Here is a 72,089-nt window from a genome sequence, read left to right as displayed (position 1 = left end):
GTGTTGGTGGAGCCTGGTGGGTAGTTACCTATAGAGCCTGGTGGGTAGTTACCAATAGAGCCTGGTGGGTAGTTACCTACTGGTTGTTCAGTGTGTTGGTGGAGCCTGGTGGGTAGTTACCTATAGAGCCTGGTGGGTAGTTACCTATAGAGCCTGGTGGGTAGTTACCTACTGGTTGTTCAGTGTGTTGGTGGAGCCTGGTGGGTAGTTACCTATAGAGCCTGGTGGGTAGTTACCTATAGAGCCTGGCAGGTAGTTATCTACTGGTTGTTCAGTGTGTTGGTGGAGCCTGGCGGGTAGTTACCTATAGAGCCTGGCAGGTAGTTATCTACTGGTTGTTCAGTGTGTTGGTGGAGCCTGGTGGGTAGTTACCTATAGAGCCTGGTGGGTAGTTACCTACTGGTTGTTCAGTGTGTTGGTGGAGCCTGGCGGGTAGTTACCTATAGAGCCTGGTGGGTAGTTACCTACTGGTTGTTCAGTGTGTTGGTGGAGCCTGGTGGGTAGTTACCTATAGAGCCTGGTGGGTAGTTACCTACTGGTTGTTCAGTGTGTTGGTGGAGCCTGGCGGGTAGTTACCTACGGGTTGTTCAGTGTGTTGGTGGAGCCTGGCGGGTAGTTATCTACTGGTTGTGCAGTGTGTTGGTGGAGCCTGACGGGTAGTTACCTATAGAGCCTGGTGGGTAGTTACCTATAGAGCCTGGTGGGTAGTTACCTATAGAGCCTGACGGGTAGTTACCTATAGAGCCTGGCGGGTAGTTACCTACTGGTTGTTCAGTGTGTTGGTGGAGCCTGGTGGGTAGTTACCTATAGAGCCTGGTGGGTAGTTACCTATAGAGCCTGACGGGTAGTTACCTATAGAGCCTGGTGGGTAGTTACCTACTGGTTGTTCAGTGTGTTGGTGGAGCCTGGTGGGTAGTTACCTATAGAGCCTGGCAGGTTGGCGGGTAGGTGGGTAGTTACCTATAGAGCCTGACGGGTAGTTACCTATAGAGCCTGGTGGGTAGTTACCTACTGGTTGTTCAGTGTGTTGGTGGAGCCTGGTGGGTAGTTACCTATAGAGCCTGGAGCCTGGCGGGTAGTTACCTACGGGTTGTTCAGTGTGTTGGTGGAGCCTGGCGGGTAGTTATCTACTGGTTGTGCAGTGTGTTGGTGGAGCCTGACGGGTAGTTACCTATAGAGCCTGGTGGGTAGTTACCTATAGAGCCTGGTGGGTAGTTACCTATAGAGCCTGACGGGTAGTTACCTATAGAGCCTGGCGGGTAGTTACCTACTGGTTGTTCAGTGTGTTGGTGGAGCCTGGTGGGTAGTTACCTATAGAGCCTGGTGGGTAGTTACCTATAGAGCCTGACGGGTAGTTACCTATAGAGCCTGGTGGGTAGTTACCTACTGGTTGTTCAGTGTGTTGGTGGAGCCTGGTGGGTAGTTATCTACTGGTTGTTCAGTGTGTTGGTGGAGCCTGGTGGGTAGTTACCTATAGAGCCTGGTGGGTAGTTACCTATAGAGCCTGACGGGTAGTTACCTATAGAGCCTGGTGGGTAGTTACCTACTGGTTGTGCAGTGTGTTGCTGGAGCCTGGTGGGTAGTTACCTATAGAGCCTGGTGGGTAGTTACCTACTGGTTGTTCAGTGTGTTGGTGGAGCCTGGTGGGTAGTTACCTATAGAGCCTGGCGGGTAGTTACCTACTGGTTGTTCAGTGTGTTGGTGGAGCCTGGTGGGTAGTTACCTATAGAGCCTGGTGGGTAGTTACCTATAGAGCCTGACGGGTAGTTACCTATAGAGCCTGGTGGGTAGTTACCTATAGAGCCTGGTGGGTAGTTACCTATAGAGCCTGGTGGGTAGTTACCTATAGAGCCTGGTGGGTAGTTACCTATAGAGCCTGGCGGGTAGTTACCTACTGGTTGTTCAGTGTGTTGGTGGAGCCTGGTGGGTAGTTACCTATAGAGCCTGGTGGGTAGTTACCTATAGAGCCTGGTGGGTAGTTACCAATAGAGCCTGGTGGGTAGTTATCTACTGGTTGTTCAGTGTGTTGGTGGAGCCTGGTGGGTAGTTATCTACTGGTTGTGCAGTGTGTTGGTGGAGCCTGGTGGGTAGTTACCTATAGAGCCTGGTGGGTAGTTACCTATAGAGCCTGGTGGGTAGTTACCTATAGAGCCTGGTGGGTAGTTACCTATAGAGCCTGGTGGGTAGTTATCTACTGGTTGTTCAGTGTGTTGGTGGAGCCTGGTGGGTAGTTATCTACTGGTTGTTCAGTGTGTTGGTGGAGCCTGGCGGGTAGTTACCTACTGGTTGTTCAGTGTGTTGGTGGAGCCTGGTGGGTAGTTACCTATAGAGCCTGGTGGGTAGTTACCTATAGAGCCTGACGGGTAGTTACCTATAGAGCCTGGTGGGTAGTTACCTATAGAGCCTGGTGGGTAGTTACCTATAGAGCCTGGTGGGTAGTTACCTATAGAGCCTGGTGGGTAGTTACCTATAGAGCCTGGCGGGTAGTTACCTACTGGTTGTTCAGTGTGTTGGTGGAGCCTGGTGGGTAGTTACCTATAGAGCCTGGTGGGTAGTTACCTATAGAGCCTGGTGGGTAGTTACCTATAGAGCCTGGTGGGTAGTTATCTACTGGTTGTTCAGTGTGTTGGTGGAGCCTGGTGGGTAGTTATCTACTGGTTGTGCAGTGTGTTGGTGGAGCCTGGTGGGTAGTTACCTATAGAGCCTGGTGGGTAGTTACCTATAGAGCCTGGTGGGTAGTTACCTATAGAGCCTGGTGGGTAGTTACCTATAGAGCCTGGTGGGTAGTTATCTACTGGTTGTTCAGTGTGTTGGTGGAGCCTGGTGGGTAGTTATCTACTGGTTGTTCAGTGTGTTGGTGGAGCCTGGTGGGTAGTTATCTACTGGTTGTGCAGTGTGTTGGTGGAGCCTGGTGGGTAGTTACCTATAGAGCCTGGTGGGTAGTTACCTATAGAGCCTGGTGGGTAGTTACCTATAGAGCCTGGTGGGTAGTTACCTATAGAGCCTGGTGGGTAGTTATCTACTGGTTGTTCAGTGTGTTGGTGGAGCCTGGCGGGTAGTTACCTATAGAGCCTGGTGGGTAGTTACCTATAGAGCCTGGTGGGTAGTTACCTACTGGTTGTTCAGTGTGTTGGTGGAGCCTGGTGGGTAGTTACCTATAGAGCCTGGTGGGTAGTTACCTACTGGTTGTTCAGTGTGTTGGTGGAGCCTGGCAGGTAGTTACCTATGAGGAGCCACTGGTTGTTCAGTGTGTTGGTGGAGCCTGGTGGGTATCGTACGTCGGTAGACGGGATGATCTCACACTCTCCCTCCTCTCTAACCGTCACCTCCTCGGTCTCCGGTCCCTCGATACGCGCCAGTGTCAAGCCCCGCGGCTGCCGTGGTAACACATCAATCAATACATCAACGTATCAGAGAAGAATCAGCCAATAAAATTCAGAGAGAAAAGTTCTAACCAGGTGTATATTATGACATCACAGTACTGAGACTAAAAAAAAACCTGATTGGCTGCTGTGTGTTGTGTTGACATGCTGATTGGCTGCTGTGTGTTGTGTAGACATGCTGATTGGCTGCTGTGTGTTGTGTAGACATGCTGATTGGCTGCTGTGTGTTGTGTAGACATGCTGATTGGCTGATGTGTGTTGTGTAGACATGCTGATTGGCTGCTGTGTGTTGTGTAGACATGCTGATTGGCTGCTGTGTGTTGTGTAGACATGCTGATTGGCTGCTGTGTGTTGTGTAGACATGCTGATTGGCTGCTGTGTGTTGTGTTGACATGCTGATTGGCTGATGTGTGTTGTGTAGACATGCTGATTGGCTGCTGTGTGTTGTGTAGACATGCTGATTGGCTGCTGTGTGTTGTGTAGACATGCTGATTGGCTGCTGTGTGTTGTGTAGACATGCTGATTGGCTGCTGTGTGTTGTGTAGACATGCTGATTGGCTGCTGTGTGTTGTGTAGACATGCTGATTGGGCTGCTGTGCGTAGACATTGAGTGTATCAAAACATTAGGAACACCTTCCTAACAACCTCAATTCATAAGGGCCTCCTGATACCCAGCAGGGGACATGGCCTTTTGGGTGGTAGACCATTCCTGATACCCAGCGGGGGACATGGCCTTTTGGGTGGTAGACCATTCCTGATACCCAGCAGGGGACATGGCCTTTTGGGTGGTGGACCATTCCTGATACCCAGCAGGGGACATGGCCTTTTGGGTGGTGGACCATTCCTGATACCCAGCAGGGGACATGGCCTTTTGGGTGGTGGACCATTCCTGATACCCAGCAGGGGACATGGCCTTTTGGGTGGTGGACCATTCCTGATACCCAGCAGGGGGAAACTGAGTGTGTAAAAACCCAGTGAACACTCAAACTGCTGCCCATTATGACCATCCCCCATTCAAAAGGGACTTAAATCTTCTGTCTTCACCCACTGAATGGCACACACACACACGCACACACACACACACACACACACACACACACACACACACACACACACACACACACACACACACACACACACACACACACACAATGCTGCCTCCTCCCCTTCATCACTGATCGAAGTGGATTTAACAAGTGACATCAATAAGGGAACGATATCTTTCACTTGGTCAGTCTGTCATTTTTTTTTTTTTAAAGAGCAGGTGTTCTTAATGTTTTGTCCACTCAGTGTATTTTTTTTATTTTTATTTGCTGTTGATTGACAGCTGTACTGACCACTAGAGCGACTCCGTCGTGAACCAGGGAGGTGGAGGCGTACAGATGAGAATCCAGCTTCCCCACATACAGAGTGGGCCTAAAACACACAAGACAAATGACATGAAGAATGACAGGAAAGAGAAGGTTTGAAACACCGTCAATTGCATTGTAATGCCCAAAACCCCATTAAGACAATGACTGTAAAAACTGTTACAATCCCCTGTGGGTTGATGAGGAATTGAACAAGTTGTATGGTTGTAGAGGGATGAGGCAAAAAGAATGGCAAATAAGTCTGGCTGTACAACCGATTGGCAAACGTACTGCAAATTGAGAAATCATGTGACTAAACTGATTAAAAAGAAGAAGAAACTAAACTATGAAACAAAGATAAATTACATAAATAATTATAATAAAAAAGCTTTGGAGAACCTTGAATGTCATTTTGGGGGGAAGAAAGGCTAACAGAACACAGAGCATGTTCTTTAATGGAAGCCTCTCCAACATAATCGAGGTAGAATCAGGAATTCCCCAGGGCAGCTGTCTAGGCCCCTTACTGGTAGAATCAGGCATTCCCCAGGGCAGCTGTCAAGGCCCCTTACTGGTAGAATCAGGAATTCCCCAGGGCAGCTGTCTAGGCCCCTTACTGGTAGAATCAGGCATTTACCAGGGCAGCTGTCAAGGCCCCTTACTGGTAGAATCAGGAATTCCCCAGGGCAGCTGTCTAGGCCCCTTACTGGTAGAATCAGGCATTCACCAGGGCAGCTGTCAAGGCCCCTTACTGGTAGAATCAGGAATTCCCCAGGGCAGCTGTCTAGGCCCCTTACTGGTAGAATCAGGCATTCCCCAGGGCAGCTGTCTAGGCCCCTTACTGGTAGAATCAGGCATTCCCCAGGGCAGCTGTTTAGGCCCCTTACTTTTTTCAATCTTTACTAACGACATACCACTAGCTTTTGAGTGAAGCCAGTGGGTCTATATATGCGGATGACTCAACACTGTACACGTCAGCTACTACATCGACTGAAATGACTGCAACACTTAACAAAGAGCTGCAGTTAGTTTCAGAATGGGTGGCAAGAAATGTTAGTCCTAAATAATTTAAGAACAACTAAAAGCATTGTATTTGGGGCAAATCATTCATGAAACCCTAAAGCTCAACTAAATCTTGTAATAAATAATATGGAAATTGAGCAAATCGAGGTGATTAAACTACTCTTACACTAGCTGTGTGTGTGTGTGTCTGTGTGTGTGTCTCTTACACCAGCTGTGTGTGTGTGCTGGCCTGCTCCGTGACAAACTGGTAGCTCCACTTCATGGTGTGTGTGTCGTGGGACGAGAAGGTGAGGTAACGCAGCGTCTCCATGGCAACTGACAGGTGAGGGGCGTGTCTCAGAGAGTCCTGGCTGTACAGGTACACCCCCACCACAGGTGACCCATAGTTTTGCATCCACAGGACGTCACCTGGGATAGAGGAGAGGAGGGTTAGCGACAGAGAGAGAGTAGAGGAGGGTTAGAGAGAGAGGAGAGGAGGGTTAGAGACAGCGAGAGAGGGAGGAGGGTTAGAGACAGAGAGAGAGGAGAGGAGGGTTAGAGACAGAGAGAGGAGAGGAGGGTTAGAGACAGAGAGAGAGGAGAGGAGGGTTAGAGACAGAGAGAGAGGAGAGGAGGGTTAGAGACAGAGAGAGAGGAGAGGAGGGTTAGAGACAGAGAGAGAGGAGAGGAGGGTTAGAGACAGAGAGAGGAGAGGAGGGTTAGAGACAGAGAGAGAGGAGAGGAGGGTTAGAGACAGAGAGAGAGGAGAGGAGGATTAGAGACAGAGAGAGGGGAAAGGAAAAGAGGGGATATAATACATTATTACCTAATAACATATAAAAAATAGTCAGGTTTTATTGTAGCAGGTCTGTCAGGTGTTTATTGTAACAGGCCTGTCAGGTGTTTGTTGTAACAGGTGTTTATTGTAACAGGCCTGTCAGGTGTTTATTGTAACAGGCCTGTCAGGTGTTTATTGTAACAGGTCTGTCAGGTATTTATTGTAACAGGCCTGTCATTGTTTACTGTAACAGGTGTTTATTGTAGCAGGCCTGTCAGGTGTTTATTGTAACAGGCCTGTCAGGTGTTTATTGTAACAGGCCTGTCATTGTTTATTGTAACAGGTGTTTATTGTAGCAGGCCTGTCAGGTGTTTATTGTAACAGGTGTTTATTGTAACAGGTGTTTATTGTAACAGGCCTGTCAGGTGTTTATTGTAGCAGGTATTTACTGTAGCAGGTGTTTATTGTAACAGGCCTGTCAGGTGTTTATTGTAACAGGTGTTTATTGTAACAGGCCTGTCAGGTGTTTATTGTAACAGGCCTGTCAGGTGTTTAATGCAACAGGTGTTTATTGTAGCAGGTGTTTATTGTAACAGGTGTTTATTGTAACAGGCCTGTCAGGTGTTTATTGTAACAGGCCTGTCAGGTGTTTATTGTAGCAGGTCTGTCAGGTGTTTATTGTAACAGGCCTGTCAGGTGTTTATTGTAACAGGTGTTTATTGTAGCAGGTATTTATTGTAGCAGGCCTGTCAGGTGTTTACTGTAGCAGGTGTTTATTGTAACAGGCCTGTCAGGTGTTTATTGTAACAGGTGTTTATTGTAACAGGTGTTTATTGTAGCAGGCCTGTTAGGTGTTTATTGTAACAGGTGTTTATTGTAACAGGTGTTTATTGTAACAGGCCTCTCAGGTGTTTATTGTAACAGGTGTTTATTGTAACAGGTGTTTATTGTAACAGGTGTTTATTGTAACAGGCCTGTCAGGTGTTTATTGTAAGAGGTGTTTATTGTAACAGGTGTTTATTGTAACAGGCCTGTCAGGTGTTTATTGTAGCAGGTGTTTATTGTAACAGGTGTTTATTGTAACAGATGTTTATTGTAACAGGCCTGTCAGGTGTTTATTGTAACAGGTATTTATTGTAACAGGCCTGTCAGGTGTTTATTGTAACAGGCCTGTCAGGTATTTATTGTAGCAGGTGTTTATTGTAACAGGCCTGTCAGGTGTTTATTGTAGCAGGTGTTTATTGTAACAGGTGTTTATTGTAACAGGTGTTTATTGTAACAGGTGTTTATTGTAACAGGCCTGTCAGGTGTTTATTGTAACAGATGTTTATTGTAACAGGCCTGTCAGGTGTTTATTGTAACAGGTGTTTATTGTAACAGATGTTTATTGTAACAGGTCTGTCAGGTGTTTATTGTAACAGGCCTGTCAGGTGTTTATTGTAACATGTGTTTATTGTAACAGGCCTGTCAGGTGTTTATTGTAGCAGGTGTTTATTGTAGCAGGCCTGTCAGGTGTTTATTGTAGCAGGTGTTTATTGTAGCAGGCCTGTCAGGTGTTTACTGTAGCAGGTGTTTATTGTAGCAGGCCTGTCAGGTGTTTGTTGTAGCAGGCCTGTCAGGTGTTTATTGTAGCAGGCCTGTCAGGTGTTTATTGTAACAGGTGTTTATTGTAACAGGCCTGTCAGGTGTTTATTGTAGCATGTGTTTATTGTAACAGGTGTTTATTGTAAGAGATGTTTATCGTAACAAGCCTGTCAGGTGTTTATTGTAACAGGTGTTTATTGTAACAGGCCTGTCAGGTGTTTATTGTAGCAGGTGTTTATTGTAACAGGTGTTTATTGTAACAGGTGTTTATTGTAACAGGCCTGTCAGGTGTTTATTGTAACAGATGTTTATTGTAACAGGCCTGTCAGGTGTTTATTGTAACAGATGTTTATTGTAACAGGCCTGTCAGGTGTTTATTGTAACAGGTATTTATTGTAGCAGGCCTGTCAGGTGTTTATTGTAACATGCCTGTCAGGTGTTTATTGTAACAGGCCTGTCAGGTATTTATTGTAGCAGGTGTTTATTGTAACAGGTGTTTATTGTAACAGGTGTTTATTATAACAGATGTTTATTGTAACAGGCCTGTCGGGTGTTTATTGTAGCAGGTGTTTATTGTAACAGGTGTTTATTGTAACAGGTGTTTATTATAACAGATGTTTATTGTAACAGGCCTGTCAGGTGTTTATTGTAACATATGTTTATTGTAACAGGCCTGTCAGGTGTTTATTGTAACAGGTGTTTATTGTAACAGGCCTGTCAGGTGTTTATTGTAACAGGCCTGTCAGGTGTTTATTGTAACATGTGTTTATTGTAACAGGCCTGTCAGGTGTTTATTGTAGCAGGTGTTTATTGTAGCAGGCCTGTCAGGTGTTTATTGTAACAGGTGTTTATTGTAACAGGCCTGTCAGGTGTTTATTGTAGCAGGTGTTTATTGTAACAGGTGTTTATTGTAACAGATGTTTATTGTAACAGGCCTGTCAGGTGTTTATTGTAACAGGTATTTATTGTAACAGGCCTGTCAGGTATTTATTGTAACAGGCCTGTCATTGTTTATTGTAACAGGTGTTTATTGTAACAGGTGTTTATTGTAACAGATGTTTATTGTAACAGGCCTGTCAGGTGTTTATTGTAGCAGGTGTTTATTGTAGCAGGCCTGTTAGGTGTTTATTGTAGCAGGTGTTTATTGTAGCAGGCCTGTCAGGTGTTTACTGTAGCAGGTGTTTATTGTAGCAGGCCTGTCAGGTGTTTGTTGTAGCAGGCCTGTCAGGTGTTTATTGTAGCAGGCCTGTCAGGTGTTTATTGTAGCAGGTCTGTCAGGTGTTTATTGAAGCAGGCCTGTCAGGTGTTTATTGTAGCAGGTGTTTATTGTAACAGGTGTTTATTGTAACAGGTGTTTATTGTAACAGGTGTTTATTGGGGAACACAGTAATTACCTGTCTGGTAGTGGTTGGGGAACACAGTAATTATCTGTCTGGTAGTGGTTGGGGAACACAGTAATTACCTGTCTGGTAGTGGTTGGGGAACACAGTAATTACCTGTCTGGTAGTGGTCGGGGAACACAGTAATTACCTGTCTGGTAGTGGTTGGGGAACACAGTAATTACCTGTCTGGTAGTGGTTGGGGAACACAGTAATTACCTGTCTGGTAGTGGTCGGGGAACACAGTAATTACCTGTCTGGTAGTGGTTGGGGAACACAGTAATTACCTGTCTGGTAGTGGTTGGGGAACACAGTAATTACCTGTCTGGTAGTGGTTGGGGAACACAGTAATTACCTGTCTGGTAGTGGTTGGGGAACACAGTAATTACCTGTCTGGTAGTGGTCGGGGAACACAGTAATTACCTGACAGTAAAACGTACCTGACTCTCTGTCTACGGTCACCACCAACCCATCACCACTGGAGACGAGATGGGCCATCTCTGGAGAAACAACTGCATTATCATACTGTGCAGAACTAGATAAGTACATCATAGTATAATGGTGTATCTACTGTAGTGCATCATAGTATAATGGTGTATCTACTGTAGTGCATCATAGTATAATGGTGTATCTACTGTAGTACATTATAGTATAATGGTGTATCTACTGTAGTACATTATAGTATAATGGTGTATCTACTGTAGTACATTATAGTATAATGGTGTATCTACTGTAGTACATTATAGTATAATGGTGTATCTACTGTAGTACATTATAGTATAATGGTGTATCTACTGTAGTACATTATAGTATAATGGTGTATCTACTGTAGTACATTATAGTATAATGGTGTATCTACTGTAGTACATTGTAGTATAATGGTGTATCTACTGTAGTACATTATAGTATAATGGTGTATCTACTGTAGTACATTATAGTATAATGGTGTATCTACTGTAGTACATTATAGTATAATGGTGTATCTACTGTAGTACATTATAGTATAATGGTGTATCTACTGTAGTACATTATAGTATAATGGTGTATCTACTGTAGTACATTATAGTATAATGGTGTATCTACTGTAGTACATTGTAGTATAATGGTGTATCTACTGTAGTACATTATAGTATAATGGTGTATCTAATGTAGTACATTATAGTATAATGGTGTATCTAATGTAGTACATTATAGTATAATGGTGTATCTAATGTAGTATATTATAGTATAATTGTGTACCTAATGTAGTACATTATAGTATAATTGTGTACCTACTGTAGTATATTATCATTGTGTACGTACTGTAGTCGTGTTTCTCATCGTACGGCGGGGCAGAGTAGTCGTTGTATGTTGCGTTCCACCTCAGCTCCTGTGTCTTCGTATCATACATCGTTATCATGTACTCTGGAATAGAAAGGAGTAGAGTACCGTAAAGTAGAGTAGAACAAAGGACAGTAGAGTAGAGTAGAACTGAGTAGAGCAGAACAGAGTTGAGTAGAGTAGAACTGAATAGAGTAGAACTGAGCAGAGTAGAACTGAGTAGAGTAGAACTGAGTAGAGTGGAATTAAGTAGAGTGGAACTGAGTAGAGTGGAACTGAGCAGAGTAGAGCTGAGTAGAGTAGAGCTGAGTAGAGTAGAACTGAGTAGAGTACAGTAGAACTAGTTGAGTAGAGTAGAACTGAGTAGAGTAGAACTGAGTAGAGTAGAACTGAGGAGAGTAGAACTGAGGAGAGCTGAGTAGAGTAGAACTGTATAGAGTAGGGTACAGTAGAACTGAGTAGAGTAGAACTGAGTAGAGTAGAACTGAGTAGAATAGAACTGAGCAGAGTAGAGCTGAGTAGAGTAGAGCTGAGTAGAGTAGAACTGAGTAGAGTACAGTAGAACTAGTTGAGTAGAGTAGAACTGAGTAGAGTAGAACTGAGTAGAGTAGAACTGAGTAGAGTAGAACTGAGGAGAGCTGAGTAGAGTAGAACTGTATAAAGTAGGGTACAGTAGAACTGAGTAGAGTAGAACTGAGTAGAGTAGAACTGAGCAGAGTAGAGCTGAGTAGAGTAGAGCTGAGTAGAGTAGAGTAGAGCTGAGTAGAGTAGAGCTGAGTAGAGTGGAACTGAGTAGAGTAGAGCTGAGTAGAGTAGAACTGAGTAGAGTAGAACTGAGTAGAGTACAGTAGAACTAGTTCAGTAGAGTAGAGTAGAACTGAGTAGAGTAGAACTGAGAAGAGCTGAGTAGAGTACAGTAGAACTAGTTGAGTAGAGTAGAGTAGAACTGAGTAGAGTAGAACTGAGTAGAGCTGAGTAGAGTAGAACGGAGTAGAGCTGAGTAGAGTAGAATTGAATAGAGTAGGGTACAGTAGAACTGAGTATAGTAGGATACAGTAGAACTAGTTGAATAGATTAGAGTAGAACTGAGTAGAGTATTGTGCAGTAGAACAGATTAGAGTAGAACTGAGTAGAGTAGAACAGATTAGAGTAGAACAGAGTAGAGTAGGACAGAGTAGAGTAGAACTGAGTAGAGTAGAACAGAGTAGAGTAGAACTGAGTAGAGTAGGGTACAGTAGAACTAGTTGAATAGATTAGAGTAGAACTGAGTAGAGTAGAACTGAGTATAGTAGGGTACAGTAGAACTAGTAGAATAGAGTAGAGTAGAACTGAGTAGAGTAGGGTGCAGTAGAACTGAGTAGAGTAGAACTGAGTAGAGTAGAACAGAGTAGAAATGAGTAGAGTAGAACTGAGTAGAACTGAGTAGAGAAGAACTGAGTAGAGCTGAGTAGAGTAGAACTGTATAGAGTAGGGTACAGTAGAACTGAGTAGAGTAGAACTGAGTAGAGTAGGGTACAGTAGAACTAGTTGAATAGATTAGAGTAGAACTGAGTAGAGTAGAACTGAGTAGAGTAGGGTACAGTAGAACTAGTAGAATAGAGTAGAACTGAGTAGAGTAGAACTGAGTAGAGTAGGGTGCAGTAGAACTGAGTAGAGTAGAACAGAGTAGAGTAGAACTGAGTAGAGTAGAACTGAGTAGAGTAGAACAGAGTAGAGTAGGTCTGCAGTAGAACTGAGTAGAGTAGAACTGAGTAGAGTAGAACAGATTAGAGTAGAACAGAGTTGAGTAGAACCTAGTAAAGTAGAACAGATTAGAGTAGAACAGAGTAGAGTAGAACTGAGTAGAGTAGGGTACAGTAGAACTAGTAGAATAGAGTAGAGTAGAACTGAGTAGAGTAGGGTGCAGTAGAACTGAGTAGAGTAGAACTGAGGAGAGTAGAACTGAGTAGAAATGAGTAGAGTAGAACTGAGTAGAACTGAGTAGAGAAGAACTGAGTAGAGCTGAGTAGAGTAGAACTGTATAGAGTAGGGTACAGTAGAACTGAGTAGAGTAGAACTGAGTAGAGTAGAACTGAGTAGAGTAGGGTACAGTAGAACTAGTAGAATAGAGTAGAGTAGAACTGAGTAGAGTAGAACTGAGTAGAGTAGAACAGAGTAGAGTAGGTCTGCAGTAGAACTGAGTAGAGTAGAACTGAGTAGAGTAGAACAGAGTAGAGAAGAACTGAGTAGAATTGACTAGTTCCCTGTCTGTCCTATGGTGTGTTGGGACCTAGTATTAACTAGGTACCTGTTCTTCCTATGTATAGCAGTGGTGCATTGGGGCAAATGGAGTCAGATGATGATGTGGAGAGGCTGGCCTGTTTCTCTCCTGTCTGGGGGTCCACCACGAACCATACATCCTGCTTCTTACCTAAACAGGTACACACACACACACACACACACACACACACACACACACAAACACACACACGTTAACAATGATGTGACAGCCTCAAGACATTACTGATGCCCTGACAACACATTACTGATGTCCTGACAACACATTACTGATGTCCTGACAACACATTACTGATGTCCTGACAACACATTACTGATGTCCTGACAACACATTACTGATGTCCTGACAACAAGGTACTGATGTCCTGACAACACATTACTGATGCCCTGACAACACATTACTGATGTCCTGACAACAAGGTACTGATGTCCTGACAACACATTACTGATGCCCTGACAACACATTACTGATGTCCTGACAACAAGGTACTGATGTCCTGACAACACATTACTGATGCCCTGACAGCACATTACTGATGCCCTGACAACACATTACTGATGTCCTGACAACAAGGTACTGATGTCCTGACAACACATTACTGATGCCCTGACAACACATTACTGATGTCCTGACAACAAGGTACTGATGTCCTGACAACACATTACTGATGCCCTGACAGCACATTACTGATGCCCTGACAACACATTACTGATGTCCTGACAACAAGGTACTGATGTCCTGACAACACATTACTGATGCCCTGACAGCACATTACTGATGTCCTGACAACACGGTACTGATGTCCTGACAACACATTACTGATGCCCTGACAACACATTACTGATGTCCTGACAACACATTACTGATGTCCTGACAACACTTTACTGATGTCCTGACAGCACATTACTGATGTCCTGACAACAAGGTACTGATGTCCTGACAGCACATTACTGATGTCCTGACAACAAGGTACTGATGTCCTGACAACACATTACTGATGTCCTGACAACACATTACTGATGTCCTGACAACACATTACTGATGTCCTGACAACAAGGTACTGATGTCCTGACAACACATTACTGATGTCCTGACAACACATTACTGATGTCCTGACAACACATTACTGATGTCCTGACAACAAGGTACTGATGTCCTGACAACAAGGTACTGATGTCCTGACAACACATTACTGATGTCCTGACAACAAGGTACTGATGGCCTGACAACAAGGTACTGATGTCCTGACAACAAGGTACTGATGTCCTGACAACAAGGTACTGATGTCCTGACAACAAGGTACTGATGTCCTGACAACAAGGTACTGATGTCCTGACAACAAGGTTCTGATGTCCTGACAACAAGGTACTGATGTCCTGACAACAAGGTACTGATGTCCTGACAACAAGGTACTGATGTCCTGACAACAAGGTACTGATGTCCTGACAACAAGGTACTGATGTCCTGACAACAAGGTACTGATGTCCTAACAACACATTACTGATGTCCTGACAGCACATTACTGATGTCCTGACAACAAGGTACAGATGTCTCTCACCAGTGTAAAGGACTCCATCAGAGCTCCTACAGGGAGCAGACTGGACCAGCTCTGGGATGGTGAAGGGCAGTTTCTGGAGAAATATAGACAATACTATATTATACAGTATACTATTATTATATATGTATTAAAATACTATATTATACAGTATATTATTATTATATATGTATTAAAATACTATATTATACAGTATACTATTATTATATATATTAAAATACTATATTATACAGTATACTATTATTATATATATTAAAATACTATATTATACAGTATATTATTATTATATATGTATTAAAATACTATATTATACAGTATACTATTATTATATATGTATTAAAATACTATATTATACAGTATATTATTATTATATATGTATTAAAATACTATATTATACAGTATACTATTATTATATATATTAAAATACTATATTATACAGTATACTATACTATTATTATATATATTAAATGCTCTCTCTCTCTGTCCGTCTCTCTTTCTCGCTCTGTCTGTCTGTCCGTCCATCTCTCTGTCTGTCTGTCCGTCTCTCTCTCTCTCTCTCTCTCTCTCTCTCTGTCCGTCCGTCTCTCTCTCTCTCTCTGTGTCCGTCCGTCTCGCTCTCTCTCTGTCTGTCTGTCCGTCCATCTCTCTGTCTGTCTGTCCGTCTCTCTCTCTCTCTCTCTCTCTCTCTCTCTCTGTGTCCGTCCGTCTCGCTCTCTCTCTGTCTGTACGTCTCTCTATCTCTCTCTGTCCTTCTCTCTGTCCGCCTCTCTCTCTGTCCGCCTCTCTCTCTGTCCGCCTCTCTCTCTGTCCGCCTCTCTCGCTCTGTCCGTCTCTCTCGCTCTGTCCGTCTCTCTCGCTCTGTCCGTCTCTCTCGCTCTGTCCGTCTCTCTCGCTCTGTCCGTCTCTCTCGCTCTGTCCGTCTCTCTCGCTCTGTCCTTCTCTCTCGCTCTGTCCGTCTCTCTCTTACCATCAGTCCTTCCTTGTGTTTTCCTCCCAGGACGTAGAGACTGCCATCGTTGGGGTCAGGGAGAAACCCTGGCCTAAAAACACACACACACAGTAGAAATGTTTATCAGGTGTGTGTGAGTGTTTGTGAGTGCGTGTGTGCGTGCGTGCGTGAGTGTGTGTGTATAGCAGAGTCACTCACTCAGTAAGGTAGACAGGCACCTGGATGATGGGATCTGGAAAAGATTTAAGAAAGATGGAATGTTCAGAATGAACAATATGTTAATTAGTACAAACATTAAGAACACCTTCCTAATACTGAGTTGTATATATTATTATATGATGGAATGTTCAGAAGGAACAATATGTTAATTAGTACAAACATTAAGAACACCTTCCTAATACTGAGTTGTATATATTATAATATAATGGAATGTTCAGAAGGAACAATATGTTAATTAGTACAAACATTTAGAACACCTTCCTAATACTGAGTGTATATATTATTATACTATATATATTATTATGCCATACATATTATACTGTATATATTATTATACTATATATATCATTATGCCATACATATTATACTGTATATATTATTATACTATATATATTATCATACTATACATTATACTATATATATTATTATACTATATATATTATCATACTATACATTATACTATATATATTATTATACTATACATATTATACTGTATATATTATTAAACTGTATATTATACTATACATATTATACTGTATATATTATTAAACTGTATATATTATCATACTATACATTATACTATATATATTATTATACTATACATATTATACTGTATATATTATTATACTATACATATTATACTGTATATATTATTATACTATACATATTATACTGTATATATTATTAAACTGTATATATTATCATACTATACATTATACTATATATATTATTATACTATACATATTATACTGTATATATTATTATACTATACATATTATACTGTATATATTATTAAACTGTATATATTATCATACTATACATTATACTATATATATTATTATACTATACATATTATACTGTATATATTATTATACTATACATATTATACTGTATATATTATTAAACTGTATATATTATCATACTATACATTATACTATATATATTATTATACTATACATATTATACTGTATATATTATTAAACTGTATATTATACTATACATATTATACTGTATATATTATTAAACTGTATATATTATCATACTATACATTATACTATATATATTATTATACTATACATATTATACTGTATATATTATTATACTATACATATTATACTATATATATATATATATTATTATACTATACATATTATACTGTATATATTATTATACTATATATATCATTATGCCATACATATTATACTGTATATATTATTATACTATATATATTATCATACTATACATTATACTATATATTATTATACTATATATATTATTATGCCATACATATTATACTGTATATATTATTAAACTATATATATTATTATGCCATACATATTATACTGTATATATTATTATACTATATATATTATTATGCCATACATATTATACTGTATATATTATTATACTATATATATTATCATACTATACATTATACTATATATATTATTATACTATACATATTATACTGTATATATTATTATACTATATATATCATTATGCCATACATATTATACTGTATATATTATTAAACTGTATATATTATCATACTATACATTATACTATATATATTATTATACTATACATATTATACTGTATATATTATTATACTATACATATTATACTGTATATATTATTAAACTGTATATTATACTATACATATTATACTGTATATATTATTATACTATATATATCATTATGCCATACATATTATACTGTATATATTATTAAACTGTATATTATACTATACATATTATACTGTATATATTATTAAACTATACTGTTGGTATATATTATTATACTATACATATTATACTGTATATATTATTAAACTGTATATATTATTATACTATACATATTATACTGTATATATTATTATACTATACATATTATACTGTATATATTATTAAACTGTATATTATACTATACATATTATACTGTATATATTATTATACTATATATATCATTATGCCATACATATTATACTGTATATATTATTAAACTGTATATTATACTATACATATTATACTGTATATATTATTAAACTATACTGTTGGTATATATTATTATACTATACATATTATACTGTATATATTATTAAACTGTATATATTATCATACTATATATATTATTATACTATACATATTATACTGTATATATTATCATACTATACATTATACTGTATATATTATTATACTATACATATTATACTGTATATATTATCATACTATACATTATACTGTATATATTATTATACTATACATATTATACTGTATATATTATTAAACTGTATATTATACTATACATATTATACTGTATATATTATTAAACTGTATATATTATCATACTATACATTATACTATATATATTATTATACTATACATATTATACTGTATATATTATTAAACTGTATATATTATCATACTATACATTATACTATATATATTATTATACTATACATATTATACTGTATATATTATTATACTATACATATTATACTATATATATATATATATATTATTATACTATACATTATACTGTATATATTATTATACTATACATATTATACTGTATATATTATTAAACTGTATATATTATCATACTATACATTATACTATATATATTATTATACTATACATATTATACTGTATATATTATTATACTATATATATTATTATACTATACATATTATACTGTATATATTATTATACTATACATATTATACTATATATATATATATATTTTTATACTATACATATTATACTGTATATATTATTATACTACACTGTAGGTATATATTATTATACTATACATATTATACTATACTATATATTATAATACACTGTAGGTATATATTATTATACTACATATTATTATACTACACCGTAGGTATATATTATTATACTATACATATTATTATACTATACTATATATAATTATACGTATTATACTATATATTATTATACTGTATATATTATTATAGTATACTATATATTATTATACTATACACATTATGCTATATATTATTATGCTGTATATATTATACTATACTGTAGGTATATATTATTATACTAAATATTATTATACTATAGGTATACATTATTATAGTATATATTAGTATGCTATACTGTAGGTATATATTATACTATACTATATATTATTATACTACACTGTAGGTATATATTAGTATACTATACATATTATTATACTATAGGTATATATTATTATACTAAATATTATTATACTATAGGTATATATTAGTATACTATACTGTAGGTATATATTATTATACTATATATTATATTATATACTATACACTGTAGGTATCTATTATTATATTATATATATTTTTTACTATACTGTAGGTATATATTATACTATATATTATTATACCATACAAATTATACTGTATAAATTATACTATATATATTATTATACTATACATATTATACTGTATATATTATTAAACTACACTGTAGGTATATATTATTATACTATACATATTATACTATACTATATATTATTATACTACACTGTAGCTATATATTATTATACTATACATATTATACTATACTATATATTATTATACTACATTGTAGGTATATATTAGTATACTATACATATTATTATACTATACTATATATTATTATAAGGTATATATTATTATAGTATACTATATATTATTACACTATACATATTATTATACTATATATTATTATACTGTATATATTATTATACTATACTATAGGTATATATTATCATACTATATATTATTTTACTATACTGTAGGTATATATTATACTATATATTATTATACTATTTATTATTATACAATACTGTAGGTATATATTATACTATATATTATTATACTATTAATTATTATACAATACTGTAGGTATATATTATTATACTATATATTATTATACAATACTGTAGGTATATATTATACTATATATTATTTTACTATACTGTAGGTATATATTATACTATATATTATTATACCATACTGTAGGTATATATTATTACACTATACATATTATACTATACACATTTTTGACTGTATATATTATTATACTATATTATACTATATTATACTATATATATTATTAAACTATACATATTATTATACTATGCTGTATATTATTATACTAAATATTATTATACTATATATTATTATACTATACATATTATTATACTATGCTGTATATTATTACACTATATATTATTATACTATACTGTAGGTATATATTATTATACTATACATATTATTATAATATATATTATTATACTATACTGTAGGTATATATTATTATAATATATATTATTATACTATACTGTAGGTATATATTATTACACTATACATATTATTATACTATATATATTTTTTGACTGTATATATTATTATACTATACTGTAGGTATATATTGTACTATATATATATATTATTATACTATACATATTATTATACTATATATTATTATACTATACTGTAGGTATATATTATTATACTATACATATTATTATACTATGCTGTATATTAATATAATATATATTATTATACTATATATTATTATACTATATATTATTATACTATACATATTATTATACTATACTGTAGGTATATATTATTATACTATACTGTAGGTATATATTATTATACTATACATATTATTATACTGTATATTATTATACTATACTGTAGGTATATATTAGTATACTATATATTATTATACTATACTGTAGGTATATATTATTATACTATATATTATTATACTATATGTTATTATACTATACTGTAGGTATATATTATTATACTATACTGTAGGTATATATTATTATACTATATATTATTATACTATATGTTATTATACTATACTGTAGGTATATATTATTATACTATACTGTAGGTATATATTATTATACTATACATATTATTATACTATATGTTATTATACTATACTGTAGGTATATATTATTATACTATACTGTAGGTATATATTATTATACTATACATATTATTATACTGTATATTATTATACTATACTGTAGGTATATATTATTATACTATATGTTATTATACTATACTGTAGGTATATATTATTATACTATATATTATTATACTATATGTTATTATACTATACTGTAGGTATATATTATTATACTATATATTATTATACTATATGTTATTATACTATACTGTAGGTATATATTATTATACTATACTGTAGGTATATATTATTATACTATATATTATTATACTATATGTTATTATACTATACTGTAGGTATATATTATTATACTATATATTATTATACTATATGTTATTATACTATACTGTAGGTATATATTATTATACTATACTGTAGGTATATATTATTATACTATACATATTATTATACTATATGTTATTATACTATACTGTAGGTATATATTATTATACTATACTGTAGGTATATATTATTATACTATACATATTATTATACTGTATATTATTATACTATACTATATATTATTATACTATATATTATTATACTATACTGTAGGTATATATTATTATACTATATATTATTATACTATACTGTAGGTATATATTATTATACTATACATATTATTATACTATATATTATTATACTATACTGTAGGTATATACACTGCTCAAACAAATTAAGGGAACACTTAAACAACACAATGTAACTCCAAGTCAATCACACTTCTGTGAAATCAAACTGTCCACTTAGGAAGCAACACTGATTGACAATAAATTTCACATGCTGTTGTGCAAATGGTATAGACAACAGGTGGAAATTATAGGCAATTAGCAAGACACCCCCAATAAAGGAGTGGTTCTGCAGGTGGTGACCACAGACCACTTCTCAGTTCCTATGCTTCCTGGCTGATGTTTTGGTCACTTTTGAATGTTGGCGGTGCTTTCACTCTAGTGGTAGCATGAGACGGAGTCTACAACCCACACAAGTGGCTCAGGTAGTGCAGCTCATCCAGGATGGCACAGCAATGCGAGCTGTGGCAAGGTTTGCTGTGTCTGTCAGCGTAGTGTCCAGAGCATGGAGGCGCTACCAGGAGACAGGCCAGTACATCAGGAAACGTGGAGGAGGCCGTAGGAGGGCAACAACCCAGCAGCAGGTGCAAGGAGGAGCAGGAGGAGCACTGCCAGAGCCCTGCACAATGACCTCCAGCTGGCCACAAATGTGCATGTGTCTGCTCAAACGGTCAGAAACAGACTCCATGAGGTATGAGGGCCCGACGTCCACAGGTGGGGGTTGTGCCTACAGCCCAACACCGTGCAGGACGTTTGGCATTTGCCAGAGAACACAAAGATTGGCAAAATCGCCACTGGCGCCCTGTGCTCTTCACAGATGAAAGCAGGTTCACACTGAGCACATGTGACAGACGTGACAGTCTGGAGACGCCGTGGAGAACGTTCTGCTGCCTGCAACATCCTCCAGCATGACCGGTTTGGCTGTGGGTCAGTCATGGTGTGGGGTGGCATTTCTTTGGGGGGCCGCACAGCCCTCCATGTGCTCGCCAGAGGTAGCCTGACTGCCATTAGGTACCGAGATGAGATCCTCAGACCCCTTGTGAGACCATATGCTGGTGCGGTTGGCCCTGGGTTCCTCCTAATGCAAGACAATGCTAGACCTCATGTGGCTGGAGTGTGTCAGCAGTTTCTGCAAGAGGAAGGCATTGATGCTATGGACTGGCCCGTCCGTTCCCCAGACCTGAATCCAATTGAGCACATCTGGGACATCATGTCTCGCTCCATCCACCAACTGCACCACAGACTGTCCAGGAGTTGGCGGATGCTTTAGTCCAGGTCTGGGAGGAGATCCCTCAGGAGACCATCCGCCACCTCATCAGGAGCATTCCCAGGAGTTGTAGGGAGGTCATACAGGCATGTGGAGGCCACACACACTACTGAGCCTCATTTTGACTTGTTTTAAAGACATTACATCAAAGTTGGATCAGCCTGTAGTGTGGTTTTCCACTTTAATTTTGAGTGTGACTCTAAATCCAGACCTCCGTGGGTTGATAAATTTGATTTCCGTTGACAATTTTTGTGTGATTTTGTTGTCAGCACATTCCACTATGTAAAGAAAAAAGTATTTAATAAGAATATTTCATTCATTCAGATCTAGGATGTGTTATTTTAGTGTTCCCTTTATTTTTTTTGAGCAGTGTAGTAAATTATATTATACTATACTGTATGTATAAATTATTATACTATACTATATATTATTATACTATATATTATTATACTATACTGTAGGTATATATTATACAATGTATTATTATACTATATATTATTATACTATACTGTAGGTATATATTATTATACTGTATATAATATTACACTATATATATTATTATTATACTATAATGTAGGTATATATTATTATACTATATATTATTATACTATACTGTAGGTATATATTATTATACTATATATTATTATACTAATCTGCAGGTATATATTATTATACTATATATTATTATAATATACATATTATTATACTATACTGTATATTATTATACTATGTATTATTATACTATAGTGTTGGTATATATTATTATACTATACATATTATACTATACTGTAGGTATATATTATTATACTATATATTGTTATACTATACTGTAGGTGTATATTATTATACTATATATTATTAAACTAATCTGCAGGTATATATTATTATACTATATATTATTATAATATACATAGTATAATAATATACAGTATAGTATAATAGTATGTAGTATTATACTATACTATACATATTATACTATATATTGTTATACTATATATTATTATACTATACTGTAGGTATATATTATTATACTATACTGTAGGTATATATTATTATACTATATATTATTATACTATACTGTAGGTATATATTATTATACCATATATTATTATACTATACTGTAGGTATAAATTAGTATATTATACTATATATTATTATACTATACTGTAGGTATATATTATACTATATATTATTACACTACCTATTATACTATACTATATATTATTATACTATATATTATTATACTATACTGTAGGTATATATTATTACACTACATATTATACTATATTATATATTATTATACTATATATTATTATACTATACTGTAGGTATATATTATTACACTACATATTATACTATACTATATATTATTATACTATATATTATTATACTATACTGTAGGTATATATTATACTATATATTATTACACTACCTATTATACTATACTATATATTATTATACTATATATTATTATACTATACTGTAGGTATATATTATTACACTACATATTATACTATATTATATATTATTATACTATATATTATTATACTATACTGTAGGTATATATTATTACACTACATATTATACTATACTATATATTATTATACTATATATTATTATACTATACTGTAGGTATATATTATTACACTACATATTATACTATACTATATATTATTATACTATACTGTAGGTATATATTATTACACTACATATATTATTATACTATATATTATTATACTATATATTATTATACTATACTGTAGGTATATATTATTACACTACATATTATACTATACTATATATTATTATACTATACTGTAGGTATATATTATTACACTACATATTATACTATACTATATATTATTATACTATATATTATTATACTATACTGTAGGTATATATTATTACACTACATATTATACTATACTATATATTATTACACTATACTGTATGTGGACGTGAGATGCTGACCTTCTTTGAGGGTCCATTTGATGTCTCCAGACTGCTTGGAGACAGCATGTAGACTCCCATCCAGAGTAGACACAAACAATAGAGACTCTGGTAGAGTTACACTCACTGACTTTACCTGGGGGGTAGAGAGAGAGAGGAGAGACTGACTTCACCTGGGGAGAAGAGAGAGAGAGGAGAGACTGACTTCACCTGGGGAGTAGAGAGAGTAGAGAGTAGAGAGTAGAGAGAGAGAGAGAGAGAGAGAGAGAGAGAGAGAGTAGAGACTGACTTCACCTGGGGAGAAGAGAGAGAGGGGAGAGACTGACTTCACCTGGGGAGTAGAGAGAGAGAGAGGAGAGACTGACTTCACCTGGGGAGTAGAGAGAGAGAGAGAGCAGAGAGAGAGAGAGAGAGAGAGAGAGAGTAGAGACTGACTTCACCTGGGGAGTAGAGAGAGAGAGAGAGAGACTGACTTCCCCTGGGGAGTAGAGAGAGAGTAGAGACTGACTTCCCCTGGGGAGTAGAGAGAGAGTAGAGACTGACTTCACCTGGGGAGTAGAGAGAGAGAGGAGAGACTGACTTCACCTGGGGGGTAGAGAGAGAGTAGAGACTGACTTCACCTGGGGAGTAGAGAGAGAGAGAGAGGAGAGACTGACTTCACCTGGGGGGTAGAGAGAGAGTAGAGACTGACTTCACCTGGGGGGTAGAGAGAGAGTAGAGACTGACTTCACCTGGGGGGTAGAGAGAGAGTAGAGACTGACTTCACCTGGGGAGTAGAGAGAGAGAGAGAGAGGAGAGACTGACTTCACCTGGGGGGTAGAGAGAGAGAGTAGAGACTGACTTCACCTGGGGGGTAGAGACTGACTTCACCTGGGGGATAGAGAGAGAGAGGAGAGACTGACTTCACCTGGGGGATAGAGAGAGAGGAGAGACTGACTTCACCGGGGAGTAGAGAGAGAGAGAGCAGAGACTGACTTCACTTGGGGAGTAGAGAGAGAGAGAGACTGACTTCACTTGGGGAGTAGAGAGAGAGAGACTGACTTCACCTGGGGAGTAGAGAGAGAGATTAGAGACTGACTTCACCTGGGGAGTAGAGAGAGAGAGAGAGAGAGAGAGACTATTGTTATAATAGACACACACAGTATTATAGATAGGTAGGTAGCTGGTCTGGTCCTCATGTCTGAACAGTGTTGATTGTATGGATGGATGGATGGATTAGATAGATAGCTGGCCTGGTCCTCTCAGCACAAACTGGCTCTAACCAGAATAGAAAGAGTGGGAGAGAGTAGAGACTGCACAACTGAGCAAGAGGACAAGTACATTAGAGTGTCTAGCCTCTTCACCGTTGACGTTGAGACTTGTGTTTTGTGGATACTATTGCATGAAGTCTTGTTTTTACATGCATTGAGATAGTTCCTCAGTGTACCTGGAAAATCTTTCCAGCTCCCTCTCCCTTTCGACTACCACTCAGCGTGAAAGGGAACAATGTCATGCTCTGATCCAGTGGAAACGTCATAAAATAGGCCTTCCTGATTACTGATTATCCCCTTGAACAAATAGTCTGTCATTACTGAATATCCCCTTGAACAAATAGCCTACAGCTCACTGGTGCAGGAAACGGAAGTTCCCAGAATATTTTATACAATGCAGCGTGTTTGTTAGCAGGAGCTTCAGGCCAGAAAAAAAAGTTAATAGTTGATACAATGTTTCAAGTTGGTTGCAGACGACAGTTGTGTAACCAATGGGATTTTTATTTTATTTATTTATTCATTTTAAATCAGGATGTTCAAACTGCAGGCTGCAATGTTTTTATTAGTTTTTTTTACATAATTAGAATAAATAATTATAATAATTATATAAAAGTTACTTTTTAGGTTTGTTTCATTTTCAGTTTTAGATTTGGACTGAATTTTCATTAACCACATGACAATGATATTAAAATACGAGGACGTTATTATAAACTAAATTAAACGATCCACTATGAAAATGTGGATATGAAAACCATAACCGGCACGCAGATCGGTAGATACGGTGAGATAAATGGGCCACATGAGAAAGGTTGCCGACTCCTCGTTGTAGCCTTTTTACCTTCAGGAGAGTGACGGCAGAATCTGCGAAGGCCAGCAGGGTTGGAGAACGGTAATTATTTAATCAAACAGCGTGCTTAAAGCATCAGACCAGTTCAGTACATATAGTTGATTTAATTAAAACACATGGGGTGTGTCTATATATGGGATATATATATATATATATATGAGAGGTTTCCTGTTCTGGAGATGAACATTAGGTGCTGTCTGAATAGAATATAAACAGGCCTGCTTCTGTTCTGGAGATGAACATTAGGTGCTGTCTGATTAGAATATAAACAGGCCTGCTTCTGTTCTGGAGATGAACATTAGGTGCTGTCTGAATAGAATATAAACGGGCCTGCTTCTGTTCTGGAGATGAACATTAGGTGCTGTCTGATTAGAATATAAACAGGTCTGCTTCTGTTCTGGAGATGAACATTAGGTGCTGTCTGATTAGAATATAAACGGGCCTGCTTCTGTTCTGGAGATGAACATTAGGTGCTGTCTGAATAGAATATAAACGGGCCTGCTTCTGTTCTGGAGATGAACATTAGGTGCTGTCTGATTAGAATATAAACAGGTCTGCTTCTGTTCTGGAGATGAACATTAGGTGCTGTCTGAATAGAATATAAACGGGCCTGCTTCTGTTCTGGAGATGAACATTAGGTGCTGTCTGAATAGAATATAAACAGGCCTGCTTCTGTTCTGGAGATGAACATTAGATGCTGTCTGATTAGAATATAAACGGGCCTGCTTCTGTTCTGGCGATGAACATTAGGTGCTGTCTGATTAGAATATAAACAGGCCTGCTTCTGTTCTGGCGATGAACATTAGGTGCTGTCTGATTAGAATATAAACGGGCCTGCTTCTGTTCTGGAGATGAACATTAGGTGCTGTCTGATTAGAATATAAACGGGCCTGCTTCTGTTCTGGAGATGAACATTAGGTGCTGTCTGATTAGAATATAAACGGGCCTGCTTCTGTTCTGGCGATGAACATTAGGTGCTGTCTGATTAGAATATAAACGGGCCTGCTTCTGTTCTGGAGATGAACATTAGGTGCTGTCTGAATAGAATATAAACGGGCCTGCTTCTGTTCTGGAGATGAACATTAGATGCTGTCTGATTAGAATATAAACGGGCCTGCTTCTGTTCTGGAGATGAACATTAGGTGCTGTCTGATTAGAATATAAACAGGCCTGCTTCTGTTCTGGAGATGTCGCGGTAAATGATCGTATTAAACTGGATTGATCTTTGATTGACTGTTATCAACCACTGCTCTCCTTGTTTTTCACCTGGAATGGAAATGTCCGTTACACCAGGACAACCTGAATGGCAAGATAAACCCCCCCCCCCCTCTCCTTCTCAGCAAAGAGACCGCTTACCACATGTTGTGTGTGTTTAACCGCGACACTCCTGTATTTACTCAACAAGGGGTGGCATCATAGAACCGGACTCTGTATGGCGCCTTAAAGAGATATGTGGTCATTTAACAAGGAATGTCCACACGCGTTTCAATGTTCAATACCTTTACCATTAAACTACAACATATAGAGGCATCCAAATGGTAAAACGCCGGAGAGCGATATACCCTCTTATACCCCCTTAGTTACGTTATTGCCTACAATGTTAGACAGGTAACTATAACGGATTACATTTTAAAAAGTAACCTACACAGGACAGGACAGATAGGACAGACAAGACAGACAAGAAAGACAGACAGACAGCACAGCGAGGGGGGGTTGTTCATTTCCAGCATACTATTCTTGAAGTGTATTAGAGTCCTCCATCTCTCTCTGTGTGTGTGTGTGTACGTGTTCCCGAAATAGACCAACCGGACAGTGGCACCGTACCCAGCGAGCCACACACCCGCAGTAGGGTTTTCCCCCTCCCCTCCCCCATAAACAAGTAAACAACAACAAACACTCACCTGTAAGTCGCTTCCTTTCCAAGACAGCAGCAACAGCAGCAGGAGACAGCGTGCTAACTTCCCCATGGTTGTAGATCTACACACGGGAATCTCGATCAACGGAAAGAAACGTGTTAAACTGACAAGAGGACAGAGGTCGAATTATCTGTCAACTTTCTCCAGCGATCGTCCATTTTGGTCACACAGCGACAGGGCTTCGTTTGTTGAACATTTTTTTTCTAAGTCTTCTTTTCAGATTGACGTGTTTTATTTAACGTGTGTAACAGGTTGTGGATAGAAGTAGATGAGAGATCGGAAGACCATCACAACAGTACCGACTAACGACGAGCCCCCACCATTACGGTTTCCGTGTTGGAACGGATCCTGTGACGTCAGTTAGAGAGGGTGTCCTTGGTTCTCGTCCGTAGACGGTCAGGACCTACGGAATGGTAAAAAAAAAAACGGCTCAAAATAGTCAAATATCAGAGAAGATATTGGTTTTGTGTATGTGGCGGTTTTTCCTCATCAACATACCCATCATAAAGTATATAACTCAGCCTAAACGGCGCAATGCGACCTGCTGTCAAATCATGTGGGGCTTGGCCCCGCCCTCTTGTTTGATTGACGGCCGTTCCGTCCAATGGTAAAAGGAGAGTTGGACTGTAACGGGGGGCGGGGTTTAGAATGAGCTCGACGCCACATTAGAACACGTGGAAACGTCAATGTGGCTCGCGGCTTTGTGATCACTGCAACACGCGGCTTGTTCAGGTGAAAGAGAATAGAGATGGTGGCAGAACAGAGAAGAGACAACTATGCCTTTATTAAGCTCTTTCTCTCTCTGTCTCTTCCTCTCTCTCTCTCTCTTCCTCTCTCTCTCTCTCTTCCTCTCTGTCTCTTCCTCTCTCTCTCTCTCTTCCTCTCTCTCTCTCTCTTCCTCTCTGTCTCTTCCTCTCTCTATCTTCATCTCTCTCTCTCTTCCTCTCTCTCTCTTCCTCTCTGTCTCTTCCTCTCTCTCTCTCTTCCTCTCTCTCTCTTCCTCTCTGTCTCTTCCTCTCTCTCTCTCTCTGAGCCTGTGTCGCTCTGTTTCTTCTTCTTGTAATTTTCCCTGACTTTTCTCAGTTTATAGTGCAAGGGGTACTAAGGTGAACATAATTATAGATTTTTAAAAAACATTTCAAAATGAATCCCACCAGCCCTACATATACAATAATACCCATGTCCAGGCTATCCCACAGTCTCCATAGACAAACATTGGCAGTAGAATGGCCCATACTGAAGAGCCCAGTGACTTTCATAGGATACCACCTTTCCAACAAGTCAGTTCCTCAAATTTCTGCCCTGCTAGAGCTGCCCCCCCTGGTCAACTGTAAGTGCTGTTATTGTGAAGTGGAAACGTCTAGGAGCAACAACGGTTCAGTAGCGAAGTGGTAGGCCACAGATGGTCACAGAACAACCAAGTGCTGAAGCGTTAAAACCGTCTGTCCTCGGTTGCAACACTCACTACCAAGTTCCAAACTTCCTTTGGAAGCAACATCGGCACAATAACTGTTTGTCGGAAGCTTCATGATATGGGTTTCCATGGCCGAGCAGCCGCACACAAGCCTAGGATCACCAGGCCAACCGTCGGCTGGAGTGGTGTGAAGGTCGCCGCCATTGGAGTCTGGAGCAGTGGAAACGCGTTCTCTGGAGTGATGAATCACGCTTCACCATCTGGCAGTCTGACGGACGAAACTTGGTTTGGTGGATGCCAGGAGAAACGCTACCTGCCCCAATGCATTGTGCCAACTGTAAAGTTTGGTGGAGGAGGAATAATGGTCTGGGACTGTTTTCATGGTTCGTGCCCCAAAGTTCCAGTGAAGGGAAATCTTAACGCTACAGCGTACAATGACCTTCTAGATGATTCTGAGCTTCCAACGTCGTGGGAGCCCTTTCCTGTTTCAGCATGACAACGCCCCCGATGCACAAAACGAGGTCCATACAGAAATGATTTGTCGAGATCGGTGTGAAAGAACTTGACTGGCCTGCACAGAGCCCTGACCTCAACCACATCGAACACCTTTGGGATGAATTGGAACGCCGACTGCGAGCCAGGCCTAATCGCCCAACATCATCATCATCAACAACTGCTCTTGTGGCTCAGTGGAAGTCTCTGATGTTCCAACATCCAAATCAAATGTATTTGTCACCTGCGCCTAAGACCTTACAGTGAAATGCTTCCTTACAAGCCCTTAACCAACAATCCGTTTCAATAAATAGAGTTAAGAAAATATTTACTAAATAAAGTAAAGAGAAAAATAAAATGTAACACAATAAAATAGCAATAGCGGGGCTTTATGCAGGGTATTACGGTACAGAGTCAATGTGGAGGCTATATACAGGGTATTACGGTACAGAGTCAATGTGGAGGCTATATACAGGGTATTACGGTACAGAGTCCGTGTGGAGGCTATATACAGGGTATTACGGTACAGAGTCCGTGTGGAGGCTATATACAGGGTATTACGGTACAGAGTCCGTGTGGAGGCTATATACAGGGTATTACGGTACAGAGTCCGTGTGGAGGCTATATACAGGGTATTACGGTACAGAGTCAATGTGGAGGCTATATACAGGGTATTAAATCAAATCAAATCAAATCAAATTACGGTACAGAGTCAATGTGGAGGCTATATACAGGGTGTTACGGTACAGAGTCAATGTGGAGGCTATATACAGGGTATTACGGTACAGAGTCAATGTGGAGGCTATATACAGGGTATTACGGTACAGACTCAATGTGGAGGCTATATAGGCTATAGTCCGTGTGGAGGCTATATACAGGGTATTACGGTACAGAGTCCGTGTGGAGGCTATATACAGGGTATTACGGTACAGAGTCAATGTGGAGGCTATATACAGGGTATTAAATCAAATCAAATCAAATCAAATTACGGTACAGAGTCAATGTGGAGGCTATATACAGGGTGTTACGGTACAGAGTCAATGTGGAGGCTATATACAGGGTATTACGGTACAGAGTCAATGTGGAGGCTATATACAGGGTATTACGGTACAGAGTCCGTGTGGAGGCTATATACAGGGTGTTACGGTACAGAGTCAATGTGGAGGCTATATACAGGGTATTAGGGTACAGAGTCAATGTGAAGGCTATATACAGGGTATTACGGTACAGAGTCAATCTGGAGGCTATATACATTGTGTTACGGTACAGAGTCAATGTGGAGGCTATATACAGGGTATTACGGTACAGAGTCAATGTGGAGGCTATATACAGGGTATTACGGTACAGAGTCCGTGTGGAGGCTATATACAGGGTATTACGGTACAGAGCCAATGTGGAGGCTATATACAGGGTGTTACGGTACAGAGTCAATGTGGAGGCTATATACAGGGTATTACGGTACAGAGTCAATGTGGAGGCTATATACAGGGTATTACGGTACAGAGTCCGTGTGGAGGCTATATACAGGGTATTACGGTACAGAGCCAATGTGGAGGCTATATACAGGGTGTTACGGTACAGAGTCAATGTGGAGGCTATATACAGGGTATTGCGGTACAGAGCCAATGTGGAGGCTATATACAGGGTATTACGGTACAGAGTCAATGTGGAGGCTATATGCAGGGTATTACGGTACAGAGTCAATGTGGAGGCTATATACAGGGTATTACGGTACAGAGTCAATGTGGAGACTATATACAGGGTATTACGGTACAGAGTCAATGTGGAGGCTATATACAGGGTATTACGGTACAGAGCCAATGTGGAGGCTATATACAGGGTATTACGGTACAGAGTCAATGTGGAGGCTATATACAGGGTATTACGGTACAGAGTCAATGTGGAGGCTATATACAGGGTATTACGGTACAGAGCCAATGTGGAGGCTATATACAGGGTGTTACGGTACAGAGTCAATGTGGAGGCTATATACAGGGTATTAAGGTACAGAGTCAATGTGGAGGCTATATACAGGGTGTTACGGTACAGAATCAATGTGGAGGCTATATACAGGGTATTACGGTACAGAGTCAATGTGGAGGCTATATACAGGGTATTACGGTACAGAGCCAATGTGGAGGCTATATACAGGGTGTTACGGTACAGAGTCAATGTGGAGGCTATATACAGGGTATTACGGTACAGAGTCAATGTGGAGGCTATATACAGGGTATTACGGTACAGAGCCAATGTGGAGGCTATATACAGGGTATTACGGTACAGAGTCAATGTGGAGGCTATATACAGGGTATTACGGTACAGAGTCAATGTGGAGGCTATATACAGGGTATTACGGTACAGAGTCAATGTGGAGGCTATATACAGGGTATTACGGTACAGAGCCAATGTGGAGGCTATATACAGGGTATTACGGTACAGAGTCAATGTGGAGGCTATATACAGGGTGTTACGGTACAGAGCCAATGTGGAGGCTATATACAGGGTATTACGGTACAGAGTCAATGTGGAGGCTATATACAGGGTGTTACGGTACAGAGTCAATGTGGAGGCTATATACAGGGTATTACGGTACAGAGTCAATGTGGAGGCTATATACAGGGTATTACGGTACAGAGCCAATGTGGAGGCTATATACAGGGTATTACGGTACAGAGTCAATGTGGAGGCTATATACAGGGGGTACCGGTACAGAGTCAATGTGAAGGCTATATACAGGGGGTACCGGTACAGAGTCAATGTGGAGGCTATATACAGGGGGGTACCGGTACAGAGTCAATGTGGAGGCTATATACAGGGGGTACCGGTACAGAGTCAATGTGGAGGCTATATACAGGGGGGTACCGGTACATAGTCAATGTGGAGGCTATATACGGGGGGTATCGGTACAGAGTCAATGTGGAGGCTATATTCCGAGGGCACCGGTACAGAGTCAATGTGGAGGCTATATACAGGGGGGGTGGCAGGAAGGATGGCAGAAAGCTTGGCCCAAGTGATGTACTGGGCCGTACGTACCACCTTCTATAGGGCCTTCCTCTGACACCGCCTGGTATAGAGGTCCTGGATGGCAGGAAGCCTGGCCCCAGCGATGTACTAGGCCGTACGTACTACCCTCTATGGGGCCTTCCTCTGACACCGCCTGGTATAGAGGTCCCGGATGGCAGGAAGCTTGGCCCCAGTGATGTACTAGGCCTTCCTCTGACACCGCGTGATATAGAGGTCCTGGATGGCAAGAAGCTTGGCCCCAGTGATGTACTGGGCCGTACGTACCACCCTCTATAGGGCCTTCCTCTGACACCGCCTGGTATAGAGGTCCTGGACGGCAGGAAGCTTGGCCCCAGTGATGTTCTGGGCCGTACGTACCACCCTCTATAGGGCCTTCCTCTGACACCGCCTGGTATAGAGGTCCTGGATGGCAGGAAGCTTGGCCCCAGTGATGTACTGTGCCTTCCTCTGACACCGCCTGGTATAGAGGTCCTGGATGGCAGGAAGCTAGGCCCCAGTGATGTACTGGTTCTTCCTCTGACACCGCCTGGTATAGAGGTCCTGGATGGCAGGAAGCTTGACCCCAGTGATGTACTGGGCCTTCCTCTGACACCGCCTGGTATATAGGTCCTGGATGTCAGGAAGCTTGACCTTAGTAATGTACTGGGCCTTCCTCTGACACCGCCTGGTATAGAGGTCCTGGATGGCAGGAAGCTTGGCCCCAGTGATATACTGGGCCCTCCTCTGACAACGCCTGGTATAGAGGTCCTGGATGGCAGGAAGCTTGGCCCAGTGATGTACTGGGCCTTCCTCTGACACCGCCTGGTATAGAGGTCCTGGATGGCAGTAAGCTTGGCCCCAGTGATGTACTGGGCCTTCCTCTGACACCGCCTGGTATAGAGGTCCTGGATGGCAGGAAGCTTGGCCTTAGTAATGTACTGGGCCTTCCTCTGACACCGCCTGGTATAGAGGTCCTGGATGGCAGGAAGCTTGGCCCCAGTGATATACTGGGCCTTCCTCTGACACCGCCTGGTATAGAGGTCCTGGATGGCAGGAAGCTTGGCCCCAGTGATGTACTGGGCCTTCATCTGACACCGCCTGGTATAGAGGTCCTGGATTGCGGGAAACTTGGCCCCAGTGATGTACTGGGCCGTTCTACAACATGGAATTGTTTTAAGAAGGTCATACTTTCTTAAAACAATTCCAATGATAATTTGATTTAGAATTTCACGACCCTTTTAAGTATTAAAAAAATATAGAGAAAAATATTATTTGGCCATACTAGTTAACCCATTAGCCCATAGAAACCCATGGAATAACCGACTGTCCTTACTGCTATTAGCCCATAGAAACACATTGAATAACAGATTCAATACATGGAACAACAGACAGTCCCCTCCCCCCCAAAAATATATAAAGGAAGTTTGTGCTGAAGTGTCTGTCCTATATCTGAGAGATATCGGAAAGATCCGGAAACATTTATTTATTTATTTATTTTACATGCATTTCACTCCTTATGTTTTGGCACGGAACAGTCGCTATATACAGTATACAGTTCTTCCATACGTTTCCAACTGGTTTCCCGGGGGAACTTCAGGAAAGTCTTGTGAGGCCTGTGGGAATCCTACAGTAAAACAACCGACATGTAGGTGTTTGTGAGAGTCTTAGTGTGGGTAGGCCAAACCGTTCAGACTCTACAGACATGTAGGTGTTTGTGAGAGTCTTAGTGTGGGTAGGCCAAACCGTTCAGTCTTTCCATAGAGGGGTCATAGTAGTTTGTAGACCAAACCGTTCAGTCTTTCCATAGAGGGGTCATAGTAGTTTGTAGGCCAAACCGTTCAGTCTTTCCATAGAGGGGTCATAGTAGTTTGTAGACCAAACCGTTCAGTCTTTCCATAGAGGGGTCATAGTAGTTTGTAGACCAAACCATTCAGTCTTTCCATAGAGGGGTCATAGTAGTTTGTAGACCATACCGTTCAGTCTTTCCATAGAGGGGTCATAGTAGTTTGTAGACCAAACCATTCAGTCTTTCCATAGAGGGGTCATAGTAGTTTGTAGACCATACCGTTCAGTCTTTCCATAGAGGGGTCATAGTAGTTTGTAGACCAAACCGTTCAGTCTTTCCATAGAGGGGTCATAGTAGTTTGTAGACCAAACCATTCAGTCTTTCCATAGAGGGGTCATAGTAGTTTGTAGACCATACCGTTCAGTCTTTCCATAGAGGGGTCATAGTAGTTTGTAGATCCAAACCATTCAGTCTTTCCATAGAGGGGTCATAGTAGTTTGTAGACCAAACCGTTCAGTCTTTCCATAGAGGGGTCATAGTAGTTTGTAGACCAAACCGTTCAGTCTTTCCATAGAGGGATGTATGTATGTATATATAGTATGTATACGTATGTATAGTATGTATATGTATATATAGTATGTATATGTATATATAGCATGTATATGTATATATAGTATGTATATGTATGTATAATATGTATATGTATATATAGTATGTATATATAGTATGTGTATGTATATATAGTATGTATATGTATATATAGTATGTATAAATAGTATGTATATGTATATATGGTATGAATCTACAGTATGTATATGTATATATAGTATGTATATGTATATATAGTATGTATATGTATGTATAGTATGTAGTTGGCATTTAGCCCAGATAGGTTCCCAGGTTCCCAATCTCCCAACATTATAACTAGCTACCAAAGATGCCATTTCAGGCTATCAAGATAGAGTAGCTAGCTTGTCTAACTATCTTAGCTATCAAGATAGAGTAGCTTGTCTAACTATCTTAGCTATCAAGATAGAGTAGTTAGCTTGTCTAACTATTTTAGCTATCAAGATAGAATAGCTTGTCTAACTATCTTAGCTATCAATATAGAGTAGCTAGCTTGTCTAACTATCTTAGCTATCAAGATAGAGTAGTTAGCTTGTCTAACTATCTGACATGTCTGCTGGTAAGGCTGGTAGACTTGGGAAAAGCAAACAATAACTAAACGTACTGAATAAGACTCACACATTTCACTCTTTTACCCAGATTTAGCAGAGATGCCGAGAAGCATATTTATTTTCTATAACAGAAAGAACCACCAGTCAGGAGGATACAGACAGATCAAGAGGTACCCTGAGATATGCAGAAAAATTAACATATTTTTTTACATAGAATTAAGCATAATAATTATGGTTGTATATATATTTATATCATATTATTATGATTACCCCTCTCTCTCTCCATCTGTCTACTTCTCTCTCTCTCTCCCTCTCCATCTGTCTATTTCTCTCCTTCCCTTTCTCTCTGTCTACTTCTCTCCTTCTGTCTCTCTCTCTGTCTACTTCTCTCCCTCTCAATCTGTCTACTTCTCTCCTTCCCTTTCTCTCTCTCTGTCTATTTCTCTCCTCTCTTACCCGCCCTCTCTCACCCTCCCTCCCTCCCTCCCTCTTTTGACCCTCACAATACACCCAACACAGTTGACTCATTCTCAAACACGTGAGCTTTTTTATACTTGTTACAATACTCAATTGAATAAAATAAAAATGATTACCCTCAGGTATTACGGTGTGATTTGTATAAAACAAATACAGATTCAACTAAAATATAAGAGAACTACATATTTATCAACAATATGACATTTGGAACACTGTACATGTTTAGGAATATGTAGAACTGACTCAACGTTTTGTTAGCTGGTTCAATGTTCCGTTAGCTGGTTCAATGTTCCGTCAGCTGGTTCAATGTTCCGTCAGCTGGTTCAATGTTCCGTCAGCTGGTTCAATGTTCCGTCAGCTGGTTCAATGTTCCGTCAGCTGGTTCAATGTTCCGTCAGCTGGTTCAATGTTCCGTTAGCTGGTTCAATGTTCCGTTAGCTGGTTCAATGTTCCGTTAGCTGGTTCAATGTTCCGTTAGTTGGTTCAATGTTCCGTTAGCTGGTTCAATGTTCCGTTAGCTGGTTCAATGTTCCGTTAGTTGGTTCAATGTTCCGTTAGCTGGTTCAATGTTCCGTCAGCTGGTTCAGTCCATAGGGAGCCACACAATTGGCCCAACGTCGTCCGGGTTTGGCCGTCATTGTAAAATAAGAATTTGTTCTTAACTGACTTGCCTAGTTAAATAATGGTTAAATAACTTTTTTGGCCTAAATTAAAAAGGACAATTTAGGTCAAAATCCAATACAGCACAACACTGAGTAAAACCCTCTGTATTTTTCAAGTCTAGTGGTGGCAGCATCATGTTATGGGAATTGTTGCCGGGGCAACCGAGAAGCGTTCCACAGGTGTTTTCATATGTCCCTGATGTTTATTCTATAAAATGTTTCTATAAATGTTTGATCATTTACAAGCTAGGAAATCTGATCATTTGACATTAGAGCTGTCAATAGTATTATTTAAGAAATACTGAAGGATGAAACAAGTTGAACCAGCTGCATCAAAAGGTATCACAAAGAGATCATTCCACACTCTGTGTTCTACTACCCAGGTCTGGTGTTGGAGCTCATTCCACACTCTGTGTTCTACTAGCCAGGTCTGGTGTTGGAGCTCATTCCACACTCTGTGTTCTACTAGCCAGGTCTGGTGTTGGAGGTCATTCCACACTCTGTGTTCTACTACCCAGGTCTGGTGTTGGAGATCATTCCACACTCTGTGTTCTACTACCCAGGTCTGGTGTTGGAGCTCATTCCACACTCTGTGTTCTACTACCCAGGTCTGGTGTTGGAGATCATTCTACACTCTGTGTTCTACTACCCAGGTCTGGTGTTGGAGATCATTCCACACTCTGTGTTCTACTAGCCAGGTCTGGTGTTGGAGGTCATTCCACACTCTGTGTTCTACTACCCAGGTCTGGTGTTGGAGATCATTCCACACTCTGTGTTCTACTACCCAGGTCTGGTGTTGGAGCTCATTCCACACTCTGTGTTCTACTACCCAGGTCTGGTGTTGGAGATCATTCTACACTCTGTGTTCTACTACCCAGGTCTGGTGTTGGAGATCATTCCACACTCTGTGTTCTACTACCCAGGTCTGGTGTTGGAGATCATTCCACACTCTGTGTTCTACTACCCAGGTCTGGTGTTGGAGGTCATTCTACACTCTGTGTTCTACTACCCAGGTCTGGTGTTGGAGGTCATTCCACACTGTGTTCTACTACCCATGTCATTCTACACTCTGTGTTCTACTACCCAGGTCTGGTGTTGGATGTCATTCCACACTCTGTGTTCTACTACCCAGGTCTGGTGTTGGAGGTCATTCCACACTGTGTTCTACTACCCAGGTCTGGTGTTGGAGGTCATTCCACACTGTGTTCTACTACCCAGGTCTGGTGTTGGAGGTCATTCCACACTGTGTTCTACTACCCAGGTCTGGTGTTGGAGATCATTCCACACTCTGTGTTCTACTAACCAGGTCTGGTGTTGGATGTCATTCCACACTCTGTGTTCTACTACCCATGTCATTCTACACTCTGTGTTCTACTACCTAGGTCTGGTGTTGGATGTCATTCCACACTCTGTGTTCTACTACACAGGTCATTCTACACTCTGTGTTCTACTACCCAGGTCTGGTGTTGGAGACCATTCCACACTCTGTGTTCTACTACCCAGGTCTGGTGTTGGAGACCATTCCACACTCTGTGTTCTACTACCCAGGTCATTCTACACTCTGTGTTCTACTACCCAGGTCTGGTGTTGGAGATCATTCCACACTCTGTGTTCTACTACCCAGGTCTGGTGTTGGATGTCATTCCACACTCTGTGTTCTACTACCCAGGTCATTCTACACTCTGTGTTCTACTACCCAGGTCTGGTGTTGGAGATCATTCCACACTCTGTGTTCTACTACCCAGGTCTGGTGTTGGAGATCATTCCACACTCTGTGTTCTACTACCCAGGTCTGGTGTTGGAGGTCATTCCACACTCTGTGTTCTACTACCCAGGTCATTCTACACTCTGTGTTCTACTACCCAGGTCTGGTGTTGGAGATCATTCCACACTCTGTGTTCTACTACCCAGGTCTGGTGTTGGAGATCATTCCACACTCTGTGTTCTACTACCCAGGTCTGGTGTTGGAGATCATTCTACACTCTGTATTCTTCTACCTAGGTCTGGATCTTCTTCATGTATTTTCTGATGTTTAATCAGAGACATTAGATGGGAGTATCTCTTCTCACATTGATCACAGCTATGAGGCTTTCCTACTGTGTGTGTTCGCTGGTGTTGTGTCAGGTTGCTTAAAGTAGCAAAACTCTTCCCGCAATCAGAGCAGTGGTAATGCTTCTCTCCTGTGTGTGTACGCTGGTGTGATATCAGTGCACTCGAGGTGGTACAGCTCTTTCCACAGTCAGAGCAGTGGTAAGGCTTCTCTCCTGTGTGTGTTCGCTGGTGTGTTATCAATCCGCTTGAAGTAGAAAAGCTCTTCGCACAGTTGGAGCAGTGGTACGGTTTCTCTCCAGTGTGTATTCTCTTGTGTACAGTCAGGTTCGCTGATTGAATGAATCTCTTCCCACACTGATCACAACAATAAGGCTTTTCTCCTGTGTGTGTTTTCTGATGTCTTATCAGCTGGCTTGAAGTAGCAAAGCTCATTCCACAGTCAGAGCAGTGGTAAGGTTTTTCTCCAGTGTGTATTCTGTGGTGTGTTGCCAGGCCTCCTGCCTTAGCAAAACTCTTCCCACATTGATCACAGCTATGAGGTTTTTCTCCTGTATTGATTCTCTGATGTCTTTTAAGTTCTGTTGAATAGATGAATCTCTGCGGGTGTTTCTTGAGGTGTTCTGACGTGGAGAGACTCTTCTCAGCCTCGTCAGCATCATGTTGTTGTTGAGGCTCCCCGGAGGATCCAAGATAGTCACGTCTCTCTCCTGTTTGAACAACAAAATCACACAAATCAATATAGTGAATATGTAAATAATTTCTTCTAACCTTTAATGGATTTTAAACACAAGTCACACAATTTACCATTTACCTACTTCCCCAGTCAGATTAACTCACCGATACCATTTTGGTCTCTGTGTCCAGTATTGAAGGACGTTAGCGGTAGATTTTGCGAGCTAATCCGTTAGCACAATGACTGGAAGTCTATGATATCTGCTAGCATTAACTAATAGTACTAAGCTAATAAGACAGTCTAGTGATGAACAGCAGTCATATTTCGTCATTTCACATTAGTAGTAATGTCTATTTATTTTATTTTTATTTATTTTACCTTTATTTAACCAGGTAGGCTAGTTGAGAACAAGTTCTCATTGACAACTGCAACCAGGCCAAGAATAAAGCAAAGCAGTTCGACACACACAACAAGACAGAGTTACACATGGAACAAACAAACATACAGTCTATTATATAATAGAACATGTCTATATACAGTGTGTGCAAATGAGGTAGGATAAGAGAGGATAAGAGAGGTAATGAATAGGCCATAGTGGTTAAATAATTACAATATAGCAATTAAACACTGGAATGGTAGACGTGTAGAAGATGAGTGTACAAGTAGAGATACTGGGGTGTAAAGGAGCAAAATAAATAAAATAAATAACAGTATGGGGATGAGGTAGTTGGATGGGCTATTTACAGATGGGCTATGTACAGGTGCAGTGATATGAGTCTCCAACTTCAGTGATTTTTGCAGTTCGTTCCAGTCATTGACCGCAGAGAACTGGAAGGAAAGGCGGCCGAAGGAGGATTTGGCTTTGGGGGTGACCAGTGAGATATACCTTCTGGAGCGCGTGCTACGAGTGGGTGCTGCTATGGTGACCAGTGAGCTGAGATAAGGCGGGGCTTTTCCTAGCAAAGAGTTACAGATGACCTGGAGCCAGTGGGTTTGGCGACGAATATGAAGCGAGGGCCAGCCAACGAGAGCATACAGGTTGCAGTGGTGGGTAGTGTATAGGGCTTTGGTGACAAAACTGATGGCACTGTGATAGACTACATCCAATTTGCTGAGTTAGAGTGTTGGAAGCTATTTTGTAGATGACATCGCCGTAGTCGAGGATCCTCTCTGTCAGATTGGACAAGGGAACTTTGCTACACAGCTATTTTCTGGTCTCTCCAGAGATGTTCGGTTGGGTTCAAGTTCAGGCTCTGGCTGCTCTGCGATCCTTACTAGTCTCCCTGCCGCTGAAAAATATCCCCACCGCATGGTGCTGCCACCACTATGCTTCACCGTAGGGATGGTGCCAGGTTTCCTCCAGACATGATGATCAGAGAGTGAACATCGAGTTCTTGATCACCTCGCTGACCAAGGCCCTTCCCCCCTGATTGCTCAGTTTGACCGGGCAGCCAGATCTAGGAAGAGTCTTGGTGGTTCTAAACTTCTTCCATTTAATAATGATTGAGGCCAACGTGTTCTAGGGGACCTTCAATGCTGCAGACATTTTTTGGTATCCTTCCCCAGAACTGTGCCTCGACACGATCCTGTCTTGGAGCTCTACAGACAATTCCTTCTACCTTATGGCTTGGGTTTTTCGTTCTCTGACATGCACTGTCAACTGTGGGACCTTATATAGACAGGTGTGTGCCTTTCCAAATCATGTTCAATTAATTGAATTTACCACAGGTGGGACTCAAATAAAGTTGTAGAAACATCTCAAGGATGACCAATGGAAACAGGATGCACCTGAACTCAATTTCGATGTCTGTCACGGAGCCTTTGTTGTAGAACTATGAGGAAGTCAAGGAAGGTCTGTCACAGAGCCTTTGTTGTAGAACTATGAGGAAGTCAAGGCAGGTATTTTATATGTCTATTGTTGCCTGGAGACTGCTATTGTTGGCTTCTGGGTCAAATTACAACCACCTGGGACTCACCCAAACCACCCAGAAGGGTAGAGGGTATACCACCTGGGTCTCACCCAAACTACCCAGAAGGCTGGAGGGTATACCACCTGGGTCTCACCCAAACTACCCAGAAGAGCGTCGGCTTTCTCCAATTTCGCTCCAGTAGCTCTTCACTTCACGAGCTCAGGGCCCGGCCCAGCATGCATCTGTCGTCTATTTACGTGCTTCTATTATCCCCTTAATCTACTGTCATGGAGTTCACTCAAATATTTTACATATAGAAACTGATCAAACACACAGGTACAAAATCAAAGTGACTTACAAAGATGAGGACCAAGAGCAAGAGAGGGAGTGTGGTGATGGACTGAGGACCAAGAGAGGGAGTGTGGTGATGGACTGAGGACCAAGAGAGGGAGGGAGTGTGGTGATGGACTGAGGACCAAGAGAGGGAGTGTGGTGATGGACTGAGGACCAAGAGAGAGAGTGTGGTGATGGACTGAGGACCAAGAGAGAGAGGGAGTGTGGTGATGGACTGAGGACCAAGAGAGAGAGGGAGTGTGGTGATGGACTGAGGACCAAGAGAGGGAGTGTGGTGATGGACTGAGGACCAAGATAGGGAGTGTGGTGATGGACTGAGGACCAAGAGCAAGAGAGGGAGTGTGGTGATGGACTGAGGACCAAGAGAGGGAGTGTGGTGATGGACTGAGGACCAAGAGCAAGAGAGGGAGTGTGGTGATGGACTGAGGACCAAGAGAGGGAGTGTGGTGATGGACTGAGGACCAAGAGAGAGAGTGTGGTGATGGACTGAGGACCAAGAGAGAGAGAGAGTGTGGTGATGGACTGAGGACCAAGAGAGAGAGGGAGTGTGGTGATGGACTGAGGACCAAGAGAGAGAGAGAGTGTGGTGATGGACTGAGGACCAAGAGAGAGAGGGAGTGTGGTGATGGACTGAGGACCAAGAGAGGGAGTGTGGTGATGGACTGAGGACCAAGAGAGAGAGGGAGTGTGGTGATGGACTGAGGACCAAGAGAGAGAGGGAGTGTGGTGATGGACTGAGGACCAAGAGAGAGAGGGAGTGTGGTGATGGACTGAGGACCAAGAATGGGAGTGTGGTGATGGACTGAGGACCAAGAGAGAGAGTGTGGTGATGGACTGAGGACCAAGAGAGAGAGGGAGTGTGGTGATGGTCTGAGGACCAAGAGAGAGAGGGAGTGTGGTGATGGACTGAGGACCAAGAGAGAGAGGGAGTGTGGTGATGGACTGAGGACCAAGAGAGAGAGGGAGTGTGGTGATGGACTGAGGACCAAGAGAGAGAGGGAGTGTGGTGATGGACTGAGGACCAAGAGAGAGAGGGAGTGTGGTGATGGACTGAGGACCAAGAGAGAGAGGGAGTGTGGTGATGGACTGAGGACCAAGAGAGAGAGGGAGTGTGGTGATGGACTGAGGACCAAGAGAGAGAGGGAGTGTGGTGATGGACTGAGGACCAAGAGAGAGAGGGAGTGTGGTGATGGACTGAGGACCAAGAGAGGGAGGGAGTGTTGTGATGGACTGAGGACCAAGAGAGGGAGGGAGTGTTGTGATGGACTGTCCACAACTAAATCCACAGAACAGACACGTTTCCCAAAAGCAATGGTGGTGTAGATTACTAGATGCACATGCTAAAAGAATGGAACGAAGTAGGTAGATAACTAAGAGTGTCATTGTAGCAAAGTATTTATAAACAAAACAAAATCTGATCTCTTAAACGGTTAGTTAATTTTGGTTTTATTATCTATACTATAGGCCATAATTGATTTTTGTCCCAATAGGCCTGGCATTTTCCCACGTTCAAGGAGCGCTTTCCGTTTAGATTTTTGCCTAAAAACCTTTAGGAATATCTATATAGAAAAATCTCAAAGCTGCATCTCTGCCAGAGTGACCTGAAGGGTGTTTATCCTCCCCAGGGGCTCTGCATCTCTGCCTGTCCAGAGTGGCCTGAAGGGTGTTTATCCTCCCCAGGGGCTCTGCATCTCTGCCTGTCCAGAGTGACCTGAAGGGTGTTTATCCTCCCCAGGGGCTCTGCATCTCTGCCTGTCCAGAGTGACCTGAAGGGTGTTTATCCTCCCCAGGGGCTCTGCATCTCTGCCTGTCCAGAGTGACCTGAAGGGTGTTTATCCTCCCCAGGGGCTCTGCATCTCTGCCTGTCCAGAGTGACCTGAAGGGTGTTTATCCTCCCCAGGGGCTCTGCATCTCTGCCTGTCCAGAGTGACCTGAAGGGTGTTTATCCTCCCCAGGGGCTCTGCATCTCTGCCTGTCCAGAGTGACCTGAAGGGTGTTTATCCTCCCCAGGGGCTCTGCATCTCTGCCTGTCCAGAGTGACCTGAAGGGTGTTTATCCTCCCCAGGGGCTCTGCATCTCTGCCTGTCCAGAGTGGCCTGAAGGGTGTTTATCCTCCCCAGGGGCTCTGCATCTCTGCCTGTCCAGAGTGGCCTGAAGGGTGTTTATCCTCCCCAGGGGCTCTGCATCTCTGCCTGTCCAGAGTGGCCTGAAGGGTGTTTATCCTCCCCAGGGGCTCTGCATCTCTGCCTGTCCAGAGTGGCCTGAAGGGTGTTTATCCTCCCCAGGGGCTCTGCATCTCTGCCTGTCCAGAGTGACCTGAAGGGTGTTTATCCTCCCCAGGGGCTCTGCATCTCTGCCTGTCCAGAGTGACCTGAAGGGTGTTTATCCTCCCCAGGGGCTCTGCATCTCTGCCTGTCCAGAGTGGCCTGAAGGGTGTTTATCCTCCCCAGGGGCTCTGCATCTCTGCCTGTCCAGAGTGGCCTGAAGGGTGTTTATCCTCCCCAGGGGCTCTGCATCTCTGCCTGTCCAGAGTGGCCTGAAGGGTGTTTATCCTCCCCAGGGGCTCTGCATCTCTGCCTGTCCAGAGTGACCTGAAGGGTGTTTATCCTCCCCAGGGGCTCTGCATCTCTGCCTGTCCAGAGTGACCTGAAGGGTGTTTATCCTCCCCAGGGGCTCTGCATCTCTGCCTGTCCAGAGTGGCCTGAAGGGTGTTTATCCTCCCCAGGGGCTCTGCATCTCTGCCTGTCCAGAGTGACCTGAAGGGTGTTTATCCTCCCCAGGGGCTCTGCATCTCTGCCTGTCCAGAGTGACCTGAAGGGTGTTTATCCTCCCCCCAGGGGCTCTGCATCTCTGCCTGTCCAGAGTGACCTGAAGGGTGTTTATCCTCCCCAGGGGCTCTGCATCTCTGCCTGTCCAGAGTGACCTGAAGGGTGTTTATCCTCCCCAGGGGCTCTGCATCTCTGCCTGTCCAGAGTGACCTGAAGGGTGTTTATCCTCCCCAGGGGCTCTGCATCTCTGCCTGTCCAGAGTGACCTGAAGGGTGTTTATCCTCCCCAGGGGCTCTGCATCTCTGCCTGTCCAGAGTGACCTGAAGGGTGTTTATCCTCCCCAGGGGCTCTGCATCTCTGCCTGTCCAGAGTGACCTGAAGGGTGTTTATCCTCCCCAGGGGCTCTGCATCTCTGCCTGTCCAGAGTGACCTGAAGGGTGTTTATCCTCCCCAGGGGCTCTGCATCTCTGCCTGTCCAGAGTGACCTGAAGGGTGTTTATCCTCCCCAGGGGCTCTGCATCTCTGCCTGTCCAGAGTGACCTGAAGGGTGTTTATCCTCCCCAGGGGCTCTGCATCTCTGCCTGTCCAGAGTGACCTGAAGGGTGTTTATCCTCCCCAGGGGCTCTGCATCTCTGCCTGTCCAGAGTGACCTGAAGGGTGTTTATCCTCCCCAGGGGCTCTGCATCTCTGCCTGTCCAGAGTGACCTGAAGGGTGTTTATCCTCCCCAGGGGCTCTGCATCTCTGCCTGTCCAGAGTGACCTGATCTCTGCCTGTCCAGGGTGTTTATCCTCCCCAGGGGCTCTGCATCTCTGCCTGTCCAGAGTGACCTGAAGGGTGTTTATCCTCCCCAGGGGCTCTGCATCTCTGCCTGTCCAGAGTGACCTGAAGGGTGTTTATCCTCCCCAGGGGCTCTGCATCTCTGCCTGTCCAGAGTGACCTGAAGGGTGTTTATCCTCCCCAGGGGCTCTGCATCTCTGCCTGTCCAGAGTGACCTGAAGGGTGTTTATCCTCCCCAGGGGCTCTGCATCTCTGCCTGTCCAGAGTGACCTGAAGGGTGTTTATCCTCCCCAGGGGCTCTGCATCTCTGCCTGTCCAGAGTGACCTGAAGGGTGTTTATCCTCCCCAGGGGCTCTGCATCTCTGCCTGTCCAGAGTGACCTGAAGGGTGTTTATCCTCCCCAGGGGCTCTGCATCTCTGCCTGTCCAGAGTGACCTGAAGGGTGTTTATCCTCCCCAGGGGCTCTGCATCTCTGCCTGTCCAGAGTGACCTGAAGGGTGTTTATCCTCCCCAGGGGCTCTGCATCTCTGCCTGTCCAGAGTGGCCTGAAGGGTGTTTATCCTCCCCAGGGGCTCTGCATCTCTGCCTGTCCAGAGTGACCTGAAGGGTGTTTATCCTCCCCAGGGGCTCTGCATCTCTGCCTGTCCAGAGTGACCTGAAGGGTGTTTATCCTCCCCAGGGGCTCTGCATCTCTGCCTGTCCAGAGTGACCTGAAGGGTGTTTATCCTCCCCAGGGGCTCTGCATCTCTGCCTGTCCAGAGTGACCTGAAGGGTGTTTATCCTCCCCAGGGGCTCTGCATCTCTGCCTGTCCAGAGTGACCTGAAGGGTGTTTATCCTCCCCAGGGGCTCTGCATCTCTGCCTGTCCAGAGTGACCTGAAGGGTGTTTATCCTCCCCAGGGGCTCTGCATCTCTGCCTGTCCAGAGTGACCTGAAGGGTGTTTATCCTCCCCAGGGGCTCTGCATCTCTGCCTGTCCAGAGTGGCCTGAAGGGTGTTTATCCTCCCCAGGGGCTCTGCATCTCTGCCTGTCCAGAGTGACCTGAAGGGTGTTTATCCTCCCCAGGGGCTCTGCATCTCTGCCTGTCCAGAGTGCATCCTGAAGGGTGTTTATCCTCCCCAGGGGCTCTGCATCTCTGCCTGTCCAGAGTGACCTGAAGGGTGTTTATCCTCCCCAGGGGCTCTGCATCTCTGCCTGTCCAGAGTGACCTGAAGGGTGTTTATCCTCCCCAGGGGCTCTGCATCTCTGCCTGTCCAGAGTGACCTGAAGGGTGTTTATCCTCCCCAGGGGCTCTGCATCTCTGCCTGTCCAGAGTGACCTGAAGGGTGTTTATCCTCCCCAGGGGCTCTGCATCTCTGCCTGTCCAGAGTGGCCTGAAGGGTGTTTATCCTCCCCAGGGGCTCTGCATCTCTGCCTGTCCAGAGTGACCTGAAGGGTGTTTATCCTCCCCAGGGGCTCTGCATCTCTGCCTGTCCAGAGTGACCTGAAGGGTGTTTATCCTCCCCAGGGGCTCTGCATCTCTGCCTGTCCAGAGTGACCTGAAGGGTGTTTATCCTCCCCAGGGGCTCTGCATCTCTGCCTGTCCAGAGTGACCTGAAGGGTGTTTATCCTCCCCAGGGGCTCTGCATCTCTGCCTGTCCAGAGTGACCTGAAGGGTGTTTATCCTCCCCAGGGGCTCTGCATCTCTGCCTGTCCAGAGTGACCTGAAGGGTGTTTATCCTCCCCAGGGGCTCTGCATCTCTGCCTGTCCAGAGTGACCTGAAGGGTGTTTATCCTCCCCAGGGGCTCTGCATCTCTGCCTGTCCAGAGTGACCTGAAGGGTGTTTATCCTCCCCAGGGGCTCTGCATCTCTGCCTGTCCAGAGTGACCTGAAGGGTGTTTATCCTCCCCAGGGGCTCTGCATCTCTGCCTGTCCAGAGTGACCTGAAGGGTGTTTATCCTCCCCAGGGGCTCTGCATCTCTGCCTGTCCAGAGTGACCTGAAGGGTGTTTATCCTCCCCAGGGGCTCTGCATCTCTGCCTGTCCAGAGTGTCCAGAGTGGCCTGAAGGGTGTTTATCCTCCCCAGGGGCTCTGCATCTCTGCCTGTCCAGAGTGACCTGAAGGGTGTTTATCCTCCCCAGGGGCTCTGCATCTCTGCCTGTCCAGAGTGGCCTGAAGGGTGTTTATCCTCCCCAGGGGCTCTGCATCTCTGCCTGTCCAGAGTGACCTGAAGGGTGTTTATCCTCCCCAGGGGCTCTGCATCTCTGCCTGTCCAGAGTGACCTGAAGGGTGTTTATCCTCCCCAGGGGCTCTGCATCTCTGCCTGTCCAGAGTGACCTGAAGGGTGTTTATCCTCCCCAGGGGCTCTGCATCTCTGCCTGTCCAGAGTGACCTGAAGGGTGTTTATCCTCCCCAGGGGCTCTGCATCTCTGCCTGTCCAGAGTGACCTGAAGGGTGTTTATCCTCCCCAGGGGCTCTGCATCTCTGCCTGTCCAGAGTGACCTGAAGGGTGTTTATCCTCCCCAGGGGCTCTGCATCTCTGCCTGTCCAGAGTGACCTGAAGGGTGTTTATCCTCCCCAGGGGCTCTGCATCTCTGCCTGTCCAGAGTGACCTGAAGGGTGTTTATCCTCCCCAGGGGCTCTGCATCTCTGCCTGTCCAGAGTGACCTGAAGGGTGTTTATCCTCCCCAGGGGCTCTGCATCTCTGCCTGTCCAGAGTGACCTGAAGGGTGTTTATCCTCCCCAGGGGCTCTGCATCTCTGCCTGTCCAGAGTGACCTGAAGGGTGTTTATCCTCCCCAGGGGCTCTGCATCCCCTGTCCAGGGGCTCTGCATCTCTGCCTGTCCAGAGTGACCTGAAGGGTGTTTATCCTCCCCAGGGGCTCTGCATCTCTGCCTGTCCAGAGTGACCTGAAGGGTGTTTATCCTCCCCAGGGGCTCTGCATCTCTGCCTGTCCAGAGTGACCTGAAGGGTGTTTATCCTCCCCAGGGGCTCTGCATCTCTGCCTGTCCAGAGTGACCTGAAGGGTGTTTATCCTCCCCAGGGGCTCTGCATCTCTGCCTGTCCAGAGTGACCTGAAGGGTGTTTATCCTCCCCAGGGGCTCTGCATCTCTGCCTGTCCAGAGTGACCTGAAGGGTGTTTATCCTCCCCAGGGGCTCTGCATCTCTGCCTGTCCAGAGTGACCTGAAGGGTGTTTATCCTCCCCAGGGGCTCTGCATCTCTGCCTGTCCAGAGTGACCTGAAGGGTGTTTATCCTCCCCAGGGGCTCTGCATCTCTGCCTGTCCAGAGTGACCTGAAGGGTGTTTATCCTCCCCAGGGGCTCTGCATCTCTGCCTGTCCAGAGTGACCTGAAGGGTGTTTATCCTCCCCAGGGGCTCTGCATCTCTGCCTGTCCAGAGTGGCCTGAAGGGTGTTTATCCTCCCCAGGGGCTCTGCATCTCTGCCTGTCCAGAGTGACCTGAAGGGTGTTTATCCTCCCCAGGGGCTCTGCATCTCTGCCTGTCCAGAGTGACCTGAAGGGTGTTTATCCTCCCCAGGGGCTCTGCATCTCTGCCTGTCCAGAGTGACCTGAAGGGTGTTTATCCTCCCCAGGGGCTCTGCATCTCTGCCTGTCCAGAGTGACCTGAAGGGTGTTTATCCTCCCCAGGGGCTCTGCATCTCTGCCTGTCCAGAGTGACCTGAAGGGTGTTTATCCTCCCCAGGGGCTCTGCATCTCTGCCTGTCCAGAGTGGCCTGAAGGGTGTTTATCCTCCCCAGGGGCTCTGCATCTCTGCCTGTCCAGAGTGGCCTGAAGGGTGTTTATCCTCCCCAGGGGCTCTGCATCTCTGCCTGTCCAGAGTGGCCTGAAGGGTGTTTATCCTCCCCAGGGGCTCTGCATCTCTGCCTGTCCAGAGTGACCTGAAGGGTGTTTATCCTCCCCAGGGGCTCTGCATCTCTGCCTGTCCAGAGTGACCTGAAGGGTGTTTATCCTCCCCAGGGGCTCTGCATCTCTGCCTGTCCAGAGTGACCTGAAGGGTGTTTATCCTCCCCAGGGGCTCTGCATCTCTGCCTGTCCAGAGTGGCCTGAAGGGTGTTTATCCTCCCCAGGGGCTCTGCATCTCTGCCTGTCCAGAGTGGCCTGAAGGGTGTTTATCCTCCCCAGGGGCTCTGCATCTCTGCCTGTCCAGAGTGGCCTGAAGGGTGTTTATCCTCCCCAGGGGCTCTGCATCTCTGCCTGTCCAGAGTGGCTCTGCATCTCTGCCTGTCCAGAGTGGCCTGAAGGGTGTTTATCCTCCCCAGGGGCTCTGCATCTCTGCCTGTCCAGAGTGACCTGAAGGGTGTTTATCCTCCCCAGGGGCTCTGCATCTCTGCCTGTCCAGAGTGACCTGAAGGGTGTTTATCCTCCCCAGGGGCTCTGCATCTCTGCCTGTCCAGAGTGACCTGAAGGGTGTTTATCCTCCCCAGGGGCTCTGCATCTCTGCCTGTCCAGAGTGGCCTGAAGGGTGTTTATCCTCCCCAGGGGCTCTGCATCTCTGCCTGTCCAGAGTGGCCTGAAGGGTGTTTATCCTCCCCAGGGGCTCTGCATCTCTGCCTGTCCAGAGTGACCTGAAGGGTGTTTATCCTCCCCAGGGGCTCTGCATCTCTGCCTGTCCAGAGTGACCTGAAGGGTGTTTATCCTCCCCAGGGGCTCTGCATCTCTGCCTGTCCAGAGTGACCTGAAGGGTGTTTATCCTCCCCAGGGGCTCTGCATCTCTGCCTGTCCAGAGTGACCTGAAGGGTGTTTATCCTCCCCAGGGGCTCTGCATCTCTGCCTGTCCAGAGTGACCTGAAGGGTGTTTATCCTCCCCAGGGGCTCTGCATCTCTGCCTGTCCAGAGTGGCCTGAAGGGTGTTTATCCTCCCCAGGGGCTCTGCATCTCTGCCTGTCCAGAGTGACCTGAAGGGTGTTTATCCTCCCCAGGGGCTCTGCATCTCTGCCTGTCCAGAGTGACCTGAAGGGTGTTTATCCTCCCCAGGGGCTCTGCATCTCTGCCTGTCCAGAGTGACCTGAAGGGTGTTTATCCTCCCCAGGGGCTCTGCATCTCTGCCTGTCCAGAGTGACCTGAAGGGTGTTTATCCTCCCCAGGGGCTCTGCATCTCTGCCTGTCCAGAGTGACCTGAAGGGTGTTTATCCTCCCCAGGGGCTCTGCATCTCTGCCTGTCCAGAGTGACCTGAAGGGTGTTTATCCTCCCCAGGGGCTCTGCATCTCTGCCTGTCCAGAGTGACCTGAAGGGTGTTTATCCTCCCCAGGGGCTCTGCATCTCTGCCTGTCCAGAGTGACCTGAAGGGTGTTTATCCTCCCCAGGGGCTCTGCATCTCTGCCTGTCCAGAGTGACCTGAAGGGTGTTTATCCTCCCCAGGGGCTCTGCATCTCTGCCTGTCCAGAGTGACCTGAAGGGTGTTTATCCTCCCCAGGGGCTCTGCATCTCTGCCTGTCCAGAGTGACCTGAAGGGTGTTTATCCTCCCCAGGGGCTCTGCATCTCTGCCTGTCCAGAGTGACCTGAAGGGTGTTTATCCTCCCCAGGGGCTCTGCATCTCTGCCTGTCCAGAGTGACCTGAAGGGTGTTTATCCTCCCCAGGGGCTCTGCATCTCTGCCTGTCCAGAGTGACCTGAAGGGTGTTTATCCTCCCCAGGGGCTCTGCATCTCTGCCTGTCCAGAGTGACCTGAAGGGTGTTTATCCTCCCCAGGGGCTCTGCATCTCTGCCTGTCCAGAGTGACCTGAAGGGTGTTTATCCTCCCCAGGGGCTCTGCATCTCTGCCTGTCCAGAGTGACCTGAAGGGTGTTTATCCTCCCCAGGGGCTCTGCATCTCTGCCTGTCCAGAGTGACCTGAAGGGTGTTTATCCTCCCCAGGGGCTCTGCATCTCTGCCTGTCCAGAGTGACCTGAAGGGTGTTTATCCTCCCCAGGGGCTCTCCCCAGGGGCTCTGCATCTCTGCCTGTCCAGAGTGACCTGAAGGGTGTTTATCCTCCCCAGGGGCTCTGCATCTCTGCCTGTCCAGAGTGACCTGAAGGGTGTTTATCCTCCCCAGGGGCTCTGCATCTCTGCCTGTCCAGAGTGTCCACCTGAAGGGTGTTTATCCTCCCCAGGGGCTCTGCATCTCTGCCTGTCCAGAGTGACCTGAAGGGTGTTTATCCTCCCCAGGGGCTCTGCATCTCTGCCTGTCCAGAGTGACCTGAAGGGTGTTTATCCTCCCCAGGGGCTCTGCATCTCTGCCTGTCCAGAGTGACCTGAAGGGTGTTTATCCTCCCCAGGGGCTCTGCATCTCTGCCTGTCCAGAGTGACCTGAAGGGTGTTTATCCTCCCCAGGGGCTCTGCATCTCTGCCTGTCCAGAGTGACCTGAAGGGTGTTTATCCTCCCCAGGGGCTCTGCATCTCTGCCTGTCCAGAGTGACCTGAAGGGTGTTTATCCTCCCCAGGGGCTCTGCATCTCTGCCTGTCCAGAGTGACCTGAAGGGTGTTTATCCTCCCCAGGGGCTCTGCATCTCTGCCTGTCCAGAGTGACCTGAAGGGTGTTTATCCTCCCCAGGGGCTCTGCATCTCTGCCTGTCCAGAGTGACCTGAAGGGTGTTTATCCTCCCCAGGGGCTCTGCATCTCTGCCTGTCCAGAGTGACCTGAAGGGTGTTTATCCTCCCCAGGGGCTCTGCATCTCTGCCTGTCCAGAGTGACCTGAAGGGTGTTTATCCTCCCCAGGGGCTCTGCATCTCTGCCTGTCCAGAGTGACCTGAAGGGTGTTTAGCCTCCCCAGGGGCTCTGCATCTCTGCCTGTCCAGAGTGACCTGAAGGGTGTTTATCCTCCCCAGGGGCTCTGCATCTCTGCCTGTCCAGAGTGGCCTGAAGGGTGTTTATCCTCCCCAGGGGCTCTGCATCTCTGCCTGTCCAGAGTGGCCTGAAGGGTGTTTATCCTCCCCAGGGGCTCTGCATCTCTGCCTGTCCAGAGTGACCTGAAGGGTGTTTATCCTCCCCAGGGGCTCTGCATCTCTGCCTGTCCAGAGTGACCTGAAGGGTGTTTATCCTCCCCAGGGGCTCTGCATCTCTGCCTGTCCAGAGTGACCTGAAGGGTGTTTATCCTCCCCAGGGGCTCTGCATCTCTGCCTGTCCAGAGTGACCTGAAGGGTGTTTATCCTCCCCAGGGGCTCTGCATCTCTGCCTGTCCAGATTGACCTGAAGGGTGTTTAGCCTCCCCAGGGGCTCTGCATCTCTGCCTGTCAAGAGTGACCAAATGGGTGTTTATCCTCCCCAGGGGCTCTGCATCTCTGCCTGTCCAGAGTGACCTGAAGGGTGTTTAGCTTCCCCAGGGGCTCTGCATCTCTGCCTGTCAAGAGTGACCTGAAGGGTGTTTAGCCTCCCCAGGGGCTCTGCATCTCTGCCTGTCCAGAGTGGCCTGAAGGGTGTTTAGCATCCCCAGGGGCTCTGCATCTCTGCCTGTCCAGAGTGGCCTGAAGGGTGTTTATCCTCCCCAGGGGCTCTGCATCTCTGCCTGTCCAGAGTGACCTGAAGGGTGTTTATCCTCCCCAGGGGCTCTGCATCTCTGCCTGTCCAGAGTGGCCTGAAGGGTGTTTATCCTCCCCAGGGGCTCTGCATCTCTGCCTGTCCAGAGTGACCTGAAGGGTGTTTAGCTTCCCCAGGGGCTCTGCATCTCTGCCTGTCCAGAGTGACCTGAAGGGTGTTTATCCTCCCCAGGGGCTCTGCATCTCTGCCTGTCCAGAGTGACCTGAAGGGTGTTTATCCTCCCCAGGGGCTCTGCATCTCTGCCTGTCCAGAGTGGCCTGAAGGGTGTTTATCCTCCCCAGGGGCTCTGCATCTCTGCCTGTCAAGAGTGGCCTGAAGGGTGTTTAGCATCCCCAGGGGCTCTGCATCTCTGCCCAGCCTGTCAAGAGTGACCAAATGGGTGTTTAGCTTCTCCAGGGGCTCTGCATCTCTGCCTGTCCAGAGTGACCAAATGGGTGTTTATCCTCCCCAGGGGCTCTGCATCTCTGCCTGTCCAGAGTGACCAAATGGGTGTTTATCCTCCCCAGGGGCTCTGCATCTCTGCCTGTCCAGAGTGACCTGAAGGGTGTTTATCCTCCCCAGGGGCTCTGCATCTCTGCCTGTCCAGAGTGGCCTGAAGGGTGTTTATCCTCCCCAGGGGCTCTGCATCTCTGCCTGTCCAGAGTGACCTGAAGGGTGTTTATCCTCCCCAGGGGCTCTGCATCTCTGCCTGTCCAGAGTGACCTGAAGGGTGTTTATCCTCCCCAGGGGCTCTGCATCTCTGCCTGTCCAGAGTGACCTGAAGGGTGTTTATCCTCCCCAGGGGCTCTGCATCTCTGCCTGTCCAGAGTGGCCTGAAGGGTGTTTATCCTCCCCAGGGGCTCTGCATCTCTGCCTGTCCAGAGTGGCCTGAAGGGTGTTTATCCTCCCCAGGGGCTCTGCATCTCTGCCTGTCCAGAGTGACCTGAAGGGTGTTTATCCTCCCCAGGGGCTCTGCATCTCTGCCTGTCCAGAGTGACCTGAAGGGTGTTTATCCTCCCCAGGGGCTCTGCATCTCTGCCTGTCCAGAGTGACCTGAAGGGTGTTTATCCTCCCCAGGGGCTCTGCATCTCTGCCTGTCCAGAGTGGCCTGAAGGGTGTTTAGCTTCCCCAGGGGCTCTGCATCTCTGCCCAGCCTGTCAAGAGTGACCTGAAGGGTGTTTATCCTCCCCAGGGGCTCTGCATCTCTGCCTGTCAAGAGTGGCCTGAAGGGTGTTTAGCTTCTCCAGGGGCTCTGCATCTCTGCCCAGCCTGTCAAGAGTGACCAAATGGGTGTTTAGCTTCTCCAGGGGCTCTGCATCTCTGCCCAGCCTGTCAATAGTGACCAAATGGGTGTTTAGCTTCTCCAGGGGCTCTGCATCTCTGCCTGTCAAGAGTGGCCTGAAGGGTGTTTAGCATCCCCAGGGGCTCTGCATCTCTGCCTGTCCAGAGTGGCCTGAAGGGTGTTTAGCTTCCCCAGTGGCTCTGCATCTCTGCCTGTCAAGAGTGACCAAATGGGTGTTTAGCTTCTCCAGGGGCTCTGCATCTCTGCCCAGCCTGTCAATAGTGACCAAATGGGTGTTTAGCTTCTCCAGGGGCTCTGCATCTCTGCCTGTCAAGAGTGGCCTGAAGGGTGTTTAGCATCCCCAGGGGCTCTGCATCTCTGCCTGTCCAGAGTGGCCTGAAGGGTGTTTAGCTTCCCCAGTGGCTCTGCATCTCTGCCTGTCAAGAGTGACCAAATGGGTGTTTAGCTTCTCCAGGGGCTCTGCATCTCTGCCCAGCCTGTCAATAGTGACCAAATGGGTGTTTAGCTTCTCCAGGGGCTCTGCATCTCTGCCTGTCAAGAGTGGCCTGAAGGGTGTTTAGCATCCCCAGGGGCTCTGCATCTCTGCCTGTCAAGAGTGGCCTGAAGGGTGTTTAGCATCCCCAGGGGCTCTGCATCTCTGCCTGTCCAGAGTGGCCTGAAGGGTGTTTAGCTTCCCCAGTGGCTCTGCATCTCTGCCTGTCAAGAGTGACCAAATGGGTGTTTAGCTTCTCCAGGGGCTCTGCATCTCTGCCCAGCCTGTCAATAGTGACCAAATGGGTGTTTAGCTTCTCCAGGGGCTCTGCATCTCTGCCTGTCAAGAGTGGCCTGAAGGGTGTTTAGCATCCCCAGGGGCTCTGCATCTCTGCCTGTCCAGAGTGGCCTGAAGGGTGTTTAGCTTCCCCAGTGGCTCTGCATCTCTGCCTGTCAAGAGTGACCAAATGGGTGTTTAGCTTCTCCAGGGGCTCTGCATCTCTGCCCAGCCTGTCAATAGTGACCAAATGGGTGTTTAGCTTCCCCAGGGGCTCTGCATCTCTGCCTGTCAAGAGTGGCCTGAAGGGTGTTTAGCATCCCCAGTGGCTCTGCATCTCTGCCCAGCCTGTCAAGAGTGACCAAATGGGTGTTTAGCATCCCCAGGGGCTCTGCATCTCTGCCCAGCCTGTCAAGAGTGACCAAATGGGTGTTTAGCTTCCCCAGGGGCTCTGCATCTCTGCCTGTCAAGAGTGGCCTGAAGGGTGTTTAGCATCCCCAGTGGCTCTGCATCTCTGCCCAGCCTGTCAAGAGTGACCAAATGGGTGTTTAGCATCCCCAGGGGCTCTGCATCTCTGCCCAGCCTGTCAAGAGTGACCAAATGGGTGTTTAGTATCCCCAGGGGCTCTGCATCTCTGCCCAGCCTGTCAAGAGTGACCAAATGGGTGTTTAGCTTCCCCAGGGGCTCTGCATCTCTGCCTGTCAAGAGTGACCAAATGGGTGTTTAGCATCCCCAGTGGCTCTGCATCTCTGCCCAGCCTGTCAAGAGTGACCAAATGGGTGTTTAGCATCCCCAGGGGCTCTGCATCTCTGCCCAGCCTGTCAAGAGTGACCAAATGGGTGTTTAGCATCCCCAGGGGCTCTGCATCTCTGCCCAGCCTGTCAAGAGTGACCAAATGGGTGTTTAGCTTCCCCAGGGGCTCTGCATCTCTGCCCAGCCTGTCAAGAGTGACCAAATGGGTGTTTAGCTTCCCCAGGGGCTCTGCATCTCTGCCTGTCAAGAGTGACCAAATGGGTGTTTAGCATCCCCAGGGGCTCTGCATCTCTGCCCAGCCTGTCAAGAGTGACCAAATGGGTGTTTAGCTTCCCCAGGGGCTCTGCATCTCTGCACAGCCTGTCAAGAGTGACCAAATGGGTGTTTAGCTTCTCCAGGGGCTCTGCATCTCTGCCTGTCAAGAGTGGCCTGAAGGGTGTTTAGCATCCCCAGGGGCTCTGCATCTCTGCCTGTCCAGAGTGGCCTGAAGGGTGTTTAGCTTCCCCAGTGGCTCTGCATCTCTGCCTGTCAAGAGTGACCAAATGGGTGTTTAGCTTCTCCAGGGGCTCTGCATCTCTGCCCAGCCTGTCAATAGTGACCAAATGGGTGTTTAGCTTCCCCAGGGGCTCTGCATCTCTGCCTGTCAAGAGTGGCCTGAAGGGTGTTTAGCATCCCCAGTGGCTCTGCATCTCTGCCCAGCCTGTCAAGAGTGACCAAATGGGTGTTTAGCATCCCCAGGGGCTCTGCATCTCTGCCCAGCCTGTCAAGAGTGACCAAATGGGTGTTTAGCTTCCCCAGGGGCTCTGCATCTCTGCCTGTCAAGAGTGGCCTGAAGGGTGTTTAGCATCCCCAGTGGCTCTGCATCTCTGCCCAGCCTGTCAAGAGTGACCAAATGGGTGTTTAGCATCCCCAGGGGCTCTGCATCTCTGCCCAGCCTGTCAAGAGTGACCAAATGGGTGTTTAGTATCCCCAGGGGCTCTGCATCTCTGCCCAGCCTGTCAAGAGTGACCAAATGGGTGTTTAGCTTCCCCAGGGGCTCTGCATCTCTGCCTGTCAAGAGTGACCAAATGGGTGTTTAGCATCCCCAGTGGCTCTGCATCTCTGCCCAGCCTGTCAAGAGTGACCAAATGGGTGTTTAGCATCCCCAGGGGCTCTGCATCTCTGCCCAGCCTGTCAAGAGTGACCAAATGGGTGTTTAGCATCCCCAGGGGCTCTGCATCTCTGCCCAGCCTGTCAAGAGTGACCAAATGGGTGTTTAGCTTCCCCAGGGGCTCTGCATCTCTGCCCAGCCTGTCAAGAGTGACCAAATGGGTGTTTAGCTTCCCCAGGGGCTCTGCATCTCTGCCTGTCAAGAGTGACCAAATGGGTGTTTAGCATCCCCAGGGGCTCTGCATCTCTGCCCAGCCTGTCAAGAGTGACCAAATGGGTGTTTAGCTTCCCCAGGGGCTCTGCATCTCTGCACAGCCTGTCAAGAGTGACCAAATGGGTGTTTAGCTTCCCCAGGGGCTCTGCATCTCTGCCTGTCAAGAGTGACCAAATGGGTGTTTAGCATCCCCAGGGGCTCTGCATCTCTGCCCAGCCTGTCAAGAGTGACCAAATGGGTGTTTAGCTTCCCCAGGGGCTCTGCATCTCTGCCCAGCCTGTCAATAGTGACCAAATGGGTGTTTAGCATCCCCAGGGGCTCTGCATCTCTGCACAGCCTGTCAAGAGTGACCAAATGGGTGTTTAGCTTCCCCAGGGGCTCTGCATCTCTGCCTGTCAAGAGTGACCAAATGGGTGTTTAGCATCCCCAGGGGCTCTGCGTCTCTGCCCAGCCTGTCAAGAGTGACCAAATGGGTGTTTAGCATCCCCAGGGGCTCTGCATCTCTGCCCAGCCTGTCAAGAGTGGCCTGAAGGGCGTTTAGCTTCCCCAGGGGCTCTGCATCTCTGCCTGTCAAGAGTGACCAAATGGGTGTTTAGCTTCCCCATGGGCTCTGCTTCTCTGCCCAGCCTGTCAAGAGTGACCAAATGGGTGTTTAGCATCCCCAGGGGCTCTGCATCTCTGCCTGTCAAGAGTGGCCTGAAGGGTGTTTAGCATCCCCAGTGGCTCTGCATCTCTGCCCAGCCTGTCAAGAGTGACCAAATGGGTGTTTAGCATCCCCAGGGGCTCTGCATCTCTGCCCAGCCTGTCAAGAGTGACCAAATGGGTGTTTAGCTTCCCCAGGGGCTCTGCATCTCTGCCTGTCAAGAGTGGCCTGAAGGGTGTTTAGCATCCCCAGTGGCTCTGCATCTCTGCCCAGCCTGTCAAGAGTGACCAAATGGGTGTTTAGCATCCCCAGGGGCTCTGCATCTCTGCCCAGCCTGTCAAGAGTGACCAAATGGGTGTTTAGTATCCCCAGGGGCTCTGCATCTCTGCCCAGCCTGTCAAGAGTGACCAAATGGGTGTTTAGCTTCCCCAGGGGCTCTGCATCTCTGCCTGTCAAGAGTGACCAAATGGGTGTTTAGCATCCCCAGTGGCTCTGCATCTCTGCCCAGCCTGTCAAGAGTGACCAAATGGGTGTTTAGCATCCCCAGGGGCTCTGCATCTCTGCCCAGCCTGTCAAGAGTGACCAAATGGGTGTTTAGCATCCCCAGGGGCTCTGCATCTCTGCCCAGCCTGTCAAGAGTGACCAAATGGGTGTTTAGCTTCCCCAGGGGCTCTGCATCTCTGCCCAGCCTGTCAAGAGTGACCAAATGGGTGTTTAGCTTCCCCAGGGGCTCTGCATCTCTGCCTGTCAAGAGTGACCAAATGGGTGTTTAGCATCCCCAGGGGCTCTGCATCTCTGCCCAGCCTGTCAAGAGTGACCAAATGGGTGTTTAGCTTCCCCAGGGGCTCTGCATCTCTGCACAGCCTGTCAAGAGTGACCAAATGGGTGTTTAGCTTCCCCAGGGGCTCTGCATCTCTGCCTGTCAAGAGTGACCAAATGGGTGTTTAGCATCCCCAGGGGCTCTGCATCTCTGCCCAGCCTGTCAAGAGTGACCAAATGGGTGTTTAGCTTCCCCAGGGGCTCTGCATCTCTGCCCAGCCTGTCAATAGTGACCAAATGGGTGTTTAGCATCCCCAGGGGCTCTGCATCTCTGCACAGCCTGTCAAGAGTGACCAAATGGGTGTTTAGCTTCCCCAGGGGCTCTGCATCTCTGCCTGTCAAGAGTGACCAAATGGGTGTTTAGCATCCCCAGGGGCTCTGCGTCTCTGCCCAGCCTGTCAAGAGTGACCAAATGGGTGTTTAGCATCCCCAGGGGCTCTGCATCTCTGCCCAGCCTGTCAAGAGTGGCCTGAAGGGCGTTTAGCTTCCCCAGGGGTTCTGCATCTCTGCCTGTCAAGAGTGACCAAATGGGTGTTTAGCTTCCCCATGGGCTCTGCTTCTCTGCCCAGCCTGTCAAGAGTGACCAAATGGGTGTTTAGCATCCCCAGGGGCTCTGCATCTCTGCCCAGCCTGTCAAGAGTGACCAAATGGGTGTTTAGCTTCCCCAGGGGCTCTGCATGTGTGGAGAGGATATTCTCCAGTCACCATCGCATGAGCCTGAAGCCCCAGACTGGCCAAACTCGTGTTTCTAAAAATGAATTCAAAGGCACTAAGTCCTTTTTTTTTCCCATTTAATTTGTATTTAACTCTGAATAAATCACAGGCTATAGGCTATACAGTTCAGACTGTAATGATTTAATAGAACAAAATGTTGTTTAAAATGCTGAGCGTATTTCTTTGTTGGCTATAGCCTTGAAATAATTTAAAGAATATAACCTACATTCTTTTATTTTTTTTTTAAATGTTTAAGTTTATAAGTTCTATTCTTCAAGAAACAACGGCTATTTATAGTTCAAAAACAGATGTTGGAACTGCAGATTGACCCTTTAAAATCACACATCAGTTCAACTGCAGATGTTGTGACCCTGTTCTTAAGACAGTACTTACTGGTGTTAATCAGGTCTCCTGTCTCCTCCTCCTCTTCTTCCTCTTTTTTCGATATGACAGTCATCTCCTCTTTCACTCCAAAAACTGCATCCTCCTCTTTTTCTTCCTCCTCTTCTTTTACTGTAATATCCTCCTCTTCTTTTACAGTAACATCCTCCTCCTCTTTAACTCTGAATGCGTCTTCCTCTTCTTCTTTCACTGTAACAGCCTCACCTTCTACTTCTTGTTTTACTGTAACATCCTCCTCTTCCTTCTCCTCTTTCACGACAACATTCAGCCACAGACCCTCTTTCTCCGTCCAGCAGACCTCTTCTTCTTTAGCAAGAGGAGAGTAGTTTGGGGAACTCATGGTCAAGGATGATAGCTAGCTAGTTAGCATTAGCGACTAGCCTAGTGCTAGGCCAATTTATCAAACCGGGCTACCTGACTAATAACAACAGAGTAAATGTTAATTTAAACGGGATAAGACGACAAAAGTGTGTTTAAAATACAGTGGTTAATATACACCGAAACCATGTAAAGAGCTTTAATATTTTCGTTTTTTAAATTTTGGCTAGAAAGCTACCGAAGCAGTTAGATCCATAGTAGCCGTGTTGTTGTTGTTGAAGTCCCGTCCACTAGATTATACGTCACACCGGCGACACCAAATAAATGATCCAAATCGCCGTCCGCTGAATGGAGTGGAGGAAACAGTTACTTTTATTATTGAGACAACAACAAAAGGGAATCACTTTCAATAATTGTTTTATTTCAAGTATAACATTTTTTTTTTTATAACGTTACAACATACAGTGCAATAGTAATGATACTTATAGTTGATAAATTCACTTTCACGGTGATCACTTGAAACAATGTGTATCTTTTACACACACACTAACCTGATAGGTAGGAAAACACACACTGTGTGTTCTGATTGGATAAGGAGTTGATTAATGCAACATACCAGTACACACACACACATTCCTCCATTCACCCCCCATTGGACTAGTAACCGAAAGGTTGCAAGTTAAAATCTCCGAGCTGACAAGGTAGAAATCTGTCATTCTGCCCCTGAACAGGCAATTAACCCACTGTTCCTAGGCCCCCCAGTACTAAACACATGTAGTGGACTGATTCTGTTCCCCCCCCAGTACTAAACACATGTAGTGGACTGATTCTGTTCCCCCCCCCCCCCCCCCAGTACTAAACACATGTAGTGGACTGATTCCCAGTACTAAACACATGTAGTGGACTGATTCTGTTCCCCCCCCAGTACTAAACACATGTAGTGGACTGATTCTCGCAGAGCCAGGGTGTTTTGTAAGATGTTTACACACAGAAAATAATCCTGTAAGGCACTGTGTTATTTTTTAGTTTGCTCAATTTCACAAAAAAATAATGGAGAGGCGTTCCTAATTGCCAACAGAAGATGATCTTAAAAAGGTAAGGCATTTATTATATCGCTATTTCTGACTTGTGTCGCAACTCCTTGGTTGAAAATTATTTGTTATTGATTTGTGTGCTGTGCGCTGTCCTCAGATAATCGCATGGTTTGCTATCGCCGTAAAGACTTTTTTGAAATCTGACACGTTGGCTGGATTAACGACAAGTTAAGCTTTATTTTGGTGTATTGCACTTGTGATTTCATGGAAGTTTAATATTTATAGTAATTTAATTTGGCGCTCTGCCATTTCACCAGAAGTTGGCCAGGTGGGACGGTAGCATCCCACTGATCGCAAGAAATCACGATTGTGTCCCAAAGTTGATGGGCGTGTCCCCGAAGTTGATGGGTGTGTCCTGAAGTTGATGGGTGTGTCCCCGAAGTCACCCTCAATGTTTTGTCAGCAACACAAAGGAGGGCCCTCCAAGTGAGCTGGTAGGGGCAAAGGGGGGAGGGGGGGGGGGGGGGGGGGGGGGGGGGGGGGGGGGGGGGGGGGGGGGGGGGGGGGGGGGGGGGGGGGGGGGGGGGGGGGGGGGGGGGGGGGGGGGGGGGGGGGGGGGGGGGGGGGGGGGGGGGGGGGGGGGGGGGGGGGGGGGGGGGGGGGGGGGGGGGGGGGGGGGGGGGGGGGGGGGGGGGGGGGGGGGGGGGGGGGGGGGGGGGGGGGGGGGGGGGGGGGGGGGGGGGGGGGGGGGGGGGGGGGGGGGGGGGGGGGGGGGGGGGGGGGGGGGGGGGGGGGGGGGGGGGGGGGGGGGGGGGGGGGGGGGGGGGGGGGGGGCTGGTGGTTTCGGACTCAGGGAGGGTCCTCCTAGTGAGCTGGTAGGGGTGAGGGGGGGGGGGGGGGGGGGGGGGTTGGTACTCAGAGTAAACCTTGCAAAAGCTAAAAGACTCTAAAACTTAAAATGCGCCAGTTTATAAAGTAGATATTAAGCAGCAGTAATATTAATGGACCTGAAAACATGGTAAACAATACATGTTATTAATGAACCTGATTTATCAATGAAAACATGGTAAACAATACATGTTATTAATGAAAACACGGTAAACAATACATGTTATTAATGAAAACACGGTAAACAATACATGTTATTAATGAAAACATGGTAAACAATACATGTTATTAATGAAAACATGGTAAACAATACATGTTATTAATGAAAACATGGTAAACAATACATGTTATTAATGAAAACACGGTAAACAATACATGTTATTAATGAAAACATGGTAAACAATACATGTTATTAATGAAAACATGGTAAACAATACATGTTATTAATGAAAACATGGTAAACAATACATGTTAGTTGAGGTAATATGTACATGAAGGTATAAGTTATTAAAGTGACTATAGATGACAACAACAGAGAGTAGCAGCGGTGTAAAAGACGAGGAGAGGCAATGCAAATAGTCTGGGTAGCCGTTAGTCTGGGTAGCCATTAGTCTGGGTAGCCATTAGTCTGGGTAGCCATGAGTCTGGGTAGCCATTAGTCTGGGTAGCCATTAGTCTGGGTAGCCATTAGTCTGGGTAGCCATTAGTCTGGGTAGCCATTAGTCTGGGTAGCCATTAGTCTGGGTAGCCATGAGTCTGGGTAGCCATTAGTCTGGGTAGCCATTAGTCTGGGTAGCCATTAGTCTGGGTAGCCATTAGTCTGGGTAGCCATTAGTCTGGGTAGCCATTAGTCTGGGTAGCCATGAGTCTGGGTAGCCATTAGTCTGGGTAGCCATTAGTCTGGGTAGCCATTAGTCTGGGTAGCTATTAGTCTGGGTAGCCATTAGTCTGGGTAGCCATTAGTCTGGGTAGCCATTAGTCTGGGTAGCCATTAGTCTGGGTAGCCATTAGTCTGGGTAGCCATTAGTCTGGGTAGCCAATAGTCTGGGTAGCCATTAGTCTGGGTAGCCATTAGTCTGGGTAGCCATTAGTCTGCGTAGCCATTAGTCTGGGTAGCCATTAGTCTGGGTAGCCATTAGTCTGGGTAGCCAATAGTCTGGGTAGCCATTAGTCTGGGTAGCCATTAGTCTGGGTAGCCATTAGTCTGGGTAGCCATTAGTCTGGGTAGCCATTAGTCTGGGTAGCCATTAGTCTGGGTAGCCATGAGTCTGGGTAGCCATGAGTCTGCGTAGCCATTAGTCTGGGTAGCCATTAGTCTGGGTAGCCATGAGTCTGGGTAGCCATTAGTCTGGGTAGCCATTAGTCTGCGTAGCCATTAGTCTGGGTAGCCATTAGTCTGGGTAGCCATTAGTCTGGGTAGCCATTAGTCTGGGTAGCCATTAGTCTGGGTAGCCATTAGTCTGGGTAGCCATGAGTCTGCGTAGCCATTAGTCTGGGTAGCCATGAGTCTGCGTAGCCATTAGTCTGGGTAGCCATTAGTCTGGGTAGCCATGAGTCTGCGTAGCCATTAGTCTGGGTAGCCAGTAGTCTGGGTAGCCATTAGTCTGGGTAGCCATTAGTCTGGGTAGCCATTAGTCTGGGTAGCCATTTGACTAGATGTTCAGAAGTCTTATTGCTTGGGGATAGAAGCTGTTTAGAAGCCTCTTGGACCTAGACTTGGCGCTCCGGAACCGCTTGCTGTGCGGTAGCAGAGAGAACAGCCTATGAGTCTAACGGTTCTACTAAGACTAGGGTGGCTGGAGTCTTTGACCATTTTTAGGGCCTTCCTCTGACACCGCCTGGTATAGAGGTCCTGGATGGCAGGAAGCTTGGCCCCAGTGATGTAATGGGCCGTTCGCACTACCCTCTGTAGTGTTTTGCAGTGAGGATGGCAGTGAGGCAACCAGTGGCAACCAGCTGCACTCTCGATGGTGCAGCTGTAGAACCTTTTGAGGATCTGAGGACCCATGCCAAATCTTTTCACTCTCCTGAGGGGGAATAGGTTTTGTCGTGCCCTCTTCACAACTGTCTTGGTGTGCTTGGACCATGGTAGTTTGTTGGTGATGTGAACACCAAGGAACTTGAAGCTCTCAACCTGCTCCACTACAGCCCCGTCAATGAGAATGGGGGCGTGCTCGGTCCTCTTTTTCCTGTAGTCCACAATCATCTTCTTTGTCTTGATCACGTTGAGGGAGAGGTTGTTCTCCTGGCACCACATGGCCAGGTCTCTGACCTCCTCCCTATAGGCTGTTTCGTTGTTGTCAGTGATCAGGCCTACCTACTGTCATCGGTAAACTTAATGATGGTGTTGGAGTCGTGCCTGTCCGTGCAGTCATGAGTGAACATTGAGTACAGGAGGGGACTAAGCACACACCCCTGAGGGGCCCCAGTGTTGAGGATCAGCGTGGCAGATGTGTTGTTACCGACCCTTACCACCTGGGGGCGGCCCGTCAGGAAGTCCAGGATCCAGTTGCAGAGGGAGGTGTTTTGTCCCAGAGTCCTTAGCTTATTGATGAGCTTTGAGGGCACTATGGTGTTGAATGCTGAGCTGTCGTCAATGAATTGCATTCTCACATAGGTGTTCCTTTTGTCAAGGTGGGAAAGGGCAGTGTGGAGTGCAATAGATATAGCATCATCTGTGGATCTGTTGGGGCTGTATGCAAATTGGAGTGGGTCTAGGGTTTCTGTGATGATGCTGTTGATGTGAGCCATGACCAGCCTTTCATAGCACTTCATGGCTACAGACGTGAGTGCTACGGGTCGGTAGTCATTTAGGCAGGTTACCTTAATGTTCTTGGGCACTGGCTGGTGCTCTCATGCATGTTTCAGTGTTATTTTCCTCGAAGCGAGCATAGAAGTAGTTTAGCTGGTCTGGTAGGCTCATGTCACTGGGCAGCTCATGGCTGTGCTTCCCTTGGGAGTCTGTAATGGTTTACAAGCCATGTCTGAAGAGCGTCAGAAGTACCATTAAAACCCATCTAACAGAACACAGAGCCGGAGTAGGACGATTAAAACCCATCTAACAGAACACAGAGCCGGAGTAGGACGATTAAAACCCATCTAACAGAACACAGAGCCGGAGTAGGACGATTAAAACCCATCTAACAGAACACAGAGCCGGAGTAGGACGATTAAAACCCATCTAACAGAACACAGAGCCGTAGAGAGTAGGACGATTCGATCTTAATCCTGTATTGACGCTTTGCCTGTTTGATGGTTCGTCGGAGGGCATAGCGGGATTTCTTTTTTAGCTTCCAGGTTAGAGTCCCGCTCTTGAAAGTGGCAGCTCTAGCCTTTAGCTCAGTGCGGATGTTACCTGTAATTCATGGCTTCTGGTTGGGGTATGTACGTACGGTCAATGTTGGGACGATGTCCTCGATGCACTTATTGATGAAGCCAATGACTGATATGGTGTACTCCTCAATGCAATGCGGAGGAATCCCGGAACATATTCTAGTCAACTACTTCCGGCGCCGACAGAGATGGCCGCCTCGCTTCGCGTTCCTAGGAAACTATGCAGTTTTTTGTTTTTTTACGTGTTATTTCTTACATTAGTACCCCAGCTCATCTTAGGTTTCATTACATACAGTCGAGAAGAACTACTGAATATAAGATCAGCATCAACTCACCATCAGTACTACCAAGAATATGTTTTTCGCGACGCGGATCCTGTGTTCTGCCTTACAAACAGGACAACTGAGTGGATTCCATGCAGCGACCCAAAAAAAAAACAACTCCGAAAAAGAGGGAAACGAGGCGGTCTTCTGGTCAGACTCCGGAGACGGGCACATCGTGCACCACTCCCTAGCATTCTTCTTGCCAATGTCCAGTCTCTTGACAACAAGGTTGATGAAATCCGAGCAAGGGTAGCATTCCAGAGGGACATCAGAGACTGTAACGTTCTTTGCTTCACGGAAAAGTGGCTCACTGGAGTGACTCTATCCGAAGCGGTGCAGCCAACGGGTTTCTCCACACATCGCGCAGACAGAAACAAACAACTTTCTGGTAAGAAGAGGGGCGGCGGCGTATGCCTTATGACTAACGTGACATGGTGTGATGAAAGAAACATACAGGAACTCAAATCCTTCTGTTCACCTGATTTAGAATTCCTCACAATCAAATGTAGACCGCATTATCTACCAAGAGAATTCTCTTCGATTATAATCACAGCCGTATACATCCCCCCCCAAGCAGACACATCGATGGCTCTGAACGAACTTTATTTAACTCTTTGCAAACTGGAAACCATTCATCCGGAGGCTGCATTCATTGTAGCTGGGGATTTTAACAAGGCTAATCTGAAAACAAGACTCCCTAAATTTTATCAGCATATCGATTGCGCAACCAGGGGTGGAAAGACCTTGGATCATTGTTACTCTAACTTCCGCGACGCATATAAGGCCCTGCCCCGCCCCCCTTTCGGAAAAGCTGACCACGACTCCATTTTGTTGATCCCTGCCTACAGACAGAAACTAAAACAAGAGGCTCCCACGCTGAGGTCTGTCCAACGCTGGTCCGACCAAGCTGACTCCACACTCCAAGACTGCTTCCACCACGTGGACTGGGACATGTTTCGTATTGCGTCAGACAACAACATTGACGAATACGCTGATTCGGTGTGTGAGTTCATTAGAACGTGCGTTGAAGATGTCGTTCCCATAGCAACGATTAAAACATTCCCTAACCAGAAACCGTGGATTGATGGCAGCATTCGCGTGAAACTGAAAGCGCGAACCACTGCTTTTAATCAGGGGAAGGTGTCTGGTAACATGACCGAATACAAACAGTGCAGCTATTCCCTCCGCAAGGCTATCAAACAAGCTAAGCGTCAGTACAGAGACAAAGTAGAATCTCAATTCAACGGCTCAGACACAAGAGGCATGTGGCAGGGTCTACAGTCAATCACGGACTACAGGAAGAAATCCAGCCCAGTCACGGACCAGGATGTCCTGCTCCCAGGCAGACTAAACAACTTTTTTGCCCGCTTTGAGGACAATACAGTGCCACTGACACGGCCGGCAACGAAAACATGCGGTCTCTCCTTCACTGCAGCCGAGGTGAGTAAGACATTTAAACGTGTTAACCCTCGCAAGGCTGCAGGCCCAGACGGCATCCCCAGCCGCGCCCTCAGAGCATGCGCAGACCAGCTGGCTGGTGTGTTTACGGACATATTCAATCAATCCCTATACCAGTCTGATGTTCCCACATGCTTCAAGAGGGCCACCATTGTTCCTGTTCCCAAGAAAGCTAAGGTAACTGAGCTAAACGACTACCGCCCCGTAGCACTCACTTCCGTCATCATGAAGTGCTTTGAGAGACTAGTCAAGGACCATATCACCTCCACCCTACCTGACACCCTAGACCCACTCCAATTTGCTTACCGCCCAAATAGGTCCACAGACGATGCAATCTCAACCACACTGCACACCGCCCTAACCCATCTGGACAAGAGGAATACCTATGTGAGAATGCTGTTCATTGACTACAGCTCGGCATTCAACACCATAGTACCCTCCAAGCTCGTCATCAAGCTCGAGACCCTGGGTCTCGACCCCGCCCTGTGCAACTGGGTACTGGACTTCCTGACGGGCCGCCCCCAGGTGGTGAGGGTAGGCAACAACATCTCCTCCCCGCTGATCCTCAACACTGGGGCCCCACAAGGGTGCGTTCTGAGACCTCTCCTGTACTCCCTGTTCACCCACGACTGCGTGGCCACGCACGCCTCCAACTCAATCATCAAGTTTGCGGACGACACAACAGTGGTAGGCTTGATTACCAACAACGACGAGACGGCCTACAGGGAGGAGGTGAGGGCCCTCGGAGTGTGGTGTCAGGAAAATAACCTCACACTCAACGTCAACAAAACTAAGGAGATGATTGTGGACTTCAGGAAACAGCAGAGGGAACACCCCCCTATCCACATCGATGGAACAGTAGTGGAGAGGGTAGCAAGTTTTAAGTTCCTCGGCATACACATCACAGACAAACTGAATTGGTCCACTCACACAGACAGCATTGTGAAGAAGGCGCAGCAGCGCCTCTTCAACCTCAGGAGGCTGAAGAAATTTGGCTTGTCACCAAAAGCACTCACAAACTTCTACAGATGCACAATCGAGAGCATCCTGGCGGGCTGTATCACCGCCTGGTACGGCAACTGCTCCGCCCTCAACCGTAAGGCTCTCCAGAGGGTGGTGAGGTCTGCACAACGCATCACCGGGGGCAAACTACCTGCCCTCCAGGACACCTACACCACCCGATGTCACAGGAAGGCCATAAAGATCATCAAGGACATCAACCACCCGAGCCACTGCCTGTTCACCCCGCTATCATCCAGAAGGCGAGGTCAGTACAGGTGCATCAAAGCTGGGACCGAGAGACTGAAAAACAGCTTCTATCTCAAGGCCATCAGACTGTTAAACAGCCACCACTAACATTGAGTGGCTGCTGCCAACACACTGACACTGACTCAACTCCAGCCACTTTAATAATGGGAATTGATGGGAAATGATGTAAATATATCACTAGCCACTTTAAACAATGCTACCTTATATAATGTTACTTACCCTACATTATTCATCTCATATGCATACGTATATACTGTACTCTATATCATCAACTGTATCCTTATGTAATACATGTATCACTAGCCACTTTAAACTATGCCACTTTGTTTACATACTCATCTCATTTGTACATACTGTACTCGATACCATCTACTGTATCTTGCCTATGCTGCTCTGTACCATCACTCATTCATATATCCTTATGTACATATTCTTTATCCCCTTACACTGTGTACAAGACAGTAGTTTTGGAATTGTTAGTTAGATTACTTGTTGGTTATTACTGCATTGTCGGAACTAGAAGCACAAGCATTTCGCTACACTCGCATTAACATCTGCTAAACATGTGTATGTGACAAATAAAATTTGATTTGATTTGATTTGAGTCTGTGATAGCAAAACAGTCCTGTAGTTTAGCATCTGCTCCCTGTGACCACCTTTTTATTGATAGAGTCACTGGTGCTTCCTGCTTTAATTTTTTCTTTGTAAGCAGGAATCAGGAGGATAGAATTATGGTCAGATTTGCCAAAAGGAGGGTGAGGGAAAGCTTTGTACGTGTGTATAGAGTTTTTTTTCTCCTCTTGCACATTTAACATGTTGATAGAGATTTGGTAAAACTGATTTAAATTTCCCTGCATTAAAGTGCCCGGCCACTAGGAGGCGCCGCCTCTGGATGAGCATTTTCTTGTTTGCTTATGGCGGAACACAGCTCATTCAATGCTGTCTTAGTGCCATCCTCTAGCTGTTTACATACCACAGTCAAAGAATACAGTTGAAAACTCTCTAGGTAGATAGTGTGGTCTACAGTTTATCATGAGAAACTCTACCTCAGACCAGCAATAGCTCGAGACTTCCTAAGATATAGTGCAGTTGTTTACAAAAATACATAGTCCCCCGCCCCTTGTCTTACCAGACGCTGTATGTTCTATCCAACCGGTGCAGTGTATAACCAGCTGTATGTTGATAGTGTCGTCATTCAGCCACGACTCAGTGAAGCATAAGATATTACAGTTTTTAATGTCCCGTTGGTAGTTTAATCCCGTTGGTAGTTTAATCCCGTTGGTAGTTTAATCCCGTTGGTAGTTTAATCCCGTTGGTAGTTTAATGCAAATAAACAATTAAAAAAAACACAATCGGTTGGGGGCCTTCTTCTCCGGCGCCATTCCACTCTGTGTTCTACAACCCAGGTCTGGTGTTGGAGATCATTCCACACTCTGTGATCTACTACCCAGGTCTGGTGTTGGAGATCATTCCACACTCTGTGTTCTACTACCCAGGTCTGGTGTTGGAGGTCATGTAGATCTCCTGTGTGTATCTTTTAAAAATGTAAATCAGAGAACTTGAATGACATACGGCTTCTCTCCAGTATGTGTTCTCTGGTGCCGCTTTAAATAATGTGATGTTGAAAAGCTTTTCCCACAATCTGAACAGTGGTAAGGTTTCTCTCCAGTGTGTGTCTGTTTATGATAACTCAGGCTACTTGTGAAAGCATATCTCTTCTCACACCAATCACAACCATACGGCTTCTCTCCAGTATGTGTTCTCTGGTGCCGCTTTAAATAATGTGATGTTGAAAAGCTCTTCTCACAGTCGGAGCAGTGGTAAGGTTTTGGCTTCTGTCCTTTGTGTGCCAGCTGGTGTGTTTTCAGACTACTTGAATGAACAAAATTACTCCCACAGTCGGGGCAGTGGTATGGTTTTTCCCCAGTGTGTATTCTCTTGTGTACATTCAGGTGGACTAACCGAAGGAATCTCTTCCCACATAGATCACAGCTATAAGGCTTCAGTCCTGTGTGTATCCGCTGGTGCAGCTTCAAATACTTTGCAGTTGAAAAGCTTTTCCCACAATCTGAACAGTGGTAAGGATTCTCTCCAGTGTGTGTCTGTTGTCTGTTGGTGTGATTTCATGTTGCTTGGCTTAGTAAATCTCTTCCCAAATTGATCACAGCCATAAGATGTATTTCCTGTGTGAATTCTAAGGTGTGATTTCAATGAATGTGATTCAGAGAAAGTCATTCCACACTGAGAGCAGTGGTATGGCTTTTCTCCTGTGTGGATTCTTTCTCTGGAGAGACTCTTCTCTGCCTCGTCAGCGTCATGAGGTTGTTGAGGCTCTCCAGAGGATCCACGATAGTCACGTCTCTCTCCTGTGTGAACAACAAAGTCAGACGGATGGTTAACTTTGACCTTCTTCTAGTCCATCCTAAATCCAACCAGAGACATTGTTGATTAATATTATAACGTGTCGTTTTCACATCACTTCATGATTTGGGCATATTCACATATTAATGTGATAATTATCTAATTTAAAATAAATCTGTGGTGGAAATATACCAGTATAACAGAACTCTGCGGGTTGTCCTGGAAACTAGAGGTCGACCGATTAATCGGAATGGCCGATTAATTAGGGCCGATTTCAAGTTTGCATAACAATCAGAAATCAGTATTTTTTTTTTTTTTTACACCTTTATTTAATCTTTATTTAACGAGGCAAGTCAGTTAAGAACACATTCTTATTTTCAATGATGGACTAGGAACGGTGGGTTAACTGCCTTGGTCAGGGGCAGAACGACAGATTTTCACCAGCTCGGGGGATCTAATCTTGCAACCTTACAGTTAACTAGTCCAACGCAATAACGACCTGCCTCTCTCTCGTTGCACTCCACCTGCCTGTTAGGCGAATGCAGTAAGCCAAGGTAAGTTGCTAGCTAGCATTAAACTTATCTTATAAAAAACAAATCAATCAACCATAATCACTAGTTAACTACACGTGGTTGATGATATTACTAGTTTATCTAGCGTGTCCTGCATTGCATATAATCGATGCAGTGTGTATCGTTGCTCCAATGTGTACCTAACCATAAACATCAATGCCTTTCTTA

At 45.0% G+C, this 72,089-nt stretch overlaps 1 protein-coding gene and 1 pseudogene across 2 annotated transcripts in view; both read right to left on the bottom strand.

Moving 5' to 3' along the window:
- Nucleotides 1–28,743, bottom strand: part of LOC139369532 (serine/threonine-protein kinase/endoribonuclease IRE1-like) — a 62,610-nt gene extending 33,867 nt beyond the window's left edge. For both annotated transcript variants that reach the window (XM_071108775.1, XM_071108774.1), the window contains exons 1-11: nucleotides 28,566–28,743; nucleotides 24,589–24,703; nucleotides 15,773–15,806; nucleotides 15,593–15,665; nucleotides 14,629–14,701; nucleotides 13,080–13,202; nucleotides 10,775–10,876; nucleotides 9,913–9,972; nucleotides 5,959–6,160; nucleotides 4,721–4,799; nucleotides 3,224–3,374 (exon numbers count right to left, since the gene is read on the bottom strand). In XM_071108775.1, coding sequence (XP_070964876.1) covers nucleotides 3,224–3,374; nucleotides 4,721–4,799; nucleotides 5,959–6,160; nucleotides 9,913–9,972; nucleotides 10,775–10,876; nucleotides 13,080–13,202; nucleotides 14,629–14,701; nucleotides 15,593–15,665; nucleotides 15,773–15,806; nucleotides 24,589–24,703; nucleotides 28,566–28,631 — 1,078 coding nt within the window. In that variant the 5' untranslated portion in view covers nucleotides 28,632–28,743. The remainder of the gene's footprint in view (nucleotides 1–3,223; nucleotides 3,375–4,720; nucleotides 4,800–5,958; nucleotides 6,161–9,912; nucleotides 9,973–10,774; nucleotides 10,877–13,079; nucleotides 13,203–14,628; nucleotides 14,702–15,592; nucleotides 15,666–15,772; nucleotides 15,807–24,588; nucleotides 24,704–28,565) is intronic.
- A 10,846-nt stretch (nucleotides 28,744–39,589) lies between these two features.
- Nucleotides 39,590–71,223, bottom strand: LOC139369996 (zinc finger protein ZFP2-like; annotated as a pseudogene).
- Between the last annotated feature and the right edge of the window lie 866 nt (nucleotides 71,224–72,089).

Source organism: Oncorhynchus clarkii, chromosome 17, assembly GCF_045791955.1.
Source record: "Oncorhynchus clarkii lewisi isolate Uvic-CL-2024 chromosome 17, UVic_Ocla_1.0, whole genome shotgun sequence".
Classification (NCBI taxonomy): domain Eukaryota; kingdom Metazoa; phylum Chordata; class Actinopteri; order Salmoniformes; family Salmonidae; genus Oncorhynchus; species Oncorhynchus clarkii.
Note: the sequence above shows the minus strand (reverse complement) of the source record. Positions and strands in the feature narration are given on the sequence as shown.